The 69,980-nt window shown below is 48.7% G+C and overlaps 5 protein-coding genes across 5 annotated transcripts; 1 reads left to right on the forward strand and 4 right to left on the reverse strand.

The window, feature by feature from the left end:
• Positions 1-20,482: 20,482 nt before the first annotated feature.
• On the forward strand, positions 20,483-31,991 carry LOC100193003 (uncharacterized). Its single transcript, NM_001138172.1, has 9 exons — positions 20,483-20,596; positions 21,688-21,749; positions 27,729-28,039; positions 28,156-28,261; positions 28,692-28,874; positions 29,494-29,659; positions 30,831-31,138; positions 31,387-31,479; positions 31,560-31,991. Exons 4-9 carry the CDS (start codon positions 28,192-28,194, stop codon positions 31,613-31,615), a joined length of 876 nt encoding a protein of 291 aa, NP_001131644.1. The 5' UTR covers positions 20,483-20,596; positions 21,688-21,749; positions 27,729-28,039; positions 28,156-28,191; the 3' UTR covers positions 31,616-31,991.
• A 74-nt stretch (positions 31,992-32,065) lies between these two features.
• On the reverse strand, positions 32,066-36,829 carry LOC100282711 (uncharacterized). Its single transcript, NM_001155618.1, has 7 exons — positions 36,623-36,829; positions 34,162-34,268; positions 34,015-34,059; positions 33,845-33,932; positions 32,953-33,043; positions 32,748-32,854; positions 32,066-32,653 (listed from the first exon to the last, which is right to left on the reverse strand). Exons 1-7 carry the CDS (start codon positions 36,751-36,753, stop codon positions 32,530-32,532), a joined length of 693 nt encoding a protein of 230 aa, NP_001149090.1. The 5' UTR covers positions 36,754-36,829; the 3' UTR covers positions 32,066-32,529.
• Positions 36,830-40,599: 3,770 nt separating this feature from the next.
• Positions 40,600-41,865, reverse strand: LOC103649565 (uncharacterized). The gene has a single exon (XM_008675301.3). It carries the CDS (start codon positions 41,523-41,525, stop codon positions 41,013-41,015), a length of 513 nt encoding a protein of 170 aa, XP_008673523.1. The 5' UTR covers positions 41,526-41,865; the 3' UTR covers positions 40,600-41,012.
• An 815-nt stretch (positions 41,866-42,680) lies between these two features.
• LOC100382368 (reduced male fertility) lies at positions 42,681-45,343 on the reverse strand. The gene is made up of 8 exons (NM_001175113.1): positions 44,977-45,343; positions 44,245-44,459; positions 44,083-44,127; positions 43,819-43,986; positions 43,684-43,731; positions 43,394-43,564; positions 43,126-43,230; positions 42,681-43,033 (listed from the first exon to the last, which is right to left on the reverse strand). Exons 1-8 carry the CDS (start codon positions 45,321-45,323, stop codon positions 42,948-42,950), a joined length of 1,185 nt encoding a protein of 394 aa, NP_001168584.1. The 5' UTR covers positions 45,324-45,343; the 3' UTR covers positions 42,681-42,947.
• A 5,665-nt stretch (positions 45,344-51,008) lies between these two features.
• Positions 51,009-52,041, reverse strand: LOC100277604 (uncharacterized). Its single transcript, NM_001151117.2, has one exon. It carries the CDS (start codon positions 51,939-51,941, stop codon positions 51,225-51,227), a length of 717 nt encoding a protein of 238 aa, NP_001144589.2. The 5' UTR covers positions 51,942-52,041; the 3' UTR covers positions 51,009-51,224.
• Between the last annotated feature and the right edge of the window lie 17,939 nt (positions 52,042-69,980).

Here is a 69,980-nt window from a genome sequence, read left to right on the forward strand (position 1 = left end):
TCAAGACCGCGCATGAAGGAGACGAGGTGACAAAGATCACCAAGCGGGAAACGATCGAGGGGGAGCTCGGTCGCTTCATGCTTCACCAAGGGGAGGATCCACAAGCCATGTACAACCGCTTGAAGACCTTGGTGAACCAAGTGCGCAACCTCGGGAGCGAAAAATGGGATGACCATGAGATGGTCAAGGTTATTCTTAGATCCCTCGTATTTCTTAACCCTACACAAGTTCAATTAATTCGACGTGATCCTAGATATAAGCTTATGTCTCCCGAGGAAGTCATAGGAAAATTTGTGAGCTTTGAGCTAATGATTAAAGGCTCAAAGGAAATCATCGAGCAAGGCACCTCCTCCACACCCGAAGCACAACCGGTCGCATTCAAGGCGACGGAAGAAAAGAAGGAGGAGTCTACATCAAGTAGACAACCCATCGACGCTTCCAAGCTCGACAACGAGGAGATGACGCTCATCATCAAGAGCTTCCGTCAAATCCTCAAGCAAAGGAGGGGGAAAGACTACAAGTCCCGCTCCAAGAAAGTTTGCTACAAATGTGGTAAGCCCGGTCATTTTATTGCAAAATGTCCATTATCTAGTGATAGTGACAGGGGCGACGACAAGAAGGGGAGAAGAAAGGAGAAGAAAAGATACTACAAGAAGAAGGGCGGCGATGCCCATGTATGCCGGGAGTGGGACTCGGACGAGAGCTCCACCGACTCCTCCTCCGACGAGGACGCCGCCAACATCACCGTCACCAAGGGCCTCCTCTTCCCCAACGTCGGCCACAAGTGTCTCATGGCAAAGGACGACAAAAGGAAGAAGGTTAAATCAAAATCCTCCACTAAATATGAATCTTCTATTGATGATAATGCTAGTGATGAGGAAGATAATTTGCGTACCCTTTTTGCCAACCTTAACATGGAACAAAAGGAAAAGTTAAATGAATTAATTAGTGCCATTCATGAGAAGGATGACCTTTTGGATTCCCAAGAGGACTTCCTAATTAAGGAAAATAAAAAGCATGTTAAGGTTAAGAATGCTTATGCTCTAGAGGTAGAAAAATGTGAGAAATTATCTAGTGAGCTAACCACATGCCATGACACTATTGCCAACCTTAGAAATGAAAATGCGAAATTAATTGCTAAGGTTGATTCTCATGTTTGTAATGTTTCAACTTCCAATCCTAGAGATGATAATGTTGATTTACTTGCTAGGATTGATGAGTTGAATGTTTCTCTTGCTAGCCTTAGGATTGAAAATGAGAAATTGCTTGCTAAGGCTAAAGATTTTGATGTTTGCAATGTTACTATTTCTAACCTTAGAAGTGAAAACGATATATTACATGCTAAGGTTGTAGAATTAAAATCTTGCAAACCCTCTACATCTATCGTTGAGCATGTATCTATTTGTACTAGATGTAGAGATGTTGATATTAATGCTATTCATGATCACATGTCTTTAATTAAACAACAAAATGATCATATAGCAAAATTAGATGCTAAAATTGCCGAGCATAACTTAGAGAATGAAAATTTTAAATTTGCTCACAGTATGCTTTATAATGGGAGACGCCCTGGCATCAAGGATGGCATTGGCTTCCAAAGGGGAGATAATGTCAAACTTAATGTCCCTCCTAAAAGATTGTCTAATTTTGTAAAGGGCAAGGCTCCCATGCCTCAGGATAACGAGGGTTACATTTTGTACCCTGCCGGTTATCCCGAGAGCAAGATTAGGATAATTCACTCTAGGAAGTCTCACTCTGGCCCAAATCATGCTTTTATGTATAAGGGTGAGACATCTAGTTCTAGGCAACCAACCCGTGCTAAGTTGCCTAAGAAGAGAACTCCTAATGCATCAAATGATCATGACATTTCATTCAAAACTTTTGATGCATCATATGTTTTAACTAACAAATCCGGCAAGATAGTTGCCAAGTTTGTTGGGGGCAAACACAAGGGCTCCAAGACTTGTGTTTGGGTACCCAAAGTTCTTGTTTCTAATGCCAAAGGACCCAAAACCGTTTGGGTACCTAAAGTCAAGAACTAAACTTGTTTTGTAGGTTTATGCATCTGGGGGCTCAAGTTGGATACTCGACAGCGGGTGCACAAACCACATGACAGGGGAGAAAAGGATGTTCTCCTCATATGAGAAAAACCAAGATCCCCAACGAGCTATCACATTCGGGGATGGAAACCAAGGTTTGGTCAAAGGATTGGGTAAAATTGCTATATCTCCTGACCATTCTATTTCCAATGTTTTTCTTGTAGATTCATTAGATTACAATTTGCTTTCTGTATCTCAATTATGCAAAATGGGCTACAACTGTCTCTTTACTGATGTAGGTGTCACTGTCTTTAGAAGAAGTGATGATTCAATAGCATTTAAGGGTGTGTTAGAGGGTCAGCTATACTTAGTAGATTTTGATAGAGCTGAACTCGACACATGCTTAATTGCTAAGACTAACATGGGTTGGCTCTGGCATCGCCGACTAGCCCATGTTGGGATGAAGAATCTTCATAAGCTTCTAAAGGGAGAGCACATTTTAGGACTAACCAATGTTCATTTTGAGAAAGACAGGGTTTGTAGCGCATGCCAAGCAGGAAAGCAAGTTGGTGCCCATCATCCACACAAGAACATCATGACGACCGACAGGCCGCTTGAGCTACTCCACATGGATTTATTCGGCTCGATTGCTTACATAAGCATCGGCGGGAGTAAGTATTGTCTTGTAATAGTGGATGATTATTCTCGCTTCACTTGGGTATTCTTTTTGCAGGAAAAATCTCAAACCCAAGAGACCTTAAATGGATTCTTGAGACGGGCTCAAAATGAGTTCGGCTTAAGGATCAAGAAAATAAGAAGCGACAACGGGACGGAGTTCAAGAACTCTCAAATTGAAGGCTTCCTTGAGGAGGAGGGTGTCAAGCATGAGTTCTCCTCTCCCTACACGCCACAACAAAATGGTGTAGTGGAGAGGAAGAATAGAACTCTATTGGACATGGCAAGAACCATGCTTGATGAGTACAAGACTTCGGATCGGTTTTGGGCCGAGGCGGTCAACACCGCCTGCTATGCCATCAACAGGTTGTATCTACACCGAATCCTCAAGAAGACATCCTATGAACTCCTAACCGGTAAAAAGCCCAATATTTCATATTTTAGAGTCTTTGGTAGCAAATGCTTTATACTTGTTAAAAGAGGTAGAAAATCTAAATTTGCTCCTAAAACTGTAGAAGGCTTTTTACTAGGATATGATTCAAACACAAGGGCATATAGAGTCTTTAACAAGTCCTTGGGACTAGTTGAAGTTTCTTGTGACGTTGTGTTTGATGAAGCTAACGGCTCTCAAGTAGAGCAAGTTGATCTTGATGAGATAGGTGAAGAGGAGGCTCCGTGCATCGCGCTAAGGAACATGTCCATTGGGGATGTATGTCCTAAGGAATCCGAAGAGCCTCCCAGTGCACAAGATCAACCATCCTCTTCCACGCAAGCATCTCCACCGACTCAAAATGAGGATGAAGCTCAAGTTGATGAAGTAGAAGATCAAGCAAATGAGCCACCTCAAGATGACGACAATGATCAAGGGGGAGATGCAAATGATCAAGACAAGGAGGACGAAGAACAAAGGCCGCCACACCCAAGAGTCCACCAAGCAATCCAACGAGATCACCCCGTCGACACCATCCTCGGCGATATTCATAAGGGGGTAACCACTAGATCTCGTGTTGCACATTTTTGTGAGCATTACTCTTTTGTTTCCTCTATTGAGCCACACAGGGTAGAGGAAGCACTACAAGATTCGGATTGGGTGGTGGCGATGCAAGAGGAGCTCAACAACTTCACTAGGAATGAGGTATGGCATTTAGTTCCACGTCCTGACCAAAATGTTGTAGGAACCAAATGGGTCTTCCGCAACAAGCAAGATGAGCATGGTGTGGTGACAAGGAACAAAGCTCGACTTGTGGCCAAGGGATATTCCCAAGTCGAAGGTTTGGATTTCGGTGAAACCTATGCACCCGTAGCTAGGCTTGAGTCAATTCGTATATTATTGGCCTATGCTACTTACCATGGCTTTAAGCTTTATCAAATGGACGTGAAAAGTGCCTTCCTCAATGGACCAATCAAGGAAGAGGTCTATGTTGAGCAACCTCCCGGCTTTGAAGATAGTGAGTACCCTAACCATGTTTATAAACTCTCTAAGGCGCTTTATGGGCTCAAGCAAGCCCCAAGAGCATGGTATGAATGCCTTAGGGATTTTCTTTTAGATAATGGCTTCAAAGTCGGAAAGGCCGATCCTACTTTATTTACTAAAACTCTTGAGAATGACTTGTTTGTATGCCAAATTTACGTTGATGATATTATATTTGGGTCTACTAACGAGTCTACATGTGAAGAATTTAGTAGGATCATGACACAAAAATTCGAGATGTCTATGATGGGGGAGTTGAAGTATTTCTTAGGATTTCAAGTGAAGCAACTCCAAGAAGGCACCTTCCTAAGCCAAACGAAGTATACTCAAGATATTCTAAGCAAGTTTGGAATGAAGGATGCCAAACCCATCAAGACACCCATGGGAACCAATGGGCATCTCGACCTCGACGAAGGAGGTAAATCCGTCGATCAACAGGTATACCGGTCGATGATAGGTTCTTTACTCTATTTATGTGCATCTCGATCGGATATTATGCTTTCCGTATGCATGTGTGCAAGATTCCAAGCCGACCCTAAGGAAGCTCACCTTACGGCCGTAAAACGAATCTTGAGATATTTAGTTTATACTCCTAAGTTTGGGCTTTGGTATCCAAGGGGATCCACTTTTGATTTAATTGGTTATTCGGATGCCGATTGTGAAAGGGAAATGTGCCCTTGGGCCATTTCTAAGTATTTTGGTGATTGAGTGTCAACACAAGTGCTTAAATGTGAATCAATGAACAAAGTGCAAATCTACAACAAAGGTATGTTTCTAAGTCTTAGTACATTGGTTTTGTGTACTAATATATTTGTCTAAGTGTTAGAAACAAAAAGAAGAAGAGAAGAAAAGACTTGGCTGTGTACAGCCAAGGGGCTGTTTCGGTCTGGGGCACCGGACTGTCCGGTGGTGCACCGGACAGTGTCCGGTGCGCCAGGCTGCCTCGGCCGAAGAGGCCGCTCTCGGGAATTTGCCGACGGCGTACGGCTAAAATTCACCGGACTGTCCGGTGTGCACCGGACTGTCCGGTGAGCCAACGGTCGGCAGGGCCAACGGTCGACCGCGTGATCTGCGCGGGACACGTGGCCAAGCCAACGGTCGGAAGGGGGCACCGGACTGTCCGGTGTGCACCGGACATGTCCGGTGCGCCAATGGCTCCCGCATCTGCAACGGTCGGCTGCGCCGTTTAAGGAAAGAAATCGGGCACCGGACACTGTCCGGTGTGCACCGGACTGTCCGGTGCGCCCGACGACAGAAGGCAAAGATGGCCTTCCAGATTTGTTTTCAACGGCTCCTAGCTGCCTTGGGGCTATAAAAGGGACCCCTAGGCACATGGAGGAGGACACCAAGCAACTCTTGAGCATTCTTGAACATCCACACTAAGTCTTTGCGCATCCGTTTGTGATTCTAAGTGATTCGAGCTCTGTTCTTGTGAGAAACTGTGAGATAGTCTTCGAGCTCGAATCTTGGCCGTGTGTGTGCGCGTTTCGCTGTGGATTTGTGTGTGTTGCTTCCCTCCCTTACTCCGTGCTTCTTTGTGAATCTTAAGTGTAAGGGCGAGAGACTCCAATTTGTGGAGATTCCTCGCGAGTGGGATAAAGATAAGCAAGGCAAAAACACCGTGGTATTCAAGTGGGTCTTTGGACCGCTTGAGAGGGGTTGATTGCAACCCTCGTCCGTTGGGACGCCACAACGTGGAAGTAGGCAAGTTTTGTACTTGGCCGAACCACGGGATAAATCTCTGTGTCTTCTCTGTGATTGTCGTGCAAGATCTTTCCTTTAGCCACTTGGCAATTATTGTGCTAACCCTTAACAAGTTTTTGTGGCTATAAGTTAAGGTTTTTACAGGATCACCTATTCACCCCCCCCCCCTCTAGGTGCTCTCAATTGGTATCAGAGCCGTTCTCTTCACAAAGGGACTTACCGCCCGAAGAGATGGATCCTAAGGGGAAGGGAATAGTGATCAACGACAAGGAAAAGGAGCTCTTCGTCAACGACCCAAAAGATGACAAATCCAACGACTCCGACTCGGGGCATAAACGGAAGGAAGGGAAGAAGAAGAAGACAAGGCGCATCAAGGAGATCATCTACTACGACGATAGTGATGAGTCTACTTCTTCCCAAAAGGATGATGACAACGACTACAAAAAGACGGTCAATTCGAACTTTTCATTTGATTATTCTCGTATTCAACATAGTTCGAATTCGCATTTACTTTCCATTCCTCTTGGCAAACCTCCACACTTCGATGGGGAGGACTACGGATTTTGGAGTCACAAAATGCGTAGTCACTTATTCTCTCTCCATCCAAGCATATGGGAGATTGTGGAGAATGGAATGAAGTTTGATAGCTCGGATAGCCCTATGCTTATAAATGAACAAATTCATAGAAATGCACAAGCTACTACTGTTCTCTTAGCATCTTTGTGCAGGGAAGAGTACAATAAGGTGAGCGGCTTGGACAATGCCAAGCAGATATGGGACACCCTCAAGATCTCTCACGAGGGGAACGACATCACCATGCTCACCAAGATGGAGTTGGTGGAGGGTGAGCTTGGACGATTCGCCATGATAAGGGGAGAGGAGCCAACTCAAACTTACAACCGGCTCAAGACCCTTATCAACAAAATAAGGAGCTACGGAAGCACGCGTTGGACGGATCACGACGTCGTCCGCCTACTACTCAGGTCATTTACCGTTCTTGATCCTCATCTCGTGAACAATATTCGTGAGAATCCCAGGTACACGAAGATGACGCCCGAGGAGGTACTTGGAAAATTCGTGAGCGGGCGGATGATGATCAAGGAGGCAAGATACGTCGACGACGCATTGAACGGTCCACTCCACGAGCCTCAACCCATTGCTCTAAAGGCAACAAGGAGCAAGGAGTCGCTACCCAGCAAGGTGGCACAAATTGAGGTTGCCGGTCTTAATGATGAAGAGATGGCCCTCATCATTAAAAGATTCAAGACGGCGCTAAAAGGTCGAAAGGGACAGCCAAGCAAGGCCAAGACCAAGGGAAAGCGATCATGCTTCAAATGCGGTAAGCTTGGTCATTTTATTGCTAACTGTCCCGAAAATGATAGTGACCAGGAGCAAGGGAAAAATGGGAAGAGAGAGAACAAGAAGGTTTACAAGAAGGCCAAAGGCGAAGCACACCTTGGAAAGGAGTGGGATTCGGATTGCTCTTCGTCCGACTCCGACGACGAAGGACTCGCCGCCACTGCCTTCAACAAATCGGCTCTCTTCCCCAACGAGCATCACACTTGCCTCATGGCAAGGGAAAAGAAGGTAATCACGCGTAATGCTAATACTTATGATTCTTCTAGTGATGATGAATCTAGTGAGGACGAAATTGATTACTCTAGTTTATTCAAGGGATTGGATAGAACTAAGATAGCTAAGATTAATGAGTTGATTGAGCCTTAAATGAAAAGGATAGAATCTTAGAAAAACAAGAAGACCTTTTATATGAAGAACATGATAAATTTGTTAGTGCACAAAATTCACTTGCTCTAGAAGTTAAAAGAAATGGAATACTTTCTTGTGAACTTTCTACTTGTAATGAAACCATTTCTTCTTTAAAAGGTGAAATTAATGTTTTAACTGCTAAACTAGAAGTAGCAAGTAACTCGTGTGTTGAAAATATTACAGTTTGCACTAGGTGTAAGGATTTTGATGTTAATGCCTGTAGTGAACACTTAGTTTCAATTTCAAAACTTAATGATGAAGTGGCTAGTCTTAATGCTCAACTTAAGACTAGCAAGAGTGAAGTAGATAAAATAAAATTTGCAAGGGATGCCTACACAGTGGGTAGACACCCCTCAATTAAGGATGGTCTTGGCTTCAAGAGAGAAGCCAAGAACTTAACAAGCCATAAGGCTCCCATCTTCGTCAAGGAGAAAGGGAAGGCCCCTATGGCTAGTAGTGCTAAAAGGAACCATGCTTTCTTGTACCATGATAGGAGACATGCTAGAAATGCTTATAATGATTTTGATTCACATGTTTATGATTCTCATGCCATGTTAGCTTCTAGTTCTTCCTATAAGCATGATAGAGATATGTGTAGGAGAAATGTTGTGCATATGCCTAGGAGAAATTTTGCTCATGTTCCTAGAAAAGTTGTGAACAAACCTTCTACCATTTATTATGCTTGCAATGCTCCCTTTGCTATTTGTAGAAAGGGTAAGAAGGTAATTGCTAGGAAGTTAGGGGCAAAATGCAAGGGAGACAAAACTTGCATTTGGGTCCCTAAGGAAATTTGCACTAACCTTGTAGGACCCAACAAGAGTTGGGTACCTAAGTCCCAAGCCTAAATTTGCCTTGCAGGTTTATGCATCCGGGGGATCAAGCTGGATTATCGATAGCGGATGCACAAACCATATGACGGGGGAGAAGAAGATGTTCACTTCCTACGTCAAGAATAAGGATTCCCAGGATTCAATTATATTCGGTGATGGGAATCAAGGCAAGGTAAAAGGGTTAGGTAAAATTGCAATTTCTAATGAGCATTCTATCTCTAATGTATTTTTAGTAGAGAGTCTTGGATATAATCTGCTATCTGTTAGTCAATTATGTCATATGGGGTATAACTGTCTATTTACAAATGTAGATGTGTCTGTCTTTAGAAGAAGTGATGGTTCACTAGCTTTTAAGGGTGTATTAGACGGCAAACTTTATTTAGTTGATTTTGCAAAAGAAGAGGCCGGTCTAGATGCATGCTTAATAGCTAAGACTAGCATGGGCTGGCTGTGGCATCGCCGCTTAGCACATGTGGGGATGAAGAACCTTCACAAGCTTCTAAAGGGAGAACACGTGATAGGCTTGACTAACGTGTATTTCGAAAAAGATAGATCTTGTGCAGCTTGTCAAGCAGGTAAACAAGTGGGAGGAGCGCATCACAGCAAGAATGTGATGACCACTTCAAGACCCCTGGAGCTGCTGCATATGGACCTCTTCGGACCCGTCGCCTATCTGAGCATAGGAGGGAGTAAGTATGGTTTAGTTATTGTTGATGACTTTTCCCGCTTCACTTGGGTATTCTTTTTGCAGGATAAGTCTGAAACCCAAGGGACCCTCAAGCGGTTCCTCAGGAGAGCTCAAAATGAGTTTGAGCTCAAGGTGAAGAAGATAAGGAGCGACAACGGGTCCGAATTCAAGAACCTTCAAGTGGAGGAATTTCTTGAGGAGGAAGGGATCAAGCACGAGTTCTCCGCTCCCTACACACCACAGCAAAATGGTGTGGTAGAGAGGAAGAACAGGACGCTAATCGATATGGCGAGGACAATGCTTGGAGAATTCAAGACCCCCGAGTGTTTCTGGTCGGAAGCCGTGAACACGGCTTGCCACGCCATCAACAGGGTCTATCTTCATCGCCTCCTCAAGAAGACTTCGTATGAGCTACTAACCGGTAACAAACCCAATGTATCTTACTTTCGTGTATTTGGGAGCAAGTGCTACATTCTAGTGAAGAAAGGTAGAAATTCTAAGTTTGCTCCCAAAGCTGTAGAAGGGTTTTTGTTAGGTTATGACTCAAATACAAAGGCGTATAGAGTCTTCAACAAATCATCGGGTTTGGTTGAAGTCTCTAGCGACGTTGTATTTGATGAGACTAATGGCTCTCCAAGAGAGCAAGTTGTTGATTGTGATGATGTAGATGAAGAAGATGTTCCGACGGCCGCTATACGGACCATGGCGATTGGAGAAGTACGGCCACAGGAACAAGATGAACGAGATCAACCTTCTTCCTCGACTATGGTGCATCCCCCAACCGAAGATGACGTACAGGTACCTCAAGTGGAGGCGCTTGATCAAGGGGGAGCACAAGATGATCAAGTGATGGAGGAAGAAGCGCAACCGGCACCTCCAACCCAAGTTCGAGCGATGATTCAAAGGGATCATCCCGTCGATCAAATTCTGGGTGACATTAGCAAGGGAGTAACTACTCGATCTCGATTAGTTAATTTTTGTGAGCATTACTCCTTTGTCTCTTCTATTGAGCCTTTCAGGGTAGAGGAGGCCTTGCTAGATCCGGACTGAGTGTTGGCCATGCAGGAGGAGCTCAACAACTTCAAGCGCAATGAAGTTTGGACACTGGTGCCTCGTCCGAAGCAAAATGTTGTGGGAACCAAGTGGGTGTTCCGCAACAAACAGGACGAGCACGGGGTGGTGACGAGGAACAAGGCTCGACTTGTGGCAAAAGGTTATGCCCAAGTCGCAGGTTTGGACTTTGAGGAGACTTTCGCTCCTGTGGCTAGGCTAGAGTCCATTCGTATCTTGCTAGCATATGCCGCTCACCATTCTTTCAGGTTGTACCAAATGGATGTGAAGAGCGCTTTCCTCAACGGGCCAATCAAGGAGGAGGTATATGTGGAGCAACCCCCTGGCTTCGAGGATGAACGGTACCCCGACCACGTGTGTAAGCTCTCTAAGGCGCTCTATGGACTTAAGCAAGCCCCAAGAGCATGGTATGAATGCCTTAGAGACTTTTTAATTGCTAATGCTTTCAAGGTTGGGAAAGCCGATCCAACTCTTTTCACTAAGACATGTGATGGTGATTTGTTTGTGTGCCAAATTTATGTCGATGACATAATATTTGGTTCTACTAACCAAAAGTCTTGTGAAGAGTTTAGCAGGGTGATGACGCAGAAATTCGAGATGTCGATGATGGGCGAGTTGAACTACTTCCTTGGGTTCCAAGTGAAGCAACTCAAGGACGGCACCTTCATCTCCCAAACGAAGTACACGCAAGATCTGCTAAAGCGGTTTGGGATGAAGGACGCCAAGCCCGCAAAGACTCCGATGGGGACCGACGGACACACCGACCTCAACAAAGGAGGTAAGTCCGTTGATCAAAAAGCATACCGGTCAATGATAGGTTCTTTGCTTTACTTATGTGCTAGTAGACCGGATATTATGCTTAGCGTATGCATGTGTGCTAGATTTCAATCCGATCCTAAGGAGTGTCACTTAGTGGCGGTGAAGCGAATTCTTAGATATTTGGTTGCTACGCCTTGCTTCGGGCTCTGGTATCCAAAGGGGTCTACCTTTGACTTAGTTGGATACTCAGACTCCGACTATGCCGGATGTAAGGTCGATAGGAAGAGTACATCGGGGACGTGCCAATTCTTAGGAAGGTCCCTGGTGTCATGGAACTCTAAGAAACAAACCTCCGTTGCCCTATCCACCGCTGAGGCCGAGTACGTTGCCGCAGGTCAGTGTTGCGCGCAACTACTTTGGATGAGGCAAACCCTCCGGGACTTTGGCTACAATCTGAGCAAAGTCCCACTCCTATGTGACAATGAGAGTGCTATCCGCATGGCGGAGAATCCTGTTGAGCACAGCCGCACAAAGCACATAGACATCCGGCATCACTTTTTGAGAGACCACCAGCAAAAGGGAGATATCGAAGTGTTTCATGTTAGCACCGAGAACCAGCTAGCTGATATCTTCACTAAGCCTCTAGATGAGAAGACCTTTTGCAGGTTGCGTAGTGAGCTAAATGTCATAGATTCGCAGAACCTGGATTGAATTGTAGCATACATGTACTTATGCCTTTGATCATGTTCCTTTTTGCATTTTTTTGCTTATTATGGTGCTCAAGTTGTACAAACACTCCCTGGACCTCACAAGTCCATTGCAAAGTGATGCACATGTTTAGGGGGAGATGTGTTACAACTTGACCCTTTGAGACTAACCATGTGCTTGAGTTTGATGATTTAGTCTCGAAGGAGGATTGAAAGGGAAAAGGTGGACTTGGACCATGAAAGACTTCCACTGCACTCCGATGAGAGGGTAACTTACTCCAAGTTCATCTCATGAAATCTTATTGCCATTTGCTCTTAATTGAAGACTTTGGTGAGGCAATGGGGTTAAAAAGGGCCAAGATTGATCCCGTTTTGGTGCTTGATGCCAAAGGGGGAGAAAATAAAGGCCAAAGTGATAAATGGATCAGCTACCACTTGAGAGATTTTGAAAATAGTAGAATAGAGTTTTTTGTTTTGTCAAAAGCTTTTATTGTCTCTATTGTCTCTCTTGTCAAAAGTTGGCTTCTGGTGGGGAGAAGTGTTGATTATGGGAAATAGGGGGAGTTTTTGAAATCTTTGATCAATCTCTTTTGGAATGACTCTCTTTATGCCTCAACATGTGTGTTTGACTTAGAGATAGAGATTTGAGTTTGATTTGCAAAAACAAACCAAGTGGTGGCAAAGGATGATCCATACATGCCAAAATTGAATCAAAACCAATTTGAGTTTTTATTTGAAGTGATTTTGCATTTGTTCTATCTGCTTTATGTTGTGTTGGCATAAATCACCAAAAAGGGGGAGATTGAAAGGGAAATGTGCCCTTGGGCCATTTCTAAGTATTTTGGTGATTGAGTGTCAACACAAGTGCTTAAATGTGAATCAATGAACAAAGTGCAAATCTACAACAAAGGTATGTTTCTAAGTCTTAGTACATTGGTTTTGTGTACTAATATATTTGTCTAAGTGTTAGAAACAGAAAGAAGAAGAGAAGAAAAGACTTGGCTGTGTACAGCCAAGGGGCTGTTTCGGTCTGGGGCACCGGACTGTCCGGTGGTGCACCGGACAGTGTCCGGTGCGCCAGGCTGCCTCGGCCGAAGAGGCCGCTCTCGGGAATTTGCCGACGACGTACGGCTAAAATTCACCGGACTGTCCGGTGTGCACCGGACTGTCCGGTGAGCCAACGGTCGGCAGGGCCAACGGTCGACCGCGTGATCTGCGCGGGACACGTGGCCAAGCCAACGGTCGGAAGGGGGCACCGGACTGTCCGGTGTGCACCGGACATGTCCGGTGCGCCAACGGCTCCCGCATCTGCAACGGTCGGCTGCGCCGTTTAAGGAAAGAAATCGGGCACCGGACACTGTCCGGTGTGCACCGGACTGTCCGGTGCGCCCGACGACAGAAGGCAAAGATGGCCTTCCAGATTTGTTTTCAACGGCTCCTAGCTGCCTTGGGGCTATAAAAGGGACCCCTAGGCGCATGGAGGAGGACACCAAGCAACTCTTGAGCATTCTTGAACATCCACACTAAGTCTTTGCGCATCCGTTTGTGATTCTAAGTGATTCGAGCTCTGTTCTTGTGAGAAACTGTGAGATAGTCTTCGAGCTCGAATCTTGGCCGTGTGTGTGCGCGTTTCGCTGTGGATTTGTGTGTGTTGCTTCCCTCCCTTACTCCGTGCTTCTTTGTGAATCTTAAGTGTAAGGGCGAGAGACTCCAATTTGTGGAGATTCCTCGCGAGTGGGATAAAGATAAGCAAGGCAAAAACACCGTGGTATTCAAGTGGGTCTTTGGACCGCTTGAGAGGGGTTGATTGCAACCCTCGTCCGTTGGGACGCCACAACGTGGAAGTAGGCAAGTTTTGTACTTGGCCGAACCACGGGATAAATCTCTGTCTTCTCTGTGATTGTCGTGCAAGATCTTTCCTTTAGCCACTTGGCAATTATTGTGCTAACCCTTAACAAGTTTTTGTGGCTATAAGTTAAGGTTTTTACAGGATCACCTATTCACCCCCCCCCTCTAGGTGCTCTCAGATTGGGCGGGGTGTAAAATCAATAGGAAGAGCACATCGGGGACTTGCCAGTTCTTGGGAAGATCCTTGGTGTCTTGGACTTCAAAGAAGCAAAATTCCGTTGCTCTTTCTACCGCCGAAGCCGAGTACATTGCCGCAGGCCATTGTTGCACGCAACTACTTTGGATGAGGCAAACCCTTAGGGACTATGGTTATAAATTAACCAAAGTTCCTCTTCTATGTGATAATGAGAGTGCAATCAAAATGGCGGATAATCCCGTTGAGCATACCCGCACTAAGCACATAGCCATTCGGTATCACTTTTTAAGGGATCACCAACAAAAGGGAGATATCGAGATTTCTTACATTAATACTAAAGATCAATTAGCCGATATCTTTACCAAGCCTCTTGATGAACAAACTTTTAACAAACTTAGGCATGAGCTAAATATTCTTGATTCTAGGAATTTCTTTTGCTAATTTGCACACATAGCTAATTTATATACCTTTGATCATGTCTCTTTCATATGCAATGACTAATGTGTTTTCAAGTATATTTCAAACCAAGTCATAGGTGTATTGAAAGGAAATTGGAGTCTTCGGCGAAGACAAAGGCTTCCACTCCGCAACTCATCCTTCGCCGTCGCTCCGCGCATCTCTCCATCTTTTGGGGGAGAGTCCAATGCAAAAGGACTTCGTCTTTGGTATAATCTTCACTCATTTACTTATGACCAAAGGGGGAGAGACTATTATCGAGGGCTCTAATGATTCCATTTTTGGCGATTCATGCCAAAGGGGGAGAGAGTATGAGCCCAAAGCAAAAGGACCGCACCACCACCAATTTCTAAAATTTTAGTTTTTCAAAGAGTATTTTCAAATTGGTATTTTACTTGTGATATAATTTCAAGTTGGAATACCCTCTTCAAAATTAATATCAAAAACCTCTTGAACACTAAGAGGAGGATTTCATTAAGGGGGAGTTTTGTTTAGTCAAAGGAAAAGCATTTGAAACAGGGGGAGAAAATTTCAAATCTTGAAGATGTTTTGCAAAATCTTATTCATTCACCTTTGACTATTTGCAAAAGAACTTTGAAAAGGATTTACAAAAGAATTTGCAAAAACAAAACATGTGGTGCAAGCATGGTCCAAAATATTAAAAACAAAGAAACAATCCATGCATATCTTGTAAGTATTTATATTGGCTCAATTCCAAGCAACCTTTGCACTTACATTATGCAAGCTAGTTCAATTATGTACTCCCATATTTGATTTGGTTTGTGTTGGCATCAATCACCAAAAAGGGGGAGATTGAAAAGGGAATTAGGCTTACACCTAGTTCCTAAATAATTTTGGTGGTTGAATTGCCCAACACAAATAATTGGACTAACTAGTTTGCTCTAGTGTATAAGTTATACAGGTGCCAAAGGTTCGCACTTAGACAACAAAAGACCAAGTATTGGGTTCAACAAAAGAGCAAAGGGATACCGAAGTGTGCCCTGGTCTGGCGCACCGGACATGTCCGGTGCACCACTATAATTCACCGGACTGTCCGGTGTACACCGGACTGTCCGGTGTACACCGGACAGTGTCCGGTGCTCCATGGAAGAGCGGCTCTGGAACTCGCCAGCCTCGGGAATTCGCAACGGCTAGTCCGCTATAATTCACCGGACTGTCCGGTGTGACAACGGAGCAACGGATATTTCGGCGCCAACGGCTACCTGCAGCGCATTAAATGCGCGCCAGCGCGCGCAGAAGTCAGGCACACCCATACTGGCGCACCGGACACTCTACAGTACATGTCCGGTGCGCCACCGGACATCCAGGCGGGCCCAGAAGACAGAGCTCCAACGGTCGGAACCCAACGGCTGTGGTGACGTGGCTGGCGCAGCCCCACCAAACGACTAGTTTGGTGGTTGGGGCTATAAATACCCCAACCACCCCACATTCAAGTTATCCAAGTGTTCACACTTCCAACCACTTACAAGAGCTAGGCATTCAATTCTAGACACACCCAAGTGATCAAATTCTCTCCCAACTCCACAAAAGCATTAGTGACTAGTGAGAGTGATTTGCCATGTTCTTTTGAGCTCTTGCGCTTGGATCGCTTGTTTTCTTTCTCATTCTTTCTTGCAAACAAACTCACTTGTAACTAAGGCAAGAGACACCAATCTTGTGGTGGTCCTTGTGGGAACTTTGTGTTCCAAGTGATTGAGAAGAAAAGCTCACTCGGTCCGAGGGACCGTTTGAGAGAGGGAAAGAGTTGAAAGAGACCCGGCCTTTGTGGCCTCCTCAACGGGGAGTAGGTTTGCGAGAACCGAACCTCGGTAAAACAAATCCTTGTGTCTCACCGCCTTACTCGCTTGCGATTTGTTTTACGCCCTCTCGCGGACTCGTTTATATCTCTAACGCTAACCCGGCTTGTAGTTGTGATTATTTTTGAGAATTTCAGTTTCGCCCTATTCACCCCCCCTCTAGGCGACTATCAGTTCGTTTGCTTGGAGTTGGCGTGTTGCGGGGAAACGACGCTCGTCTTCGTCTCAGACGCGAGGTCGATGCCCGGCGTGTCCCCCGTTGGGGCGCCGGCGCCGTCGACTCGCTCGACAGCCGACGAGGTGCCGCCTCTTGCTTGGCCTTGGTTGCCCCGCCTCCTCCTCCGTCGGCGAGGGAGGCGACGGGACAAACCCGAATGTTGTTCTTCCGCCACGTGGGGAAGACGTCTAAATTCCGCCGCCGGCGGGCGGGTTGTCGGCCGCCATTGTCGCCGTCGCGCGGCGGGGGAAAGAGTATCATGTCGTAGCTGCCGTCGAGGGACATGAACTCAAGACTCTCGAAACGGAGCACCGTCCTGGGCTAGAAAGGTTGCTGGAGACTGCCCATCTGGAGCTTGACGGGAAGCTGTTCGTGAACACACAGCAGGCCCCTACCTGGCGCGCCAACTGTCGGCGTTTCGACCCCGAGGGGTCCCTGGACCGACGAGTAAATTGTCGCCGCGTGCCCCAGCCCAGATGGGTCAGCGCGAGACGGAGCGCGAAGGGGGGAATGGAGCCGGAGGGAGACAGACGTAAAAGGGGAAACCCGCGGCCTTCGTGTTTGTCCCGCGCCCAGGTCAGGTGCGCTTGCAGTAGGGGGTTACAAGCGTCCGCGTGGGAGAGAGCGAGAGGCTTATGCGCGTCGTCCCGTCCTTCCCCGCGCGGCCAACCCTCTGTAAGAGGGCCCTGGACCTTCCTTTTATAGGCGTAAGGAGGGGGTCCAGGTGTACAATTGGGAGATGTAGCAATGTGCTAACGTGTCTAGCAGAGAGGAGCTAGTGCCCTAAGTACATGCCGTCATGGCAGCCGGAGAGGTTTTGGCACCCTGTTCGTGTGATATCGTGGCCGTCGGAGGAGCGCTGGAGCCTGGCGGAAGGATAGCTGTCGGGGCTGTCGAGTCCTTGCTGACGTCTCCTTGCTTCCGTAAGAGGGCTGAGAGCCGCCGTCGTCATGGAGCATGCGGGGCGCCATCATTACTTGTTTACCGGGACGAGCCAGATGGGACGCCGGTCTTGTTCCCCGTAGACTGAGCTAGCTAGGGGTAGGGTAATGATGACCCTCCTGTGACGTGGTTGGTCCGAGCCCTGGGTTGGGCGAGGCGGAGGCTCCTCCGAGGTCGAGGTCGAGTCTGTCTTCCGAGGTCGAGGTCGAGTCCGAGCCCTTGGGTCGGGCGAGACGGAGACCGTCGGCTGAGGCTGAGGTCGAGTCCGAGCCCTGGGTCGGGCGAGGCGGAGTTCGTCGTCTTCCGGGGCCGAGGTCGAGTCCGAGCCCTGGGTCGGGCGAGGCGGAGTTCGTCGTCTTCCGGGGCCGAGCCCGAGTCCGAGCCCTGGGTCGGGCGAGGCGGAGTTCGTCGTCTTCCTCGAGTCCGAGCCCTGGGTCGGGCGAGGCGGAGTTCGTCGTCTTCCGGGGCCGAGCCCGAGTCTGAGCCCTGGGTCGGGCGAGGCGGAGTTCGTCGTCTTCCGGGGCCGAGCCCGAGTCCGAGCCCTGGGTCGGGCGAGGCGGAGTTCGTCGTCTTCCTCGAGTCCGAGCCCTGGGTCGGGCGAGGCGGAGTTCGTCGTCTTCCGGGGCCGAGGCCGAGTCCAAGCCCTGGGTCGGGCGAGGCGGAGTTCGTCGTCTTCCGGGGCCGAGCCCGAGTCCGAGCCCTGGGTCGGGCGAGGCGGAGTTTCTTATGGCGCTTGAGGCCGGGCTTGGCCGCTGTCAGCCTCACTCTGTCGAGTGGCACAGCAGTCGGAGCGACGTGGGCGGCGCTGTCTTCTTGTCATACTGGTCAGTGGAGCGACGAAGTGACTGCGGTCACTTCGGCTCAGTCGACTGAAGGGAGTGTGTCAGGATAAGGTGTCAGGTCACCCTTGCATTAAATGTCCCTGCGATACGGTCGGTCGTCGTGGCGATTTGGCCAAGGTTGCTTCTTGGCGAAGACTGGGCCTCGGACGAGCCGAAGGTGTGTCCGTTGCTTGAGGGGGCCCTCGGGCGAGACGTGAATCCTCCAGGGTCGGCTGCCCTTGCCCGAGGCTGGGCTCGGGCGAGGCGAGATCGTGTCCCTTGAACGGACCGAGCCTTGACTTAATCGCACCCATCAGGCATTTGCAGCTTTGTGCTGATGGGGGTTACCAGCTGAGATTAGGAGTCTTGGGGGTACCCCTAATTATGGTCTCCGACACTACCGAACTTGAGGGCCCTGAGCGAACGCATACCATGCATACCCTCAGGACCAGCCCTGCTCGTGAAAGCTCTATGGTGAGAGTATGAAAGTTCCATGTTTATTTTTGGTAGTTCTAGTGGACTAATCTTTACTCTAGTGTCGTATATAGCTAGATTAAGTCCACATACAGGATTGAATAATAACGAAAATCTTGAAAGTGACGGTGATTGCCACAAGTGGTGATACAAGTGATCGAGTTAGAAAGAAGGAATAAAAAGACAAAAAATGTGCAGGTTCAAGGCAAATGTATAAGCTAGGACAATTTTTTTGTTTTGTCAATCAAGACATAATACAAAATTTAATAGATTTAGGATAGATAATTATACTATAAGAGAAAAACTCGGAGTTTAAATGGGTTATCTAAGTGCCACTAAATAAATTGACTCCATACATATACACTAGGCGGTGTTCGTTTTGTGCTCATCCATAAGGATTGAGGGGATTAAATCCCATACAAGTTAAAATCCTTTTAAGTTCCTTTCAATCCTCCTCAATCTATATGGTTTTAGGATCAAACGAACATGGCCTAACAAGTACGTGAAAACCCCTTTAGAATGCTCGTGATATGCTAACTCAAGTGTTTGAGGCACTTTTGGAGTTGGTCCGTTTTGAAAAGGGTAATAAGCAGAGCATCGGACTCTAACCGCACAAGCATCGGATCGTCCGAACTGAGTAGATTGGTTCGATGGTCAAACTGATGGTAGCACTATTCACCTACGTGACCCCACTGTCAGGAGCACGAAAGTGTTTAAACTCCTCCAACGTTGGTCCAACAAAGGACGTAGGCTACTCTAATCATCTTTGCATGACGTTAGATGCCGGTGCTCTTCAGTACGATGACTCTCATCGTCCGACCATACACCAGCAATTAGAATAGAGCGAGTGACGGTGGGCGACAACGGTCAAATTTAAAATCACTAGTACATATGGCACCTCGACAGGACATCGGCCCATCGACGATGGTTTAGGGCTTATTTAGGGGCAAGTGTAATAGAGTGAATTAAGAGACCTAAAATTATTTACTATTTAAAAATTAAATAGTAAGAGATTTTAGACCGATCAATTTCCTCCACTGTCCAATGACCTTGATTTTAACCCATATTTTTTAAACGGCTAGTGCTTAGTGGCTCTTTTGCTATCTTTAGCAAGTCTCCTATCTCATCTTATATCTTATCTTCTATTTTAAACTTCACTGTATACATGATCCACCGAAAATAACCTTAGGATATTATAAATAGTGATCGACTTCCATGAGATGGTCTCCCTCGACACTTTGATATGTGTTATAACCTTGCGAGCATAGCCAATTTTCTCTCATTTATCTCTAGTGACTTTACTTTATTCAAAGCGAGACCAGGAGTGATCTATAGTGATTTGCATTGAGTTGTTGTATCCAGTGAAACTAGTGATCATCTTAAATTATGAAATTATTGTTTCCCTTCATGGTTGCTCCCACCTAGGTCTTTTTCGGTTGCACGGGGATTAGAGAGGATTAAATTCCTTTCTATAAAAAATTTATTAGAAAGTGATTTAATCATCTCTAATACCCCTTAGTTCATCCCTAACCGAACAAGACCCTAAGTGCTTGTTTGGAAACTAGAATATTATAGTGGATTGAAGTGGAATGGGGGGATTGGAGGGGAAGTTAGTTTATTTTAGATTTAATTCCCTCCATTCCACCTCAATCCACTCCAAAACTATAGTTTCTAAACAAGGTCTAGGGTATGTTCGTTTTAATCTCAGTCTATGTGAATTGGACAAGAATTAAGCGGGTTTAAATCTCTAGTAGGTCTTCATACTTTTTTTATTCTCATCTAATTAATATGGAATGTGAATAACCGAATAAAGCCTAAACGATTTATACGGTAGAAGATGGTTGCTTGCTGCCCCATTCCAATTTGGCAATTTCCATATCAAGTGTCAAGTCCCAACCAAAAGACACACGGATGCCAGCTCTCTAGCTACCTTGTGCCCAAAGTGCCAAACGGCCCCTTAAGTCTTAACCACCTGCTTTATCATCTCCCGTACGCGCTCTCCCTCGGTCTCTCCCTCCCTCCCTCCCTCTCGCTCGTGGCCACGACTGGGCGACTGCCTCCGCCGCATTTCGCTAGGCGCCACACGGCCCTTGGCCGGCGACGAGCACCCACAGGTATGCCCACCCACCCTTTCCTCTTCCCTTCCTGCTACGCAAAACCAAGCACAAGCATCCAATACCTCTTTTTACGGTTCCTGCTCTCCCTCCTGTCCTGGCGGCCGCCTCATCTCCGACGGCTTCCTCCCCTGCACCACCACCGTGCTCGGGAACCTCTTCCTGGTGCTGGCGTACGGGTTCTTCATGTACGAGGCGGGCCATGTACCTGTCGGCCCCTGCCGCAAGGGCGAAACCTTTAGTAGGGCTTAGATTCTGCGACCTTGCTAGTGTGATTCTTATTCCTCTCCTTTTGAAATCCTCGTAAAGAATCTTACTTTGCAAATCTGTACTTCTTTCTAACACCGGTTCTTACTTTGCTGTAAGCCTGCAGAAAAGAATTGTTTTCCCTTCATCTTTCTTTTGTGTGTGTGTGTTGGGGGGTTGGGGGGGGGGGGGGGGGGGGGGGGGGGGATTCACATGGGGCCCTTCGTGTTTTTAAAACAAAGCTCGTTGTTTGTTTCCATACCTTTCCAAAGTTCTTGGCAATCCCTATGAGGGGTGTTATTATAATCTGAATTCTCTTATTGAGAACCAGTGGTACACTGCTACTTTTTCACCAATAAATTTACTTTCAGACTCAAAATGCATTTCTACTTCTACCCACTAGTAAGGATTGCTTTTTTTTTTGGCTGCATCTTTTTGATGCGACCAATACTATGATACTGTGAGGTGAACATGATTTATATATTATAAAACACACGAGTTTACCTTGTAAACTTCAAAGGGCCATTCTTGTTTCTTGCAAGAAACCCCAAACCTACTCTACTAGATTTCATATAACCTTAAAGGACCCGTAGGCCATAGTGCATTCTCTGTAATAATTTACTATACTGATTCTGTTTGATTAGAATTATCAATTTCGTTGCTATACCAACATAAAAATGGGATAGCTGATATAGTGATATGACTGCTTCGCAGTAGTGTTGGAAAGACTTTTTTTTTGGTGGGGGGCTAGAATACAGGGATTTTATGGTTATATTTCTCCCTGCTGAAATATTACACCATTTACATGAACTCAAGAATAACCACTGTTATATTTTTCTTGTCAGAAAAAAGTGTTGCTCCTACGACTAGTTCTTTTTATGTGTAACCTTCAATGAAGGATTCTCAGGTGAATTTGCTTGCTTTTGCCTTCATCGCTTCATTCTTTACTGAGGTTGTGTTACTTTTTTGTTTTTTTCTTTGTCATCTGCAATAAACATGATGGCTGGTTGATTTATACAGTGCAAGTGTGGACAGTTTTTCTTCAGCAGACTGCTAGAGTGCTAGTGATATGCTATATGCAATGTGTATTGGATGCTAAACACTTATTTTTTATATAGTTTTTTTTAATGGGGTGTCCTATAGCTAATACTCAAATTTTGCACTTAAATATGAAAAACTGGTGTTGCAAAAAGATAAAAGGACAGACCCAGTGTCGAAGGCTCCCATATGAGTGTGGTCTAGTGTCATGTACGGTAATACATTCACTAGGCGCAGGCGCGCGCGTGATGTCCGGCGAGCAACCGAGCGCGCGGCCGCAGAGCAGGCAGCAGCGCATGCTGCAAATCAGCCACCAATGGCAAGTGGCTGAGATTAGGAAAGAGGGCTAAAATCAGGTGCTGCAAATCAGCCACAGATAGCAGGGGCTGAGATTAGGAAAGAGGGATAAGAATAGGAAAGAAGCAATCAATCAGGCTAGAGAAAATCAAGGAGACTTGCTCCATTTGTAGGTGGCCGACGGCCATATATACCCAGCTATGCTGCACGGTTATAGCAATAAGGAATTTGTCTCTTCTTCCACCTCCAGCCTCACAAGCCTGCGGTTAGGGGGGCATAACCCCAACCGGAGAGGACGGCCGACGGCTACGAGCTACGTAGCCGTGGTCCGGCAAGTCGGGGATTCCAGGTCCTTGACAGCTTGGTATCACGAGTCCGGCGATCTTCGTCCAGCAATTCCCAGTCCACCGAACCCCCCACCAGCCGCACAACACCACCATCTCCCACCCGCTCCTCTGCCCCCAGCACCATGTCGGAGTACACCCTTGCCGACGTCGTGAAGATGATGCAGGAGATGCAGGCCGACATCTCCGGCCTCAAAGAGAAGTCCGCGTCGTCGTCCGCCGGCGGCACCATGCAGGAACGCCCTCGCGACACCGACCGCCTGCCTAAGTTCCAGAAATGGGACTTCCCTCGGTTTGATGGCAAGACCGATCCTCTCCTCTTCATCAACAAGTGTGAGTCATACTTTCGCCAACATCGTTCCTCGCCAGAGGAGCAAGTGTGGATGGCCTCATACAGTCTCGAAGGCACCGCGCAACTATGGTACATGCAGCTGCAAGAGGATGACGGCACCCCGTCCTGGCGCCGGTTCAAGGAGCAGCTCAACCTGCGCTTCGGGCCGACCAGCCGGTCCGCGCCTTTCTTCGAGCTCACCGAATGCCGCCGCACCGGCTCGGTCGAAGAGTACTCCAACCGTTTCCAGGAACTCCTACCCCACGCCGGTCCGATGGAGGAGGCGCAGCGCGTCCAGCTCTACACGGGGGGGTTGCTGCCGCCGCTCAGTCACTCGGTGCGCATCCTACACCCCGACACTCTCAGCGCCGCGATGAGCCTGGCGCGGGAGGTGGAACAGCTGGAGATCGCCCGCGTCCAGGCGGCGACAAGACCGGCAGCGCGGGGTATTCTGCCGGCGCCCCCTCCACGACCAGCCGCTCCGACACTACCGGCGCCACCTCCTCCCTTGGCCCTGCCAGCGCCGCCGGTGGGTGCAGCACACGCGCGCGGCGAGGGCGCTCGCCGCCTGTCACCCGAGGAGATGGCGGATCGTCGTCGGCAAGGCTTATGTTTCAATTGTAACGAGAAGTACTCTCGGGGCCACAATCGTTTTTGCAGGCGTCTCTTTTTTGTGGATGGGGTGGAGATCGATGACACCGGGGTCGACGGGGACACGGGCGCGGCCGAGCCCAACGCCCCGCTCTTCTCCCTGCAGGCGGTGGCCGGGGTGGCGCCGACTGACACCATGCAGATCGCGGTCACCCTCGGTCCGGCCTCCCTGGTGGCGCTGCTCGACTCGGGCAGTACACACAACTTCATCTCCGCGACGGCAGCACACCGGTCGGGCCTCCCCATCCAGCGCCGTCCACGTCTCACGGCCATGGTGGCTAACGGCGAGCGGATCTCCTGTGCCGGCGTCCTCCGCAACGCGCCGCTCCTCGTCGAGGGCGAACCATACCCGGCCGATCTCTTCGTCATGCCGTTGGCCGGGTACGACGTCGTCCTCGGCACGCGTTGGCTGGGGGCCCTGGGACCGATCGTGTGGGACCTCGCCACCCGCCGCATGACGTTTCAGCGCCCAGGGCGCTCGGTCTCCTGGACGGGTACCCCACGCGCAGCGCAGCCGGCGGTGCGCACCATGACAGGGGGGGATGCGTTGATGGAGGCTCTCCTGGACTCGTTTGGGGGGCTCTTCGCCGCTCCTTCGGGCTTGCCTCCCAAGCGCGCCCACGACCATCGCATCCTCCTCAAGCCCGACGCATCGCCGGTGGCTGTCCGCCCGTACCGCTACCCGGCTGCCCACAAGGACGAGCTGGAGCGTCAGTGCGCCGCGATGATCGAGCAAGGGATCGTGCGCCGCAGCGACTCCCCGTTTTCGTCACCGGTTCTCTTGGTCAAGAAGCCCGATGGCTCCTGGCGTTTCTGCGTCGACTACAGAGCCCTGAACGCCCTCACCATCAAAGACGCGTTCCCGATCCCGGTGGTAGAGGAGCTGCTCGACGAGCTCCACGGCGCCAAGTTCTTCACTAAGCTCGACCTTCGGTCCGGCTACCATCAGGTGCGGATGCGGCCGGAGGATGTGCACAAGACCGCCTTCCGCACGCACGATGGCCTGTACGAGTTCCTCGTGATGGCGTTCGGACTCTGCAACGCTCCGGCTACGTTCCAGGCGCTGATGAACGACGTGCTCCGACCATTCCTCCGCCGTTTCGTCCTGGTATTCTTTGACGACATTCTAATTTACAGCAAAACCTGGGCCGATCACCTCCGCCATCTCCGGGCGGTTCTCGACGAGCTGCAGCGCCACCGGCTCTTCGTCAAGCGCTCGAAGTGCTCTTTCGGCGCGCCGGCCGTCTCCTACCTCGGCCACATTATCTCGGCAGCCGGGGTGGCTATGGATCCGGCCAAGGTGGCCGCCATCCGCGACTGGCCGCCACATCGCTCGGTCCGGGCAGTTCGCGGTTTCCTCGGCCTTGCCGGGTACTACCGCCGCTTCGTCCACAACTACGGCACCGTGGCTGCCCCGTTGACGGCCCTCCTCAAGAAGGATGGCTTCGTCTGGGACGACGCGGCTATGACAGCGTTCGCAGCACTCAAGGCAGCCGTGTCCTCCGCCCCGGTGCTCGCCATGCCGGACTTCAGCAAGCCGTTCGTGGTGGAGTGCGACGCGTCCGCCACAGGGTTCGGCGGGGTGCTTGTCCAGGAGGGACACCCGGTCGCGTTCTTCAGCCGGCCAATCGCTCCCCGGCATCGCGCCCTCGCCGCCTATGAGCGCGAACTTATCGGCTTGGTCCAGGCCGTTCGCCATTGGCGGCCATACTTGTGGGGTCGGCACTTCACCGTCAAGACTGACCATTTCAGTCTCAAGTACCTCCTCGACCAGCGGCTGGCCACCATCCCTCAACACCATTGGGTGGGAAAGCTCCTGGGCTTCGACTTCGAGGTGGAGTACCGCTCGGGTGCCACGAACACCGTCGCCGACGCCCTGTCCCGAAAAGACACCGAGGAGGGCGCGCTGATGGCTATATCCGCACCCCGCTTCGACTTCATCACGCGGCTACGCCAAGCCCAAGCTACGGACCCGGCCCTCGTCGCCATCTGCGAGGAAATTCGCGCGGGCACACGTACGGCGCCGTGGTCCATCATGGGCGGGATGGTCGCCATGCATGGGCGCCTCTACATCCCGGCATCGTCCCCTCTCCTGCAGGAAATAGTGGCTGCCATACACGACGATGGCCACGAAGGCGTCCTACGCACCCTACATCGGCTGAAGCGCGACTTCCATTTTCCAAACATGCGCCGTGTTGTGCAGGATTTCGTCAAGGCATGCGGCACGTGCCAAAAATACAAGTCTGATCACTTGCGGCCGGCCGGTCTTCTACAGCCCTTGCCGATCCCCTCGGCGGTGTGGGCCGACATCGGCATCGATTTCATCGAGGCGCTGCCCAGCGCCCAAGGCAAGACGGTCATCCTCACCGTCGTCGACCGCTTCAGCAAGTACTGCCATTTCATCCCGCTGGCGCACCCGTACACGGCAGAATCGGTGGCGCAGGCGTTCTTCGCCGAAGTGGTGCGGCTGCACGGCGTTCCGCAGTCCATCGTCTCGGACCGCGACGCCGTGTTCACTTCGGCCTTCTGGACAGAGCTGATGGAGCTCACGGGCACCAAGCTCTTCATGTCCTCCGCCTTCCACCCCCAGACAGACGGCCAGTCGGAGGCAGCCAACCGCGTCATCGCCATGTACCTTCGCTGCTTCACCGGCGACCGCCCTCGACAGTGGCTCCGGTGGCTTCCGTGGGCGGAGTACACCTACAACACTGCCTTCCAGTCATCACTCCGCGACACGCCATTCCGGGTGGTGTACGGCCGCGACCCGCCAACCATCCGATCCTATGAGCCGGGCGATGCACGCATTCCCGCGGTGGCGCAAGAGATGGAGGAGCGCGCTGCTTTCCTCGACGACGTCCGCTACCGTCTCCACCAGGCTCAAGAGTCCCAGCGCCGCGCCTACGATCAACACCACCGGCGAGTCATCTACCAGGTGGGCGACTGGGCCCTTCTTCGCTTACGGCAGCGGCCGTCCGCGACACTGCCACGCTCGGCAGCAGGCAAGCTCAAGCCGCGCTATGTCGGGCCCTACCGCGTCAAGGAAGTCATCAACGACGTGGCAGTCCGCCTACAGCTTCCGGCCGGCGCCAGACTCCACGACGTCTTCCACGTGGGGGTTCTCAGAAAGTTTGTGGGATCGCCACCATCCGAACCGCCGGCGCTGCCAGCCACGCTCAACGGCGCCGCCGTGTCTGCACCTGCACGGGTCTTGGCTGGCCGCCTAGCTCGCGGCGTTAAACAGGTCCTGGTTCAGTGGCAGGGTGAACCAGCGACGGCAGCGACTTGGGAGGAGCTTGAAGACTTCACGGCCAGCTTTCCACAGTTCCAGCTCGAGGACGAGCTGGTTTTCGAGGCCGGGAGAGATGTCATGTACGGTAATACATTCACTAGGCGCAGGCGCGCGCGTGATGTCCGGCGAGCAACCGAGCGCGCGGCCGCAGAGCAGGCAGCAGCGCATGCTGCAAATCAGCCACCAATGGCAAGTGGCTGAGATTAGGAAAGAGGGCTAAAATCAGGTGCTGCAAATCAGCCACAGATAGCAGGGGCTGAGATTAGGAAAGAGGGATAAGAATAGGAAAGAAGCAATCAATCAGGCTAGAGAAAATCAAGGAGACTTGCTCCATTTGTAGGTGGCCGACGGCCATATATACCCAGCTATGCTGCACGGTTATAGCAATAAGGAATTTGTCTCTTCTTCCACCTCCAGCCTCACAAGCCTGCGGTTAGGGGGGCATAACCCCAACCGGAGAGGACGGCCGACGGCTACGAGCTACGTAGCCGTGGTCCGGCAAGTCGGGGATTCCAGGTCCTTGACATCTAGCCGTCTAGGTAAGGGATAAATCAATGCAAGTCTTCCCCCGCAAATACAGAGAGTCTGCTTCAAACTCATAACCTGGTAACTCAGCGAGACAGTTCTCACCACTGCACCAGTGGTGGACCTGATGTTGCGCTGAAGACAATACATTCTTATGATATGAATATATGTATTTAACATTTGTGGTGTTGATAATGAAATTCTATCATCTTGCTTAAATGATTCATCCTTTATTGCCAATACCTCTGTTTTCCCCTTCCTAATGATTCCCTCTTTAATGCTAGAGCCCAGTTTTTATTTCTGGCTGATATGCTCACAATGGATTGATGTTGCTTTTGATGCTACTAGTTTTGCCCCCTTTTTGCCTTCATCAGGCAGTTGAATTATGTTACTTAAGGACTTGTTCTACAGGATATTCAGAGCACGACAGAGTTGCAGTCACCAGTGCAAGGTACTAATGAAGTGCAAAGTCAGCAACCAAACTCAATGGCCGCTGATGCTCCTGCTGGAAATTCGGGTTCCTTGTCTGTAGCTAGTAATGACAATAAGAAGGTGTCTCGCGAAGATATTGAACTTGTAAGCTTTCTAGCTATCTAGTGGCATCCCTTCTAGGGTAGACCCAGTGCCTGAGGCTCCCACATGAGTGGTGTCTGGGGAAGGGATAAACCGAGGCAGGCTTTTCCCTTGCAAATGCGGAGAGGCTGCTTCGAACCCGCAACCTGGTAACTCAGTGAGACAACTCTTGTCACTGCCCCAGGCCTGCCTTTCTACTAGCATCCCCTCTACATTGACAGTTCTATGCTTTGGCCAACTAAATGAACTTTACATCCTCTTGCAGGTTCAGAATTTGATAGAGCGTTGTCTACAGCTCTACATGAACAAAGGAGAAGTTGTTAGAACTCTTTCTACTCGTGCTAGAATAGAACCTGGCTTCACTACTTTAGGTAATGTGCTCATGTTCTGCTGGTGATGCTGTTTATATGTTTTTTATATTCACTAGTTTCACCCCCCCCCCCACACACACAATGGGCTTTTGATGGGACATTTATGTCACCCTTTCCTTTCTTTTCACATGTTTAAGCTTAGGATAGGGAAAATATTTGCAGTGATGCACTACTGCTTGAAATATCGATTTTTTGTCTTAGTCTTAAATAATCATGCCGAATCACATTAGCGACCAAAATTTTCTCAACATCAACATGCAGTTTCTCCTTGGTTTGTACATGCATTTCCCCTGTTATCAATGGTGCTCGATATATACTGGAATACCCAGAACAAACAAATATTTTTATATGCTTTCTAAGCTCAACATCTGCAATACCTATCTGAGCTCTTAATTGTACTCATTTTGTTTAATGTTCTCTTTGTGTTCAGTATGGCAGAAACTTGAAGAAGAAAACTCCGAGTTCTTTAGGGCTTACTATATACGGTTGAAGTTGAAAAGGCAGATCATCTTGTTCAATCATTTATTGCAACACCAGTACAATTTGATGAAATATCCAGCACCTCCGAATATTCCATTGGCTCCAATACAAAATGGAATTCATCATATGCCAGGTAATGTCCCTGTTTATAAGTCTATCTTGGAAAGATGTCTAAGTTAATAGGCTTCTATTTAGGATTTGCATTTTTATGTTTTCCTTAGTTTTGATGTACTGCCCTTGCCTACGACTTGGAAGTGTTCGTATTTTCAGTTAGACAATTTTTTTTCTCTTTCTTGGTTTCACTCATTGGTACAATGTTGGCTCAGGCACTTGTCATGCTATATCTGGGAATGCATTTGGCTGGCACTGTTGATAGACAAGCATTTACTGTCCAGTCATTGCTTTAACTATGTTGCTTTAATTTGTATTCATTACAGATTCATACTATTATCCCTGTTTAGCAGAATAATACTTTTACCTCTAACATTCTGTAAGCTGTGTTGTTAGTGTAGAGTTCAACGCATTAATACTTTCATCCCTGCTTAGCAAAATGATACTTTTTTTATCCCTGTTTCATTTAGTAAGCGGTGTATTACTATTACGATATAATTTTATGTACCAAAAATCCTTGTTTAGCACTTTGTTATGGTTTAGTAACAGTACAAGTCTGGATTTAATCCCTGAAAAAATTACACACATGTAGAGAGGTGCTATTACCATTCTTATTTAATGAAAACCTGGTTCCAGTGCAGTTAGCAATTTACCAATGGGGTATCCAGTACTTCAGCAGCCTATCATGCCTGCTCCCGGCCAGCCTCACATGGATCCAATGGCCTGCGGTCTGTCCAGTGGTCATGTGGTTAATGGAATACCTGCACCAGGTGGTTATCATCCCATGCGCATGAACTCCGGAAATGAGTAAGTATTATCATCTCTGTTTTTATTTCCTAAATTCTGAACTTTTCATTATAAGTCAAATCTGTTTAATCATGTTCCTAGGTATAATTTGTTGTACCTTATGAGTGGCTTTTCTGCCAATCAGATAAAAAACTTGACCTGTCGGGGGGTAAGATAGCCTCTGGGTATTATATTAAAAAAAAAGATCCTCGAACCCCTGCCCCATCCATACACAACGGTACCATATCTCATATGAGAATGGTCATGATCGGGGCTGGGCCATAAATCTGTGCTTTGGCGTGGGATAGATGAGGGATGTTTTTAACCTCGACCTGAAAATTTGCTCGCTCTCACAGTCACAGGGAGTCTAACTCTGATGAATGCTACTCAAGCCATCCAACCAACATTAAAACATATCCTGCATTTACCTTTTTATTTCTTTTTTTAAACGAACCGGCACTGATAGTGCCTGTTTCTATTCTAGAATAGAATACGCAGTTTCTAAGCCTACTCTTAGAACTGATCTGCTACTCCCTTATTCCAATTTATAAGTTGTTTCAGCTATTCTATATACACAACTTTAATTATGTACCTAGATATTGTTAGAGTAGCCGCACTAACCAGTTCAAACCAAAAGCTTACGCTTATGGGAGAAGGTAGTCAATCCACTTATACACTTCGACAATCAACACCCCCACTCACGTGTAGCCAGAGAGAAAGGCACAAACGTGGAAACAAATGGGTGGAGGCACAAATAAAGCCTCTGTCAGAATTCGAACTCGAAACCTCTGGCTTTAATACCATGTTAGAGTGGCCGCACTAACCAGTTTAACTCAAAAGCTTAAGCTGATGGGAGAAGATAGTCAATCCACTTATACACTTCAACAGATATATTGTATATCTTGGTGCATGGCTTTTTTACATATTGTATATCACGGTGCATAGCAAAAGCAAGAGACTGAAGCTTATTGTCCTAATTATTTAATTTTCTATCCCTTGTTTGATATCTTCTTCTTATAGACTAGAGATTATCTTTTTCCTGGGGCTGGATTGAATTTTTGTTGTTGTGGCACATGCATTTATTGAACTGTCTAAAGTTGGCCCCCCTCCCTCTTCTTTTTCTTGGGTGTGGACATACTTTCTACTCTGTTCACAGTATTGACCCTTATGGTCTGCTCTTACGTTGCTGCAGCATGGTTTTGGACAATGGAGCGCCTGAAGCACCACATGCTGGTGCTACCGGTAGTGCTATGTCATCTGAGATGGCTGTGAGTCCCTCGTCGGCGGCTTCAAGCAACCATGCTCCTTTTACGCCGTCAGATATACCAGGCATGACCATGGATGTATCGGCCCTAGACTCGGCATTTGGGTGTGATGTGGGGAATCCTGAATCTCTGCAATTGGGACCAGATGGGTCGTCAAGAGACTCTATTAGATCCTTAGGGCAGCTCTGGAATTTCAGCCTCTCTGATCTAACAGCGGATTTGACGAGTTTGGGAGGTAACCTTCTGGGCTGAGAAATTTACCTTTGTTTTTTTTTGGTGGTTAATCATCACTGAATTTAGTTAGCATTAGTGATATTAGATTCAAAACTGAAATGATTTAAGTCCTGAATACTTCAGTAACGACCTTTTTTCCCCCCGGAAGATTATGTCCCGATCAGCATTCTGGTCTCTGGTAGCAGCGATTGCTTTGTGTGCACGCGTGTGTCCCCATCTGATAAATGAAATGTCTGGTGCTATTCACAGCAGATCTGGACGTGCTGGAGAACTACACTGGCACCCCTTTCCTGCCATCGGATTCGGACATTTTGCTTGATTCCCCAGACCAAGATGATATAGGTAACCGTGGTTCTGTATCTCATCCGACACTTGAGAGAGATGTGGCAATCCTGCTGAACTTTTTTCTTCTTTTTCTGCAGTCGAGTATTTTGCTGACGCCATCAACGGGTCTCCGTCAGACGAAGAGAAACCGTAGTTTTTCCGGGGTTGCATGGCATGCATTCAGGTTCATCATCAGGCAGGGCTGTCATCTCATCTCATGTAGTGTAAAGCAGCCAATCTAACTGTGTATTCGGCTCGCGCGCGGTGATCCGGTAATCGGGCCTCTGCCACTAAAAAGAATTTTGTAGCGGTTAATTGAAATCCTAATTCTTTGGAATAAGTAGCTGGGACTGGAATGTCCAGAGAGTAGCGGTCGTTGTTGGCTTAGGGATTGCTGCTGGTGGATGCAAACCTCACAGCTAGCTGGTGACTCTGAAACCACAGGAACTCCTTTTCTTTTTCTTTTTACTTGTATCTGTATTTGCTGCTACATAAGTAAACAGAAGTGGGGTGTACCTAGTTTTCTGGTTCTCGAGTGTCTTGAAACAGTGGGCGCGGGTTTTCAGCTGAAAGATCATGATATTGTGTTGTTGGCAAAGTGCTGAGGACACGCGATGCAAAGTTTCTTAGATTAGCCATACACAGGAGGCTGCTGGAGTTGATCTCACATCTCAGGGTGTGTTTGGTTGAACTGGAGAATAGAGCCTACCCATCGTCAATCATTTTAGTGGAGCAAGAACATCCCAATAATTTATAGAGTTCGCCCCTCTTTCGTACAACCGTTCTCCACTCAACCAAACACACCCTTACTCAATCCATCTGTGCTGCTCTCTGAGCTCATCTTTCCTAGTCAAACTTAAATATGATTACAACCAAATAACGTCAAAATATAGAAAACATAGCATTGTCACATTCAACTAGGATATGCATTGCTCAGCATAACTTTGTTAAGTAGTAGACATATGTTTACACTCTTGTTTCATACAACAACACAATAATGATCTTTCGCTCATACACAAACATGATAACGATGAGGGGCTCCAGGCTGAATTGTGAACGACGGAAGCGTCACTTCATGTACCTCTGAAGAAATTTACGGTGGAAATCACTCCTGATGGTGTCGTTGATGAACCGTTTCGGTGTCTTGGTCTCTCCTCGTGCTTGATTCTTGAATACCACGTCGTCGTCCCACCTGGAAAGCACAGACACCAAACAAGATTAATCCATTTGTGGTTTCAACCAAACGCCACAACAAAACCATAGTACAGCTCGCGACAGCATCCTACCTTCTCTTAACACTGAAGGAGCCAGCATTGTTGATATTAATCAACGGGTTTCCCCGCATCAGTTCAGCCTCCTTCATCTTGGCCTCCTCTTCTGCTTGTTGCCGCTCCTGAAACGGAACAATTCTCATTATGCCCCCCATAATCCAAAATTCCAGATATACAAAAACATAAAATCATGACACAGACAGATGCAATGATAACAAACCTTTCTAAGCTTCTCCTCGGCTCTTTCTTTCTTAATCCTCTCAAGCTCTGCCATTAGAGCTTCAGTGTCGTCGTCATCATCATCTTCATCGCTGAACACAATTTGGCATTCAACGTGTAAAGCAACCAAACATAGTGAAGTGGTAGTGCTCTAAAGTAAGAAAACACGGCCGAAATAAGATATTTGACTAAACAATGTCAAGAAAGACGCTGCTTTTCTTCTCTGCACATTTGAAGTGAAGGCAGCCTTATCAAAGGAAGTGCTACTATGCTAGGCAATGTGCAATAATGGATAACTACCACTACTCCAGAAGTGAGTGGCCTTGTTGCTATACAATTTTTTTATGAAGGTGCCATGGGTACGAAACCATTCTAGATAATAGTTAATGCAGTTGCAAGTCAATTTCATCCTGCTAACAAAATAATAATCCCAGCAGCATTTCAAGAAAGTAGGTGAAGGAAGGAGAGATTGTGTACAATGCGTGGAATGGTGGGATGGTTTACATTAAGCCTCTAGTGTGAATATATAGAAGTGCATGACTTGGAGGGCAAGTAGGAAGGTTATCTCCGGATTACAATCAATCATAGACTAACCACCATATCCGGAGTTGCCTAATATAGGTTATCCCCGAATTACAATCAATCATAGACTAACCATATCCGGAGTTAGATACTCCCTCCGTCCCAAAATAATATTTGTTTTAGGGTGTTAATAGATTCATACAACATTTGATGTATGTGTTTTATATATTTGTCTAGATTCATTGTCATCCATTTGAATATGGACCAAAAATTGAAGTACTAAAACGACTAATATATTGGAACGGAGGGAGTATACTCTAAGAGTAGGGGTTCATAAAACACTCATCACTTAAAAGGACAATGGTACATACCTCTCGTCATCGCTTTTAGGCTCCACATCGGAGTCATCAGCATCGATTTCTCGTGGAACTATCTTATCCTCTGTCTCTCTCTTTGAACCTATGAGTTACAGCAAGAAAGGAACAAGTCACTACTAAGCCACAACGTAAACTGATATTGATACAGCGTTCATTCCACCAACCTTCTAAGAGTAGATGGCTAGAGCTTTTCCGCCGGTCTCTTTCTTCTGCAGGCAAGGAGATACATATTGTTACTGATTGTACATACCAATCAGAATCTTATCCAGAAGGGGTAACACAAACGAACGAGACAGAGAAAATAGGTGTACCGGCATAGGACTTATCCTTGGAAGAGTAGTGCTTGCGCTCACGTTCCTCAAGTTCCTCCCTGAGATTCCTCTTCTGTAACTCCTCTTGGGTCTGTTGACCGTCTTTTCTGTACACGTGGGCAAAAACAGTGAGTTATGGAAGGACAAACCTCAGCCTGACATATTCGCAACAAAAAACACAGCCAGCAGAAATATATATCTTAACCATGTCCGAGGGGGTTAGTTGTGATTGTGATTCCCAGATACTAAAAAGGAACATACAAGCAATAAGTTGGCGATGCTGATATTTTCTTTGACTTAATGAAGCAAAGGCAATGATTAGATTCATAAATGACTACATTTGATGTTGACACAAATACCGGCTCTCCAAAGAAAAAATAATAATAATACATTATACAACAGACAAGACACATAACCAAAATCTATATTTTAGAGCATCTCCAAGAGCTCCCAATTGATACTCCCACAAAACAATATTTTAGGGGTAAAGGTGAAAAACCCCAGTCCAACAACTCCTGATCTATGCTCCCAATTTTTTCGGTGTCCCAAAACCAGAGCCTTGCGGTATAGATTTAGGGTCGAGCCACTGTCACCCCTATCTATGTTTTTTTGTTTCCTGGCGTCCAGAAGCGGTATGCAAGGGCCTCCCAGTCTTGAACGGCTGGACCTCGTGGCGTCCTCCATGTACGCCGTGCTCCCCTGCGACGCTGCGCGGTGCCGCACGCTCCTGTTCACGTCATGGGGCAGCCGGGGGAGGTGGTCGGTTCCGCAAGCTCCCATTCACGTCATGGGGCGGACGGGGGAGGTGGCTGCTCCCTTGTCCCTTCCCAGCTCAATGTCACAAGCTTCTCCTACTGCTTCACCTCCATGTTCGAGTCTTAGAGCAGCTTCGTCACTCTCGGCAGCTCGCCGACCGCGCTCTACAGCCATATGCACAGCCGTCATGGGGCGGACGGGGAGAATTATATAGGTAAGCACCTCCATATGCAAGGTCAGTTTAAGAAAAGGTCAACCGAGCTTGATGGATTGTATTGGCGTATTTCAAGGAGCTCTTGGAGTTGGGTATATTTTTTGGGGCTTTTAGACTTTTGGGAGGAGCCCAATATAGAGATATTAGGAGTAAATTCATGAAGACCATCAGTTAGTGCTCTATGTTGGTTAGCTGAGAGAGGTTTTGAGTGTTTCCCACCTGTGAGCCGTGCGGGCTGCTGCCCTGTTTTGAACACCCATAAGTGTCTGGGGGTGTTTTTTGGTGTAACATTTCGTTGTTACTTGTGTTTATAGTTGTAGGAGCGGGTGTCGTCTTTGAGTTAGATCCCTTTGACCCTGTGTGATTTTTCTCTTCAATGCATTTGCTTCTAGAAGTAATTCTGTTTTGGTTTCTGCGCCATGTGCAACTTTGTAATTTTGTTACAATCGCAATGAAATTCGTTCTTGGCCATTTAGGGGGAAAAAGTCAGGATCCCAAAAATGATTTGCTTTGTGTAGTTAACTAGGCAACAGGATCCAAACTCAAAAAGGATAATATAACATCTTTACATGGATTAGGATTAATGAACTTTCTGTCAGATTCTTCCCCAGCCACTGGTCCTGCTGGATTTCAGTTTCAATATCCAGACAATTATTTTGGTAGACTCTGCAGGCATTCGTTTGATGATGGACACTTGGACTTACAAAGATTAGCTAATATTTCAGCATAGCATGTTTTGTAAGAACTGTTTTTTTTTTGTGGTGGGGGCTGATGACCTGAGAGAACCATGGTGTTTCCAACCCCCAAATAGAAATAACAATATGTTAAGTCAAATGAATTATCAAACAAACACAACAATCAACATACAGATACAGGTGGAAGGCATTAATTTGCACTGAATAGCATCTTAATCTATTGAAGTAGTGGTGGCTGTAATGTAAGTATAGGAGTAAAGCGACTCCGAACAGATGTAGGAAAAGAGAATGATGCTGGAAGAAATCAAAACCATGACCTCTTGTTACTAATTCAATATACCTCGCGGCACTAAAGGCATACTGTTTCTGAAACATTAACACAAGCACTTGATGTAACTCGATATTTATAAGTAGTGATAGTAGATAACACGTGGTACAAAAAAGGCTGTCAGGCAAGATTAAGCATCCTGTACTTGACAATTGGGGCGGGCAAGCGCGAAATTCTGAAAGCCAAGGTTGGACACCGGTGTACAAGGCGGCCACACCATGGCGACTATCTCGTGGTAGCATCGAACCGACGGCAGGCGCTCTAATCGGGGAGCTGGGAACCAGATCGAAAATCCCGGGCCCCAACCGATGAAAAGATTGGTTATGGTTATGGGGACAAAGAAGAAGAAAGCGTCTATGAACGAGCTGTCTGGACAGGTAAGAGAGTCCATGCAGCGAGGACGACTCGGTTCCACGAACAGATAGAGGTCGCAGAGAGAGAGGTGGGATAGAGAGAGAGAGAGAGTACCTTGGCTTGAGGGAGGTGTGCGCGGCGAGGTCGCGGGAGGAGAACTTCTGGGAGGGGCCGAAGATGCGGGTGCCCCCCTGCTCGTTGCCGCCCTTGGCCGGCGCCCAGGTGGGGCGCGCCGCGGTCGTCATCTGCAAACCCTAGCTGGCTGGGGAAGCTGCGGATGCGAGAGGAGAGGAGGAAGAGGAGCAGAGGAAGCGGTCGCGGGGTCGAGTTTGCCTTTTTTACGGGGCCCCGACTCCCGAGACAGCAAGGGCGACAGGAGGGCCGGGGCGCCGGGCACACGAGGAAGCATTGGCGATTTGGCGGCGGAGGGGAAGGAAAAAGACCGACTGGCCCATTGCGACCAGTTGCGTAAGTGGCCCGCGTACTTGTGGTGCCATGGGCTTAGATGGGCCAGTCCACTGGCTGTCGAGAGTCGTGACCCACCCGTGCAGCCCGCTAGATGACTGATTCACTGATACTGCCAGAGCATCGTGAACAGGCCTCGTCTTTTTCTCTTTTTGAATGCTAGTACTTATTAAAACAGAAGGATACTCTGTCATTCACTATTCTTAATTTCTCATTCCTTATTTTGCTTTTCCTGTTCTGCACTCGCTGCACAGCCTACACTCATTCTCGTTCCCACGCACACCTCACACCATTCTCATTCTCCACACAGCTCACGTCTAGCTAAAATAAAAAAACACATAGTCATAAGGAGATTCAAACCCACGACCTCTCAAGCCAATGCAAGCAGTAGCTACCACTACAACAGATATGTGTTTGTGCCTACATCTACGACAGGAAAAACATCTACTACATCTCTCACAAAGTTTATTGTTTCAGACGGGGGATTCTTATATTGCTCTCTCTCAAAAACCATAACAGATTTTCTGAAGCTAGTAAAACTTTGTAAAGCCATCATAGTGTTAACCTGCCGCGTCTCCTCGGTAGAGATGAATGGGACTTCTAGACCCCTTAACAAATGACGTAGGGGTAAAATTGTCTTCTATCTTTTATGGTTTTGGCTATAGAGTCTTGTAAGCACCTTCTCCTAGCCTTATTCCACTTCTGCTTTCATTTCTTTATGTAATTGTGACGAAGCTAAACATCTTCGTATTTCTCCTTGTTCTACTCCAAATGTATTCAACTCCCAAGCACCTGTAAAACTTAAGGATGTGCTAACCATCAATGATTAATTGTGTTTTTGAGGACCTTCGGATGACTTGTCATAACAAGAGGTAACATGAAAATTGCACAAGTATGGATTGTACAACTAGCGACCAAATACGAAAAATACCAATTGAAAACCACCGATTAATACAATTCGATAGATACGTAAATCACTGATTACATATTACACTAAGTTGATTTTAAGTTTCAGCGCGCACATATATATGATTTCAATTGTTACATGTTAAGAATACTTCATTTGTAATTTAAAGTATCATTGACATATAAAGGAGTATCAAATACTACGTTCGGACGAGCATCCCACGTCGCGACGGACCACAGACGTGTCCGGGGGCCAAAATAAACAAACGAAGCTCGCACGCATCAGATCATCAGAAGCAGCGACACGGATCGGCATCTACCGACCAGCTGCGGGGCTCGGCCGCCTCAGCCCCACACGCGGCAGCAGCAGCACCCTAACTAACCACTGCATATGCTAGCTGCCGCGCGGTCGACCGTCGACGACGCACCTCACCTGCACCAGCACCACCACCACACCACCGGACCGGAATAATCTCCCGCGAGATCGCACGAAACCACCGCCGGCTTTCCCGGCCGGGTGCTCGTCCGTCCTCGTCCATCTATGTTCAGTGGCCCCTGTGCGCGCGCCGCCATTGTCGCTTCTCCCTACAGTTTACTATACAACTACTGGCCGGCTCAACTCCACCATCGATCGACCAGCAATGCTTGAGCCTTGAGGACACAGCAGCAGCAAGCACACCGCAACTCATCCACAGCACCAGCGCACGCATGCAGTGCAAGCCCTTTCTTGTTTGATGCAGTTTGCAAGGATTTGTTTATGCCTCCGATCCCCTAGCCCTAACCGCATTGTTTATCTGGTAGCTAGTAGAGCCAGCAGCAATCAAATATATACAAATAAATAATGCACAGTGAGGAGAACAACCGCACATGGCCGCCCGTCTATCATGGGGTGGATGGATGTGGTGCCCAATCAGTCGTCGCCCGATACGGAGATACAGTAGCGGCGATATGATCGATCGGATCATCAAAGACAAAAACACGTTGCGTCGTTGCATTCCCCTCGTTGTCACTCAAATCTCGGCCGGGCATTCTTTCTCAAGCGAGTATTCAAATCAGGCTCGCCCAACAAACTCTGAATTCAGACGACTACTAGCTCCTCCTTGTTTTCCTCGTTTATTCCTTCGCTCTTCGTTCTTCCTTGAACCACCACCATTTACTCGTATATGCCATATATGTAGAAGATCAAATAGAATCACCAGGTCATTCTTCCATCTTTTCATCAATATTACTCCATATAGATGCTAAACAGTCTGTATGCGTATCATATACATGCATAAACGATTTATCACTTTCGTTAGTTAGGCAGAGCATGGAGGCGGCTAGCTACGCAAAAAACATTCCAACCTAAAGCAAAGTTTAGCGCCAACTTTCTTGTACGAGTGAAGCTTGCATATCTCGTAACTTGTTTTGCCAATAATAATCCATAACTTTTTTTTCTTTCTAATTTTATTGTTTGACATAGGCAAAGAGAAACAACCTTAATTTGTAGATACTATATATGTTTATGAATTTATTGACACCTTCGTAGGTACAAGTCGGTGGCAAAAAGTTATGGAGGTATAAATATGGTGTTAATGTTGTTTTCACGATAATAAAATGTCTCGACTTGAATTTGATATAATAATAATATTTTTTATTAATATTTTTTTTTCAAATCATATTTAATTAAGATGAAGAAGACAATTCATATTGAGAGGATATATGAAGATATATTTAGTAGTTAGGAGATTTAATAGACACTTGTATATATTACTATCAGTATTCATTTTAATATACATTTTCAATTGTGTGTATTAGTTTGTCAATATACATATATACACATGTAAGTGTTCGCTCTTTAGTCCTCATAGACCTAAAAGTTTGGACCGGACCATTTAGGATCGGCATGAAATGACACGAAAACAAGAGGCCAAAGCACAACATGGCATGAAAGAAAATGGCTGGGTCGGCACGGCACGAATGGCTGGGCCATGCCCGTGCCTCAAACTTAGGCACGATGGGCGGCACAGCACGAATAGATGGGTCGTGCTTGGACCGGCACCGCACGAATTAGAAAACTAGTGTTTAAATGGTTATTTTATGGTTTAAATTTTTTATCTCTTCACAAAAGTTACAGAAAACATTGTTTCCTTTTTCTCGTATAATTTTTTTAGTCTATATCAAAGTTATAAATTTTTGACGATGTATTTTTTGGATATATATATATATATATATATAAGTTTTTTATCTGTGTTGTGCTTGGGTCGGCACAACATGATCATCAGCCCGCCGTGTTTCAGGTCGGCCCTAGTGTTTATCTAGATACATCACGATCCAACCCAAAATTATTATGTGTCGTATTGACCCAAAAAGAGTTAGCTCGAAGCACAATCAAGTCGGGTTGGACTTGCACCACACGACCCAACTTGTGCTAGGTCGTATGACCAGAACTAAATAGTGACGTATTTATTCTAGATTTCCCAATACTAGATATTGTAATCGGTTTTCAACCGGTAATAGTAGAACTTTCTCCAGTAATTAATGGGTTGTCTTAAGCGTATCGCTAGTGTAAATGACATAAATTTGTGCCCTGCAAGTGAAGAAAATTGACACCACCGGGAAAAGTATCAGGGATTGTTTGGGAGGGGAGCATTGAGACTTGAGAGGAAAGGGATTTTAGCACCCCTCAAGCCCTCTTTTAGCTTCCCCTCAGTCCCCTTTGCTCCCAGACAAGCTCAGTGTGCTACAGGACACAACAAACATTTCATTGGAAAGAGCTGAACGAAGTTCTGCGTTCCATTTTCTTTCACTCGCTGGTCACGTATACTAGGCCGTGGAGAAGAACACAAAGCTTCAAAACCAAAAGGGGAGCTAGCTGTACATCGGCACGGTGAGCGAGGATCTACGCCGGCGGCCTGGCGCGTGCATATGGGAGGGGGAGCGTACGCCGTCGTCACCTCGCCTCTCAACCCAAGTCTCTCTCTGGCTCACCAGTCTGCTGTCACCACCGTCCACCGGAGATCAAGGCTTCTGAGGTTTCTTCGCATGAACGCATGGACCACGACTGACTGACGCCTGCCTACTATAGGGAAATTAAAGCATGGCCGGAGCTACGTCTAGATGAACGAGCTCATGCATCGACCGACCGGTCTTCCTACGACGACTCCTCCGGGATGCTGGCCAGCGCCGGGCGCCACGCGGCGCTGCCGGCGGCGGCGCGGCGGGCCTCCATCTTCTTCATCTCGGCCACGATCTGCGCGGCGGTGTGCCTCTGGCCGCCGACTGTCAGCGCCAGCAGCCGCGCGGCCTCCTCCTTGGTCAGGACCACCTTGACTCGCACGACGCCCTTCTTCCCCTGCTTGTTGATCAGGCCACTGCTCCGGCCATGGAGCCTCGTCCTCAGCACGGCACCCTTGCGGCTGTTGGTGCTGCTGGTGGCCTTGCTTCTCGCTTCAACACGAACTTCTCCTCCTTCCACCGCGGCCGACGACGGTAACGGTTTGCTGTCTATCTTGGCCGCCTTGCCGGGACCGAGCCTCTTCTTCATCTTGTGGATGGCCTTCGTGAGGAGTTTGAGGGAGATGAGCCTCCGCTTGGGGTTCATGGCTGGCAGAGCCCCTGCTGCTGTGCCTGCTTGTTGGACCAGGCATGGCAGCACGTTGCCCATTTCTGTCGATCTCTACCTAACTTATTAGTTTGCCTTGTGCTTGGCTTCTGCTCCTATGGCCGCGCGCTTCAGGCTTGGCTGGGCGAGCTAGCTAGCTTGGGGAAAGAGGACCGGATGTCTGGACGACGATGGCTAATGCCCCCGACCGGCGGTGACAGGGAGTGGTGCTTATATAACCCCAGTTGCAACTTGCAGAAGAGATCGACTGAGAGAGGAGAGCAGAGCACAGAGCAGGGCTGCCTTAAACTATGAGAGGATTAGGTTGCCCAATGGAGTGATTACATCGCAAGAGTTTAGGGTCAAATGGTCCTTTTTCAGCTAGCGATTGTCCATGCATGCCGGGGCGCCCATGAGCAAACAAGTCGGCCCAATGGTGTGGTGTTTTCTGCATCAGTGTTGGGGCGGGTGGAGCTTTCTGAGCAGGAACACACGTACGCGTGGCGTGGATCATGGATGCCTGCACGACATTCCGACGGGGGGGAGGGGGGGGGGGGGGGGGGGAGGGGGGAAGAAAAGCAGGTCGCACGAGCTGCAAAGGCAAGTAGGCAACGACGTACGAATACAATTTTCCCACTCAGTAGTCACTAGTCAGTACATGTTTTTTTTTTGGGTTCATGTAGCAGTGCTTGATCTTTTTGGAGAGAGATGTACTGCTCCAATATTATCAGTACCAGGAGTAGGTCATCATCCATGGCATTTTGCATGATTATAGCCATGTAGTCCAAAGGCGAGGAGCCTTTTGGGTTGGAGTTGGATACCTTGGATTAGGCTTGCTAAGAGCAACACCGGTTGATATTTATCAGATGCGCTGCTCAGCCTGGCAACAATTAATATAAAAGACCACGTGTGTGGCAGGTACTATTGCTACTTGGCCCAACTCATGATGTACATACAGTGAACCACGTTCTTTATGTCCAAAGAATAGCGCTGCGTTTCTTGCTAACACGTTGAAAATGTTCACAGCGCCCATTTGAAGTTGTGGTCTATGAAACTCGGATTGTGTTTCGATTTAGAATCATGTGTCGCTAGCTGGTCGGTTTGCATATCTGATTTTGTTCTGCATTACTGAATGGGCGCTGTGAGAATTACTACTAAGACATCGGTGACAAAACCACATTGCGCCAGTGTCGGGGAAAAGATGGCACGACCCATATTAAAAGAAACAAAAGCATCCGCATTCTTTTCAGCACATCAGTGACAAAACCCGTTCGTGGTATAGCCATTAAGCAAACAAGCAGATTCCAGTACGTGTGCAATATACTACTAATAAGGACATAAATTGAAGCCGGAAATCTGCCCCAACTTTCTCTCTGCAGTCCAATCTAGACAGAAATGCATCAATAGCAGTAAAAAAAAAGAACGAGTGTGGCCAGGCCTACTTCCATCATAAATCACAGCAGCCAAGGCAGCATTGGGTACAGATCAGAAGAGCACCTGGGAGATGCGTATGGACACGATCTGCCCGTCCCTGGCCGTGTCCCGCATCGCCTCAAACGTCGATAGTAGTCCTGTCACCCAAAGAGCACGACACGCATCACATCAGAACTCGGGATTGGCACTGCGCTGGAACGAGGATCGCAATTGGTTTTGCTGTATGTACCTCCGTTGCTCTGGAGGTTGGTGTGGATGGCAGCGGCGGTTGCGGAAGCACAGTGCCTGGTCATCGGGTCGTCGTGCTTTCCGGTCCAGGCCCTGTTGAGGACAGCTGAAACAAGCCAACATCAACGCCAACCATGTTATTCACGAATCACGATTCACCAATCCATCATTCTGTCCACTGTCGAAAACGTACAGTACAGAGTACAGACAGATAACTGCAACTGGGAGGAAGAGACAGCACTGGAATGATGGTTGCCGCCCGGACGTACATGCAGTGGATGGGGAAGCGAACTGCTTCGCGTTGACAACGGCACAGAAGGCGGCGGCCACCTCCTCGTCCTGAAAGTGCTCGCCGAGGCTCTCGTACTCCAAGGTCTCGTCCCAGTACGCCTTCTCCAGGAACAGCTCAGAGTGGCGTGCGTCCAGGATCTGCTTGTTCCCTGAACCACCAATTCCACCCGTACCAAAAATCAGTACCAACAAGTCAGCAAACAGGCATATATACCAGCAGTGGCAGGGCAGGACGCATTCCCCGTTCCAGCACCATCCACCGGCTCACCTCGGCAGCTGTTCCGTTTGCACAAGGGGCATCGCATCACATGCATGTCTGCAAGCATTCAACACAGACCAGCTGAAGACGGTCAGGCGGCAAAGGCTAGTTAAAGATGGCCATGGGATGTGGCCACGTACGTACCAGTGATCCAGATCCCAGGGCGGACGTTGAGGAGCTTGCAGGCGCCCAGTATCGCGATGGTGAGCCGTACGTCTTCGGGACACGACGGCAGCCACTTCGGCAGCGGCAGCTTCCCGATCAGCACCATGTGCGGCGAGTCCAGCACGAATGACCCGATCCGCCACGAACCTGCGTCTCGCGGTCTCGCCGACGTCAAATACACAGTATCGCAGCGCAAGGCAATGGCGAAATTAGAATTAAATCCTACAATCTCGCTGCGCTTACTTCGGTGCTCGCCGTTCTGGCAGAGCGAGAAGGCGTGGGAGCCATCTGTGAGGAGGAGGGAGGGGAGCACACGTGTCACTAAGCGGGACCTGCTGTCAGTGAGTGACAGAACTGAAGCGGATTACGGTTACGGGTGGGGGTATTTTTTGGTGCTCTGCTTACCGAAGGCGGCAAAGTAGAGGTAGCGCCAGGAGCGGGAGAGCGGGCGATGAACGTGCGGGTTGGCGTCGGTGAGGTTAAGGTCGCGGAAGAAGGCGTAGCGCCAGATGGAGTCGTCGGCGAGGAGGCGGTGGAACCAGCGGCAGGTCAAGGAGAGGCGGAGTAGGTCGAAGCCGCACAGGTGCTTAGCCACCTCCGTCCACAGGTCCGGCTCGTACCTGCATTGAGAAATACTGGCTCAGGATTTCAACTCAATTCAGTGATGAAACTGGACCGAAATTTGTAATGCTGGTGTGAACCGCTAATGCTGCAGGCTTCGATCAAATTCGAACTGTGACAGTGCAAGGCGGATACACACCAAAATGCAACGAACGAAATTCGAATCATCTCTGAGCTTCAACCTACTTACACATACGGGACCTGCCAAAGTGCCAATCTATGAGTTGCGATCGCTTTCAAATCAAGCATGATTCGCAGCAGAGGGGTTAAAATCCGTAGAAACGCAAATGCAATCACGAATTCGGAAACGCTAAAATTCAAATTCGAGCAAGTGCAAGTCAGTACGAGTCAATTCCCTCGTCTAAGCACACAGCCACACAAATAATAACCAGAGGATCGAACAGAGCACTCAGAAGTCAGAACTGAAATCAACTCCGATCGCAGTAGCAGGAAAACTAAACCCAATTCAGCACGGAACAATTCGCGTTTCCATCTTCGAGCACGGAGATAGCGTACCAGTTGAATGGATGGCGCGGGCGGAAGAGGACGCGCGTCGACATGCGCAGCGGCGGCTGCCGGCCGCACGTCGCAGGATGGAGCCCAGCGACGGGACACCCGATGCCCACCGTGGCGCGCCTGGAGCCCTTCCTCGGCGGCTGCCACTTCAGAGCGCCCGCGGCCTCGACCGGCTTCGGCGCCGCTGCCTGCTTCCGTGCCCGCTTCCTCGGCGGCATGGGAGGCGGGGACGAGAGGAAGTCCGGGTCGAGGCGCCGGGGCCTCGGGCGCTTCCTCAGCTCCATCATCTCCGTGTCGTCCTCGCGAGGTGGTTGCGGTGGCCGGAGCAGGGAGAAGGCTTTGCCCATGCAGCGGTGGGAAGGGGAGGGACAGCGTCCTGCGTGCTGGCGAGGAGTGCGTGCATATATAAGCGCCGGGAACGTCAGGGATTTCAAATTTCGAAATGGCTGGAAGCCTTGCGGCAGGGGAAGGCAAGGGCAGCATGATCACACTGACTTGTGGGTCCAATAAGACATTCAGCTTGCGGATACTGGAGGTACCGAGGTAGGAGCGCAGTAGCGCACCACGACTTCAGAACGCCTATATTTCTTTTATGAAAAATATAACACCCATGCTTGTTCATATTAACGCTAAAAGTTTGCAGCTAAAACTAATACTAGCCAACCTAAAAAACAAAGTAATTATTATCTAAAAAGCTACTAGCTATTAGCTATATTAGCAAGGTTTGAAGTTGCTAATAGGTGCTAATAGTTCATACACATCTCCAACTCACTTTAAGACCATATATATCAGGGCCTATTTAGACCTTCTGGCACTAAAAAATAGCTAGCTAATGGTTGCTAATTTTCAGCATGCTAATAAGTTGCCAATAGATGGATGAAAAGTTGGTTGCATTGCATGTCAACATTGTCCATACTTTTCTCTATGGAGCGTTCGGATCCATTTATTTTGAAAAAATTATAATTTACTTAATAAAATAACATATTTAGCTTGAATTTAACTTTTCATCTTTCCAATTCATGGGTGGAGGATGAAAAATGATTTTATATATTAATAGAATTTGTTTCACTCTATAACTTATAAGACGTTCTTGGATTCACTCCTCTATAATAAAAATGTGTAGCACATAAATATATCCGGTATTTTACTAATAACACTGTACAAATATATTTTATATAAAATCGAATTAGCTTAAAGGCTTGTTTGGATCACATGAATTGAAACCAATATCTAGAAAGTGCTTTCTATTTTATTATTAGATTACTTTCGAATTCCTCTCGATTCCTAGGAGCCAAACATGACCTAATTGGTATGTGTCTAAATTATTATTATTAGAATGGAATTCAATTACAATGATCTAAACAGGGCGATATTTCTTTTTGCCTTCTTCATAAGCAATTCAGCAGCGTGAGGACAACGCTCTCTGTACCGGCCAAAATTGAAAAGAAATATTCCATAGAATTAGCGCCTAAATATATATTGTGCCAAGAATAAATTACAGATATTAGTGCAGATTTCATAATTTAAGTACTTATTCATACAAATAGCACCTCTCTATCTCTCTCACAGCAAGTAAGCCATTAGCTACAATATAACGAAAACAATTTATGTCTCACCACTAGGCTGAGATGAAGATGACGAAAGAATTGGGATGTTCTCATCGCGATCATACATATCGAAATCTTAAGCCACCAGTTCACTTTTATGAATGAAGTTGTAAAGGGACATACATGCTATTATCATTTTTGTTTGGGTAAGGAAATGGACCAGGATTCATTTACCTAAAGTTTTTGGTGTTTCAATGTTAACATGATCATTTAGAATAACATTATTCTCTAATATCTTTAGATATAATTCAAAGGATATCACGTATATTTAGATTAAGGTAAAAAGTCGATCCAAATTATCAACATCTCAAGCAAGACATAAAAGATGTGTTAGTCGCAGACACGAGATGGAACAAAGCCAGATGTAAAGATCACAAAGTAACAAAAGGAAGGGTTTTAATAGACGTTAGAATGAGAAATTGAACTCGAACTGTTCTATGGGGCATCGGACCATACAACCGAGCTAACCCTAATCAACACACAACAAGAGTGTTAGACCGAGCGTCGAACTAGAAGTGGCAAAGAGTGTCAGCCCATATGACCTAAATGTGCACATAGAGGTGCATTGGGATGAGCGCTAGACTCATAGTGAAGATGGAGTTAGACCAAATGGTTATATTGTGTACGCTTAGAGGGGCGTCATACAATCATGCATAGGAGCATCGGGCGATGAAATAAAGGTTAACGAGAAAAGGAGTATCGAAATATAAGCTATAAAGGCACCTCTAATGGTTAGCAACGACTAGTACTAATACAATAGTCGATGTGAGGCATCGGACCATGAATCCATGACATATGGTCCAATGGTACTAAGATGACTATTAAAGTTACAACGACTATATCTCTCTTTAGAGGCTATAAATAAGATCGTCAAGGCCGCTTCTACGCTAAGTATGTCGTGCCCACGCCCGCAACTGCTAGCCAAGCAGGAGCAAGGCATAGGGGAAAAGGAAAAAACAGACTGGTATCTTTTATAACCAGTAGTAGGTGGTTAATTTTATTAAGGAACAATTGGATCTATACCATTAAAAGATCCAAACTTTAGATATATACCATGGACCACACATGTCATTGACTCATGTGGACCCACATGTAAGTGAGATAGTAATGGTATGGATCCAAAGTGGTGATCTTTTAATGGTATGGATCCAAATTTCCCTTTTATTAAACATATATATCTCCACTACAAATAAAAACACTTGAAGAGCTGAGTAAAAACAGCTTTTGATCTAAAGCAATTGTTATTTTTTACTTCTTTGGTTGGTTTTTATAAAAGCAAAGGCAAGTTGAAAAGCTCAACAAAAATGGCCTGATTAAATGATTTACATGTAGGTTAGAACTGTCGAAGATTGTTCGAGGTGTAAAGAAGCTCTACAGTGCGATGGCCCGATGCAAATACAAGCAGCAATCAAGGAGACCAAAATGCATGTTACACAGCATTCACCATTCAGATTGCCTTGCAGCAGTACAGGGTAAACCAAAATAGTACCATGTTAGCTTGTAGTTTACGAAACAATGGTAAACCCAAAGGAAATGGGCAAAGGGCCAAACAGCCATCATGCTAGCAGCAGCAGCTCAAAGTTCAGTGTCACACAACTTCACCATCAGGTCGGAAACCATCTTTCGCACCAAAGGAGTGTAGCGCAAACTGTACCTAAGGTGCAGAGAATGGAGAATACAATAGCACAATAAGTTGCTCTTGAGGTCAGTCAATTGAAAAGAAAACAGGAGATAAAGATGCAAGCAAACAGCAAAATGATTGCTAAGATGAAGATTTACAGTGTCACGGTACCACCACCTGGGATGACTGGTCTATTTGCTTAATTTTGGTCAAAAAATCCAACTGAAGCAGAAGCACAGTAGCTATGTAAATTTCCAGCCTATGTTATTGAATATTCCACAATTCACATGTATAGTATAAAAATATTGGGTAAATAAACCACAGTCAGAACTACAGAAGCTGCTATTGCATAGTAAGAAACCATTCAAACAAAAAATTCCCAGCAAAGTTTTCCAAAACGTATGATCGCTAAGAGCCACGGATGGCCATTTTGCAGAAATGATACCAGTTCTATTTAACCATAATAGAAGCAATGATTTCAAGTCGTCCGACTAATCGCGATTAATCACGATTAGTCGGGCTGGTCGGCAATTATGACACGATTTGCTGGACGACTCGACTAGAAGACCTAGTCGTCCGACTAATCATCGACTAGGGCGACTAGTCGTCCGAGTTATGTGTTCTGGCCGTCCCGGTTAGGGTTTAGTTATTGGGACTTTTTTAGCCCATCTAAAGTCTAATTTAGAGTACCCTCTCCTCTCCTGTTCTAACCTAGCCGCCAACAGTCTCCAACCTGCACGTCTCCTCTCCTCTCTTGGCACCGCCCCTATCCTGAACTCCTGATTGTCGACAGCTACAACACCCTGTGTCCCCTGCCCCTTCTCCTGCAGTCCTGCTCGCCTCCTGCACTCTCCAACCGGCGGTGGCTACGAACCAGTGACGAGATGAGCACGTCATCTGAAGGTCCCTCCTGCTCCCCCACTTCTCCCCATAAACCCTAAACAATGAAGCAATATGTTACTTTGTTTATCCTAGTTGTGTGTTCTAATTTATATAATGTATACAGGTATATTTATGAAGGGCGGGCCTGGTGCAGCGGTAGAGCCTACCGTCTGTAACCGGAAGGTTCCGGGTTCGAGCCCCAACCTCTGCATATTTGGTGCTTAAAGATACCCTTCCCTAGACCCCGCACAGTGCGGGAAGCCTACGGCACTGGGTACGTCCTTTTTTTATACAGGTATATTTATATGTATACCTATATAAGTATAACTACTAGTCTAGGACGACCAGGGGTCGACTAGTCGCCCTAGTCGTCGCCTAATCGCGACTAGTCGCCTGGTCGGTTCCAGGGTTCGACGAGGCGACTTGAAATCATTGAGAAGCACATAACTGTTACACCAGTTCTATTTGAGTACAGAAGCAAAATTAAAGAAGCGAGGATTTGGGTTTTGGCAGAGGCAAAAGAACTTGCATCTTTGTTGCAGGGGACACAAGACACCTCGTCTTGTGTATAGTTTTTTTTTTTTGCACAGTTGCTTTTCTGTTTTCCTTCTTTTCGTTGCTGCCCCTGTAGGCAGCCTCCTTATGTTGCCTACCTGTAAACTTCTGCATCATAAATATATAAATGGTGCACTGTGCACATTATGTAAATATGTACCCATTCATTCAATAAACAAGGTATGACCAGTCACAGGCCACAATCTATAAATCAAGCTTCACAATTTTGGTAAGCTGGTAGCCACTAGCCATGCTGTTTATGAATAGATAGTGAGCAGCCTAACTTCCTAACATATACCCTACTGAGAAGATAGTTCAGAAAGCTTTAATTTTCATATTATGCTGTCATTAAATTTCTGATGATAAAACTAGAAGTATTTTTTTGCAAATTGCACACTGTCACTTACCACTTAAAAGTACCACGCGAAATACTCTACAGATGTTTATGTGAGTATACAAATTAGCCTTGTTTTTTTTTCTCTAAACATGTCAATCACTCAACCCCATTGAATGGTGCTACTGCTATCAGTATCCAGACCATAAATAGTTCTCACTCCGTTCTTTTTTATTTGTAACGGTTTAGTTTAAAAATAAATTAGCGGACGACAAATATTCGACAACAGAGGTAGTACTTAACTTTTAGCTAGCCCTCTGCTAAGTACTTCGGTTGTTTCTTTGACATGGATTGAACATGTTAACTACGTAAATGATCGTAGTAACAACTGGAGTTGATTCATGGAAAACAGCAGAGGGCATAACTTTTTATTATTATCCTGACAAGAAAGATAAAAAAGACGGGAGCTTGTGTGACTATCATAGCCATAGGGCATTCCGAAGGGAAACATTCAATAGTATATTATTTTGCCACGGTCACTTTTAAGGAAGGCGTATTTGCATTCAATGTCATTAGTACAATGGTGGTTTTATGACTTACAGTTCACTAGCATTAGAGGGTGTTTGGTTCACCAAACTAAAGTTTAGCCCATCAAATGTTTGAGCGATAGTTACGATCAAATACAGTCTAAATATAAAACTAATTACATAGACTAATTACACATAGAAAGGCTAAAAAACGAGACAGATTTATTAAATATAATAAACTTATATTTAATACTCATAATTGATATTTAAACATTCGATATCATTACATAGACTAATTACACATATGAAGGCTAAAAAACGAGACAGATTTATTAAATATAATAAGCTTATATTTAATACTCATAATTGATATTTAAACATTCGATATTCAAACATTCGATGTGACACGAAATAAACTTTAGTCACCCCTAAGCCTTACCCAAACAGAGCGCATATAGCTTGTCATGAACCTTTCTGCGCTTCATTGTAATTGGCCTTCACATGGCTTCTGAGGAAGGCAATCCATTCAATCAGTGATCATTACAGCAGTAACGACACAACTGAGATCAGAATTTGTTCATATATGAAATCACGCAAACCAACTCGTCCGTCAGACCAGATTTGACCCCAAATTGTCTCAAACCAACAAAACACTCACTCATCAGACAACCCAACGCCACAGCCAACGAAATCAGCAATTCAGCAGCAGTAACAGAGAAATCTCAAGTGTACAAGGAATCCAGGTCGGGCCGGCCGGAGACCCTGGCCGCGGCCTTGCCGGTGTCGACGCCGAGCTCCGCCGCCACGCGCCGCATGACCCCGAACTCCGCGGGCCTGGAGTCCGCCGGCCACGTCACCACCATGCTGGCCGCCTTGCCCCGGATCTCGCACTCCGCGAGCACGGCGGCGCCGAGCCCGTCCACCACGCTGCCGGGTGGGACCAGAGCCTGGACTGCCTTGGCAGCCCCCACGCCTCCCCGCGCGCGCGCCGCGCGGGTCTCCAACTTCCCTTCCACGGGCTCGTCCGCGGCGAGGCGGCCCCGGTACGTCCCGCTCCGGACCGCGTCCAAAACCAGCACCTCCTCCGGCTGGAGCCTGGAGACAAGAGCCTTCGCGGCGGCGCGCGCGCGGTGGGCGGGGAAGGCGCCGTGCGCCGCGGCGAGGAGCGCGCCGGAGGGGTGGAGGTACACGCGCATGGGCGCGTGCGGGAGTAGGGGCAGGTCCGGGAGGAGCAGGGAGGCGAGGAGCGGCGGCGGGGAGGCGAGGAGCGCGAGGGAGGTGGGGGAGATGAATACGACGAGGAGGCGCGGGGCCGGTGGGCTAGGGTTCGGGGAAACGACGAAGATGGGGGTGGGCTGCGCTGGCGGAGCGGCGAAGTTGTCGAGGTCGTCAGGGGAAAAGCGGGAAGGCGGCGGCACGTCGGTGATGACGTCTTCCATGGCGCCGACTCGATCGGAGGTGCTAGCGGTAGCGGCTTCCGGCGGCTGGGGGTTTGGCCTGTTGCTCGACTTGGGGAGTTGCCGGGGCCGGGGTTAATGGGCCGTTCTCTTTCTTGAACTACAGGTAAGTACGGGCAAGGAGAGTCTTTTGGCCAACGGTCCAAGGGTAACTCCATCTGATTCTCTATCGTATCCTCTATCTCATCCTATAATTTAGACTTCTCTTTACAAATTAAACATTGTTATCTACAGTTTTACGTTTCTTATTTTACACACTCAACTAGAGATAGTATGAGGAACGTTTAAGATGGAGGTTCTTTCTATATTTTAGAAAAAAAATTGACGCGACAAGATTAAACAGTTATTCATCATATCTTCTATTTCAAAATTTACTCTTTAGATACGGTAGTCTTGAGATCACCTAGAGGGAGAATAGTTGATCCTATAAAATTTAACACTACCACAAAACTTAGTTATTAAAGTTAGAACGACTAAGTAGCTTGAAACGAGCTCTTGTGAACACAGGTAATCAAAGATAAAGCACACAAGAGACGCGCGATTTTTATCCCGTGGTTCGGCCAAGTAATACTTGCCTACTTTCACATTGTGGCGTCCAAATGGACGAGGGTTGCACTCAACCCCTTTCAAGTGATCCAATGATCAACTAGAATACCATGGTTTTTCCTTTCTTTGTCTTTCTTCCGTTTGCGAGGAATCTTCACAACTTGGAGCCTCTCGCCTTACAATGGTGATCACAAAAGATGTACGGAGGTAAGGGAGGAAAGAGCAACACACACAAGACTCAAATCACAGCACAATCATGCACACAAGTCATAACTTGAGCTCAAAACATAAAACACGGAGTTCACAACTCAAATGGAGTTCAAGTCACTATCTCAAAGAATCAAATGTGCGAAGTTGGAGTCTAGAAGTCTTAGAATGTTTCTTGAATGTTTGGTTGACTCCTCCATGCGCCTAGGGGTCATTTTTATAGCCCCAAGGCAGCTAGGAGCCGTTGGAGGCCAACAAGGAAGGCTATCTTTGCCTTCTGTCGGGTGGTGCACCGGACAGTCCGGTGTGCCACCGGACAGTCACTGTAGACGGTCCGGTGCGGATATGTTTCCTTTTATGGCGCAGAAGACCGTTGCAACGCCGAGCCAGTTGGCGCACCGGACACTGTCTGGTGCACACCGGACAGTCCGGTGCCCCCTACCGACCGTTGGCGCGGGCCACGCGTCATTCGCGGTTTGCGCGACCGACCGTTGCGCTGGCGGTCGTTGGCTCACCGGACAGTCCGGTGAATTATAGCCGTACGCCACCGATTTTTCCCGAAAGTGGATAGTTCACCGGAAGCCATCCTGGCGCACCGGACACTGTCCGGTGCACCACCGGACAGTCCGGTGTGCCAAACCGAGCTGGACTTTGGCTGTACTCAGATAAGTCTTTTGCAATTCTTTCTTTTCCTGTTTCTAGCACTTAGACACAATATGTTAGTACTCAAAACAATGTACTAAGTCTAGAAACGTACCTTGTCACATGATTTGCACTTTTTGCTTGTTTGGCACATAACAACTCAAAGATTATGTGTTGGCACTTAATCACCAAAACATTATAGAAATGGTCCAAAGGCACATTTTCCTTTCAATCTCCCCCTTTTTGGTGATTTATGCCAACACATCAAAAAGCAATCAAAATAAGTGCAATATCAATGCAAATGAGGACCAAACTGTTTTTGACTATAATTTGGCATATTTGGATCATTCTTTACCACCACTTGGTTTGTTTTTGCAAATCAAATTCATTTTCCTAGCTCTAGGTCAAACTCACTTGTTTGGGCATAAAGAGAGATATTCCAAGAGTGAAATTGATCAAGATCCAAAAACTCCCCCTTTTCTCATAATCATAAAATCTCCCCTACAAGAGACCAAGTTTTGCAATAAGAGTATTTTGGCAAATAAAAAATTCTAACTCTACTATTTTCAAAATTCTCAAGTGGTAGCTGATCCATTTGCTTTGGCCTTAATTTCTCCCCTTTGGCATCAAGCACCAAAACGGGGGCATTTTTGGCCCTTTAAACCCCATTGCCTCACTAAAAATGTCGATTAAGAGCAAAAAGGCAATAAGAGCATAAGAATGAACTTGGAGGTGAGTACACTAATACCGGAGTGTAGTGGAAGTCTTTGCATGGCCCAAGTTTACCTTTTCCCTTTCAATGCACCTTTGAGACTACATCAAGTACACTTAAACACAAAGGTTAGTCTCAAAGGGTCAAGTTGTAGCACATCTCCCCCTAAATATGTGCATCATTCACACATGGACTTTTGAGGTCCGAGGATCCCTTGCACAACTTGAGCACCATAAATACGCAATAAATTGCATAAATGTATAAGTAACTTGATCAAAGGCATAACACACATGTATGCTATAGATCAATCCAAGCTACGCGAATCTAAGACATTTAGCTCACTACGCAGCCTGCAGAAGGTTTTCTCATCTAATGGATTGGTAAAGATATCGGCTAGCTGGTTCTCGGTGCTAATATGGAACACCTCGATATCTCTCTTTTGCTGGTGGTCTCTCGGAAAGTGATACCGGATGTCTATGTGCTTAGTGCGACTATGTTCAACAGAATTATCTGTCATGCGGATTGCACTCTCATTGTCACATAGGAGTGGGACTTTGCTCAGATTGTAGCCAAAGACCCGGAGGGTTTGCCTCATCCAAAGTAGTTGTGCGCAACACTGTCCTGCAGCAACATACTCTGCCTCAGCGGTGGATAGGGAAACGGAGGTTTATTTCTTTGAACTCCAAGACACCAGGGACCTTCCTAGGAATTGGCACGTCCCTGATGTACTCTTCCTATCAACCTTGCATCCAGCATAATCGGAGTCTGAATATCCAGTTAAGTCAAAGGTAGACCCCTTTAGATACCAGATCCCGAAGCAAGGCGTAGAAACTAAATATCTAAGAATTCGCTTAACGACCACAAGGTGACATTCCATTGGGTCGGATTGAAATCTAGCACACATGCATACGCTAAGCATAATATCCGGTCTACTAGCACATAAATAAAGTAATGACCCTATCATAGACTGGTATGCCTTTTGATCAACGGACTTACCTCCTTTGTTGAGGTCGACATGTCCGTCGGTTCCCATAGGTGTCTTCGCGGGCTTGGCATCCTTCATCCCAAACCGCTTGAGAAGATCTTGAGTGTACTTTGTTTGGGAGATGAAGGTGTCGTCCTTGAGTTGCTTCACTTGGAACCCAAGGAAGTAGTTCAACTCGCACATCATTGACATCTCAAACTTTTGAGTCATCACCCTGCTAAACTCCTCACAAGACTTTTGGTTAGTAGAACCAAATATTATGTCATCGACATAAATTTGGCACACAAAAAGGTCACCATCACAAGTCTTAGTGAAAAGAGTGGGACCGGCTTTCCCAACCTTGAAAGCATTAGCAATTAAGAAATCTCTAAGGCATTCATACCATGCTCTTGGGGCTTGATTAAGTCCATAAAGCGCCTTATAGAGCTTACACACATGGTCGGGATACCTGTCATCCTCAAAGCCAGGGGGTTGTTCCACGTACACCTCCTCCTTTATTGGCCCATTGAGGAAAGCGCTTTTCACATCCATTTGAAACAACCTGAAAGAGTGGTGAGCGGCATAGGCTAATAATATTCTAATAGACTCTAGCCTAGCCACAGGAGCAAAAGTCTCCTCGAAATCCAAACCTGCGACTTGGGCATAACCTTTGCCACAAGTCGAGCCTTGTTTCTTGTCACCACCCCGTGCTCGTCTTGTTTGTTGTGGAACACTGTCGGCGTTTCGAGACAGGGGGTCCCTAAGCCGACGAGTGAGTGTGTTGCGTGCCCCAGCCCAGATGGGTCGAGCGCGTGGGCGAGCGTGAAGGGGGGAGAGGCGAGGTGGCCGGAGTCGAGTGTGAGAGAGGTGGAAGTCCCGCGGCCTTCGTGTTCGTCCCGCGCCCAGGTCAGGTGCGCTTGCAGTAGGGGGGTTACAAGCGTCCACGCGGGTGAGGGAAGCGAGCGGCCCCAAGAGAGCGCCTGTCCCGTCCTCGGTCCCGCGCGGCCAACCTCCTTTTAAGAAGGCCCTGGTCCTCCCTTTTATAGTCGTAAGGAGAGGATCCAGGTGTACAATGGGGGGTGTAGCAGAGTGCTACGTGTCTAGCGGAGGGAGAGCTAGCGCCCTAGGTACATGCCAATGTGGCAGCCGGAGAGATCTGGGCACCCTGCTGGCGTGATGTCGTGGCTGTCGGAGGTGCGGCGGAGCCTGGCGGAGGGACAGCTGTTGGAGCGGTCGAGTCCCTGCTGACGTCGTCCTGCTTCCGTAAGAGAGCTGGGGGCCGCCGTCGTCATAGAGCTTGTGGAGCGCCATCATTGCCCCTCCGGCGGAGCTGGCCGGATGGGACGCCGGTCTTGTTCTCGGTGACCCGAGTCGATTCGGGGTAGGATGATGATGGCGCTTCCTGTTGACGTGGCGGTCTGTGCCCTAGGCAGGGCGACGTGGGGGTTCCTCCGAAGCCGAGGTTGAGTCTGTCTTCCGTTGACGTGGCCGAGCCCGAGCCAAGGGGTCGGGCGAGGCGGAAGTCGTTCGGCCGAGGCCAGGGCGGAGTCCGAGCCCTGGGGTCGGGCGAAGCGGAGTTTCGTCATCTTCCGGGTGTTAGCCCGAGTCCGAGCCCTGGGGTCGGGCGGAGCGGAGTTCGCCGTCTTCCGGGTCTTAGCCCGAGTCCGAGCCCTAGGGTCGGGCGGAGCGGAGTTCGCCGTCTTCCGGGTCTTAGCCCGAGTCCGAGCCCTGGGGTCGGGCGGAGCGGAGTTCGCCGTCTTCCGGGTCTTAGCCCGAGTCCGAGCCCTGGGGTCGGGCGGAGTGGAGTTCGCCGTCTTCCGGGTCTTAGCCCGAGTCCGAGCCCTGGGGTCGGGCGGAGCGGAGTTCGCCGTCTTCCGGGTCTTAGCCCGAGTCCGAGCCCTGGGGTCGGGCGGAGCGGAGTTCGCCGTCTTCCGGGTCTTAGTCCGAGTCCGAGCCCTGGGGTCGGGCGGAGCGGAGTTCGCCGTGGTGCCTTTGGCAAGGCCTGACTGCCTGTCAGACTCACTCTGTCGAGTGGCACTGCAGTCGGAGTGGCGCAGGCGGCGCTGTCCTCCTGTCAGACTGGCCAGTGGAGCGGTGGAGTGACGGCGGTCACTTCGGCTCTGCCGGGGGCGCGTGTCAGGATAAAGGTGTCAGGCCACCTTTGCGTTAAATGCCCCTGCAATTTGGTCAGTCGGTGTGGCGATTTAGTCAAGGTTGCTTCTGAGCAAAGCCAAGGCCTCGGGCGAGCCGGTGATGTGTCCGCCATAAAAGGGGGCCTCGGGCGAGACGGAAGTCTCTCGAGGTCGGCTGCCCTTGGCCGAGGCTAGGCTCGGGTGAAGCGTGATCGAGTCACTCGTGTGGACTGATCCCTGACTTAATCGTACCCATCACGCCTTTGCAGCTTTATGCTGATGGGGGTTACCAGCTGAGAATTAGGCGTCTTGAGGGTACCCCTAATTATGGTCCCCGACAGTAGCCCCCGAGCCTCGAAGGGAGTGTTAGCACTCGCTTGGAGGCTTTTGTCGCACTTTTTTGCAAGGGGACCAGCCTTTCTCGGTTGCATTTCGTTCCGGTGGGTGCGCGCGAGCGCACCCGCCGGGTGTAGCCCCCGAGGCCTCGGAGGAGTGGTTACACTCCTTCGAGGTCTTAATACCTCGTGTAACGCTTCGGCTGGTCTGGTCGTTCCCTCATGCGAACTGGCCGTAGCCCGGGTGCACGGTCGGGGCCCAAGCTCTCGGGCTGGTATGTTGACGCTGTCAACGATTTGGCCGGAGCCGGTTTTTGCGAGAGCAGCCCCCGAGCCTCTGCACAGGGCGAGAGGACGATCAGGGACAGACTCGACTTTTTACATATGCCCCTACGTCGCCTTTCCGCAAGGAGGAGGGGGGAGTGCGCCATGTTACCCTCGATGGGCACCGAACATGGTGTCTCCGGTGAGCTGCAAGCGGGTAATCCGAGTGGACGTCCGTGCCCCGTTCGTTGGGGGTCGGCTAGGGGCCCAGAGGCACGCCCAAAAGTACCTGCGGGTGATTTGCCGGACCCGGTCCCCTGGCGACGGGGTCCGAGGGCTCGATGCCTCCCTCCGATGGGATTCCGTTACAAGATCGTTCCCGCTGGTCTCGGAAATGTCCTAGGGTACCTCGGGAGCGCAGCCCGAGCCTTGGTTATGTATCGAACGTACCCCTGGTCATCCCTCGCTCGGTGTCTGAGGCGACTGTGAACCCTTCGGGGGCTAGCCTTCGAACCCCTGATCAGTAATGGGCGCGGAGCCCGAGTAGCCTGAGGCGGCCATGGAACCCTTCGGGGGGCTGGCCTTCGAACCCCTGACCAGTAGTGGGTGTCGGGCCCACGCGATCTGAGGCGACTGTTGAACCCTTAGGAGGGCCAGCCTTCGAACCCCTGATCAGTAGTGGGGGGCTCGGAGCCCGGTTCCTTCGTGGAGAAGGATCCCTTTCGGGGTATCCCCCTTTCCCGGTCCCTGTTGCAAGAGATAGAGAAAGAGGAAAACGGAAAAGGATACAAAATCGGACGACGTGGCGTACCTTTTCTGACGCGGTTATTATGGCGAAGGTGAAGCGTCACGCGCTCCTCCCGTCAGAGACGCCGCCTGTCCCGCCGCGGAGTTAATGCGACGGGGCGAGTGGTTGGCGGGGCGGCCGTTGCGCGCGTGCGATCCGTTCGAGGAATGGGTCACGGGTGCACCGTCTCCACGCCGTGAGAGGAGGCTCTCTTGCTGTCCCAGGATGGGACGTGAGCCTGGCTGACGACGTGACCGCTGCGCCCGCCCGCCTGCCACCGCTATTACAGCCAGCCCACTTTCGGTCGCTTTGACCGACGCGCCAGGCTGGCGCTGTTGGGTCGCCTCGAGTCGCGGCATAGGCTCCGCAACCGAAGAGGCGCGATGGTGGCACAAGTGGCGGTGCGGTTGCTTGCATGCAGCAACTGGCGCGCCGGTTGCTCGACGCGTGGGCCTGGGTTCCCAAGCTGGCGTGTCAGAAGTCGGAGAAGCGCGTCCGTCTGGCGCGGTTGCATGCCGCCTGCATGGCTGCCCGCCCCTTCTGCCCGTTGGTCTGGGCGAAAATGGGGGGTCGCTTGTAACCTCTGGACGGTCGTGCGCACCACGCGCGGCGGTTTGGCTTCTTCTGCCCTGAGCTGGTTTGTATGACATGCGGGACCCAGCCTCCGAGTCGCAGGGGAGGGCCTTGGAGCGTGTTGGAGAAGACTCAGCCCGCGGCGCCTGGGGGCGCACGTAGGGAGAGTTGCCTTTAAAAGGAGGGAGACTCCTTTCGGAAGGCAACCATGTCTTCTTCCTTCCTTAAGCGTCGTGTCTTCCCATCTTCCAAGCCCCCGGATGGGGGGTATCCGCCGCCTTTCTGCCTCCTCGTTGGAGGAACGCAACTCCATGGGAGTTGGTACCTCTCAGCCATCGTTCGGCTTCAAGGATTTTCATCAGGCAGCCTGGTTGCTTCCTTCCGCCGGTGGCCACCCAAGACGGTGACCTCCAGCTCCTGGATGGGGAGAGGCAAACCAGGCTGTGATCCCGCCCTCAGCATCGGGTGTGTTCGTCATCCTCGCTGGGGCGGGGGTCGAGGCGAGCCGGGGCTCTACCTCGTGTGCGGGTCGACGAACCACCTCCTCTTCCAGCTTCTGGTGGTGGCAATCATCCTCCCGTGCTAGGACGGAGTCGTCCTCCGGTCATGCCGGGGAAGGCGAACTGTTGCCGTCCAGCTAGGATGCAACATTCCGTCTTCTCCCTCGCATTCGAGGCGAGGACGGCAGCGAGGATCTACCGGAGCGCTTGGGAGCGGCCCGCTCTTTGGCTTTGATGGCTTGTTCGCATCCCTTGAGCGGGACCGCGAACAAGAGCCTTCCGGTAACCGCGTTCACCTGGGGCCATGGCTGCCGCTGCAGAGGTCGCTGGTGAGCCTCCCGGCGTTCGTTGCCCCGCAGGCCCGAGGCCACTCGTACCCTTGGGGACGGAACCAGAGTCCCGTTTGTGATGGCACCTTGGATGCCAGTGTTTTTTGTTCATTGTGGCTGTCGGGGCCTGAACATGCGTGTAATTTTGGCGCGGAGCCGTGTTTTTTCCTCATTTTCGAGTACTAAGTCTCGCCTGTTGATTATCTGAACCGCTTTACCAAGCATGAGTCGCCCCGTGTCAAGGTGACGGGTGAGGTATCCGTATCCCGGAGGCGTAGGAATCCCTCGGCCCGTTCGGCCTTGTTGTCTGGGGCTCCTCTAGCTTAGTTAAAGAGACCCCTCGGCCGCCCTTCGGTGGACCGAGGCCAGGGGTAGCGATATCAGTATGAACAGAGGCGGAGTTGGCTCGAGAATGGGAACCTGGTTGGCCGGAGCCTAGCTGTGTTGTCCGTCAGCGGAGCCGACGCCAAAGTCGATCAGTCGAGGCCTCGGGTCGGGCTGGCGCCCTTGGAAGCCGGTTGACCGAGGCCCCAGGGGTAACCGGTCGAGCCGCCTGCTCGGGCCGGATTCCCGGAGGAGTCCCTGGACCGCGTCGCCGCCCGAGGCTGGGTCGGACTTTGCTGAAGACGTCGTCGATGCCGAGGGTGCTACGGCTCCCTTCAGCGTGAAGACCCGAGCCTGCAGGATCAGATCATCTTGTAGCGTGTGCTTTCTGCGGCCGCCGAGGCCAGAAAAACACACCCTCGCCGCGCTTGCGAAGCTGCGTCTTTTTTCCTCTTGTTTCGAGCATCTGGACTCTATTGGTGACAGGGATGTTTGTGTGAGCGAGAGTTGCTTTTCGCGGAAGGGACGAGTGAGGTATCCGTATCCCAGAGGCGTGGGAATCCCTCGGCTCGGTCGGCCTTGCCGCTTACGCGTACTTTCACCCGTCCGTGAGGCCCTGTCCCCGACTTAGTCGAGAAAGCTTGAAGGACTGCTTCGGCAGGAGAGCTTCCGAACGTGAAGACTTGTTCGGTCCACGGAGTCGCTTTATCCGAGCGCAAGTTACTTATCGCAGAAGGTGATGAGTGAGGTATCCGTATCCCGGAGGCGTAGGAGTCCCTCGGCTCGGTCAGCCTTGGCTGCTTACGTGTACTCCGTCGTTTCCAGGATCCGCTTTCCGAAGTAGTCAAGAAGCACGAAAGAAATCCTGCTAAAAAAGAGATCCTTTTTCGAGGAAAAATTCGACGCAGAGGGGGTCTCCCCCCTTTTAGCCCCCGAGGGAGGGTCGGGCTTTGCCGAGGCTAGGCCGACCCTTCCTTGACGACTAAACTTTGCGTAGGTGCGAGGTATATGAACAACTTGAAAACATCTTAAGGGTAGAAGTGACGTAGCTGTTTGATGTTCCAAGCGTTGCCGTAGATCTCGCCTTGATTGTTGGCCAGCTTGTATGTTCCGGGCTTCAGAACTTTGGCGATGACGAATGGCCCTTCCCAGGGGGGCGTGAGCTTGTGCCTCCCTCGGGCGTCTTGTCGCAGCCGAAGCACCAGATCGCCCACCTGGAGTTCTCGGGACCGGACCCCTCGGGCGTGGTAGCGTCGCAGGGACTGTTGGTACCGCGCCGAGTGTAGTAAGGCCCTGTCCCGAGCTTCCTCCAGCTGGTCCAGCGATTCCTCTCGGCTAGCTTGGTTGCTTTGTTCGGTGTAGGCCCTCGCCCTCGGGGAGCCGTATTCCAGGTCGGTGGGCAAGATAGCTTCAGCCCCGTAGACCAGGAAAAACGGCGTGAAGCCCGTGGCACGACTCGGCATCGTCCTTAGGCTCCAGACCACCGAGGGGAGTTCCTTCATCCATCGCTTGCCGAACTTGTTGAGGTCGTTATAGATCCGAGGCTTGAGCCCTTGTAGAATCATGCCGTTGGCACGCTCTACTTGCCCATTCGACATGGGATGAGCCACGGCGGCCCAGTCCACCCGGATATGGTGATCCTCGCAAAAATCCAAGAATTTTTTGCCGGTGAACTGGGTGCCGTTGTCGGTGATGATGGAGTTCGGGACCCCGAAGCGATGGACGATGTTGGTGAAGAACGCCACCGCCTGCTCGGACCTGATGCTGTTCAGAGGTCGGACCTCGATCCATTTGGAGAATTTGTCGATGGCGACCAGCATGTGCGTGTAGCCCCTGGGCGCCTTCTGCAAGGGACCGACGAGGTCCAGACCCCATACAGCAAAGGGCCAGGTGATGGGTATTGTCTGCAGAGCTTGAGCGGGCAGGTGTGTCCGCTTCGCATAGAATTGGCACCCTTCGCAGGTGCGGACAATTCTAGAGGCGTCAGCCACCGCCGTTGGCCAGTAGAAGCCTTGCCGGAAAGCATTTCCGACAAGGGCTCGGGGCGCTGCGTGGTGGCCGCAAGCCCCCGAGTGTATTTCTTGCAGCAGTTCCCGACCCTCGGCGATGGAGATGCATCGCTGGAGGATGCCCGAGGGGCTGCGATGGTAGAGCTCCTCTTCGTCGCCCAGCAAGACGAATGACTTGGCGCGTCGCGCTACCCGCCGAGCCTCGACTTGGCCGAGGGGTAGCTCTCCTCGACGGAGATATTGCAGGTACGGGGCCTGCCAATCTTGATCTGCCGTGGCCCCGCTCTGCCCTTCCTCGACGTTCAGCGCCTCGCCCTCGGGGGCCGAGGGTACCTCGGGCTGTGACGAGGGTACCTCGGGCTCGGGCGCGTCGTCGAGCTTGACGGAGGGTTGATGCAGATCCCGGGAGAAGACGTCCGGGGGGACTGTCGTTCGCCCCGAGGCTATCTTAGCCAGCTCGTCTGCGGTTTCGTTGTAGCGCCGAGCGATGTGGTTGAGCTCGAGCCCGAAGAACTTGTCTTCCAGGCGCCGAACCTCGTCGCAGTAGGCCTCCATCTTCGGGTCGCGGCAGTGGGAGTTCTTCATGACTTGGTCGATGACGAGCTGCGAATCACCACGGGCGTCGAGGCGTCTGACCCCTAGCTCGATGGCGATCCGCAATCCGTTGACCAGAGCTTCGTACTCGGCCACATTGTTGGACGCCGGGAAATGGAGGCGCAGCACGTAGCGCAAGTGCTTTCCGAGGGGCGAGATGAAGAGCAGGCCCGCGCCGGCCCCCGTCTTCATCAGCGACCCGTCGAAAAACATGGTCCAGAGCTCCGGTTGGATCGGAGTCGTTGGCAGCTGGGTGTCGACCCATTCGGCCACGAAATCCGCCAACACCTGGGACTTGATGGCCTTCCGAGGGGCGAACGAGATCGTTTCGCCCATGATTTCCACCGCCCACTTTGCGATCCTGCCCGAGGCCTCTCGGCACTGGATGATCTCCCCCAGGGGGAAGGATGACACCACAGTTACCGGATGAGACTCGAAGTAGTGTCGCAGCTTCCGCCTTGTCAGGATCACAGCATACAGCAGCTTTTGAACTTGTGGGTAGCGGATCTTAGTCTCGGACAGCACTTCGCTGATGAAGTAGACCGGCCTCTGAACGGGCAGTGCATGCCCTTCCTCTTGCCTTTCGACGACGTAGACCAAGAGGGCTTCTCCGTCCGCCGGGGGTGAAAGGGAAATGTGCCCTTGGGCCATTTCTAAGTATTTTGGTGATTGAGTGTCAACACAAGTGCTTAAATATAAATCAATGCCCATGGATGAACAAAGTGCAAATCTTCAACAAAGGTATGTTTCTAAGTCTTAGTACATTGGTTTTGTGTACTAATATATTTGTCTAAGTGTTAGAAACAGAAAGAAGAAGAGAAGAGAAGACTTGGCTGTGTGCAGCCAAGGGGCTGTTTCGGTCTGGGGCACCGGACTGTCCGGTGGTGCACCGGACAGTGTCCGGTGGTGCACCGGACAGTGTCCGGTGCGCCAGGCTGCCTCGACCGAAGAGGCCGCTCTCGGGTTTTTCTCTGGCAACTTCGGCTAAAATTCACCGGACTGTCCGGTGTGCACCGGACTGTCCGGTGAGCCAACGGTCGGCCGGGCCTACGGTCGGCCGCGCGATCGGCGCGCGACACGTGGCCGAGCCAACGGTCGGAAGGAAGCACCGGACTGTCCGGTGTGCACCGGACTGTCCGGTGCGCCAGATCTGCAACGGTCGGCAACGGTCGGCTTCGCTTTTTATGGAAACAAATCGGGCACCGGACAGTGTCCGGTGTGCACCGGACTGTCCGGTGCGCCACGAGACAGAAGGCAAAGATGGCTTTCCAGATTTGTTCCCAACGGCTCCTAGCTGCCTTGGGGCTATAAAAGGGACCCCTAGGCGCATGGAGGAGAACACCAAGCATTCCTACAACTCTTCTAAGCACCAAGACATCAATCTCACGCATTCGTTTCATTGTGATAGCATATAGAGCTCTTGTGGAGTTGTGAACTCTTTGTGTTGCGTTGCGAGCTCTTGTTGCGACTTGTGTGCGTGTTGTTGCTCTGATTTTCGAGTCTTGTGTGCGTTGCTCATTCCCACCTTACTCCGTATTTCTTTGTGAACTCAATTGTAAGGGCGAGAGACTCCAAGTTGTGGAGATTCCTCGCAAACGGGAAAAGATCAAAGGAAAGAAAAACACCGTGGTATTCAAGTTGATCATTGGATCACTTGAGAGGAGTTGAGTGCAACTCTCGTCCGTTGGGACGCCACAACATGGAGTAGGCAAGTTTTGTACTTGGCCGAACCACGGGATAACCACCGTGTCAACTCTGTGATTGCTTTCTTGTGGTTATCTTGTTTTGAGTTCTCTCTAGCCACTTGGTCATACTTGTGTTAACCCTTAACAAGTTTTTGTGGCTTAAGTTTTGAACTTTTACAGGATCACCTATTCACCCCCCCCCCCTCTAGGTGCTCTCAATTGGTATCGGAGCCGTTCTCTTCAAGAAAGGGACTAACCGCCCGAAGAGATGGATCCTAAGGGGAAGGGAATTGTGATCAACGACAAGGAGAAGGAGTCCTTCGTCAACGAGCCAAGGGATGACAAGTCCAATGACTCGGGCTCGGGCCACAAGCGAAGAGATGGGAAGAAGAAGAAGACAAGACGCATCAAGGAGATCGTCTACTACGACAGCGATGAGTCCTCTTCTTCCCAAAAGGACGACGACTACGACAAACAAAGGAAACCGGTTAATTCTAACTTTTCTTTTGACTACTCTCGTATTCCGCATAGTTCAAATTCACATTTGCTTTCCATTCCACTCGGCAAGCCCCCACACTTTGATGGGGAGGACTACGGATTTTGGAGCCACAAAATGCGTAGTCACCTATTCTCTCTCCATCCTAGCATATGGGAGATTGTAGATAGTGGAATGCACTTTAATAGTTCGGATAGTCCTATATTCATTAATGAGCAAATCCATAAGAATGCACAAGCTACTACTGTTCTTCTAGCCTCATTGTGCAGGGATGAATATAATAAAGTGAGTGGCTTGGATAACGCCAAGCAAATCTGGGATACCCTCAAGATCTCTCATGAGGGAAATGACGCTACCTTGCTCACCAAAATGGAGTTGGTGGAGGGCGAGCTTGGACGGTTCGCGATGATAAGGGGCGAGGAGCCAACTCAAACATACAACCGGCTCAAGACCCTTGTCAACAAAATAAGGAGCTACGGAAGCACGCGATGGACGGACCACGACGTCGTCCGACTAATGCTCAGGTCCTTTACCGTTCTTGATCCTCATTTGGTGAATAATATTCGTGAGAATCCCAGGTACACCAAAATGTCGCCCGAAGAAGTACTAGGAAAATTCGTCAGCGGGCGAATGATGATCAAGGAGGCAAGGTATGTGGACGACGCCTTGAATGGACCGATCAACGAGCCGCAACCTTTTGCTCTCAAAGCCACAGGGAACAAGGAGGCGCTACCCAGCAAGGTGGCGCAAATTGAGGCGGTCGGTCTTAATGAAGAAGAAATGGCCCTCATTATCAAGAGATTCAAGACGGTGCTAAAGGGTCGCAATGGACAGCCGAGCAAGACTAAGACCAAGGGGAAGCGATCATGCTTCAAATGCGGTAAGCTTGGTCATTTTATTGCTAACTGTCCTGATAATGATAGTGACCAGGAAAAGGGGAACAAGAGGGAAAAGAAGAAGCATTACAAGAAGGCAAAGGGCGAGGCGCATCTAGGCAAGGAGTGGGACTCGGATTGCTCCTCGTCCGACTCCGACAATGAAGGACTCGCCGCCACCGCCTTCAACAAATCAACCCTCTTCCCCAACGAGCGTCACACATGCCTTATGGCAAGAGAGAAGAAGGTATGTACTCGCAACTCTACCTATGCTTCTTCAAGTGAGGACGAATCTAGTGATGAGGATGAAGTAGATTATTCATGTTTGTTCAAGGGCTTAGATAGATCTAAGATAGACAAAATTAATGAATTAATTGATGCCTTGAATGAAAAGAATATACTTTTAGAAAAGCAAGAGGATTTGTTGTATGAAGAGCATGATAAATTTGTTGAGGCACAAAAATCCTATGCTTTAGAAGTTAAGAGAAATGAAATGCTTTCTTTTGAACTATCTACTTGTCATGAAACCATTTCTACTTTGAAAGGTGTCAACAATGATTTAAATGCTAAATTAGAAGTAGCAAACAAATCCAATTCTTGTGTAGAACATGTTGAAATTTGTACTAGGTGTAAAGACTTTGACATTAATGCTTGTAGTGAACACCTAGTTTCAATTTCCAAGCTTAATGATGAACTGGCTAGTCTTAATGCTCAACTTAAGACTAGCAAGAATGATTTCGATAAGCTAAAATTTGCAAGGGATGCCTACACAATTGGTAGACACCCCTCAATTAAGGATGGACTTGGCTTCAAGAGAGAAGCTAAGAACTTAACAAGCCATAAGGCTTCCATTCCCGCCAAGGAGAAAGGGAAGGCCCCTATGGCTACTAGTGCTAAAAGGAACCATGCATTTTTGTATCATGATAGAAGACAAACTAGAAATGTAAGTCATGATGCTTATGATTCATATTTTTATGATTCTCATGCCATGTTTGCTCCTAGTTCCTCTTATGTGTATGATAGAAATGTTACTAGGAGAAATGTTGTTCCTAAAAGAAATGCTATTCATCATGTGCCTAGAAGGAATGTTATTCATGCTCCTAGGAAAATAGCAAATGAACCTTCTACAATTTATTGTGCTTTGAATGCTTCATTTGCAATTTGTAGAAAGGATAGAAAAGTAATTGCTAGGAAGTTAGGGGCAAAATGCAAAGGTGATAAAACTTGCATTTGGGTCCCTAAGGAAATTGTGACTAACCTTGTAGGACCCAACAAGAGTTGGGTACCTAAGTCCCAAGCCTAAATTTGCCTTGCAGGTTTATGCATCCGGGGGTTCAAGCTGGATTATCGACAGCGGATGCACAAACCATATGACGGGGGAGAAGAAGATGTTCACCTCCTACGTCAAGAATAAAGATTCCCAAGATTCAATTGTATTCGGTGATGGGAATCAAGGCAAGGTAAAAGGTTTAGGTAAAATTGCGATTTCTAATGAGCATTCTATCTCTAATGTATTTTTAGTAGAGAGTCTTGGATACAATCTGCTATCTGTGAGTCAATTATGTCATATGGGATATAATTGTCTATTTACAAATATAGATGTGTCTGTCTTTAGAAGAAGCGATGGTTCATTAGCTTTTAAGGGTGTATTAGACGGCAAACTTTATTTAGTTGATTTTGCAAAAGAAGAGGCCGGTCTAGATGCATGCTTAATAGCTAAGACTAGCATGGGCTGGCTGTGGCATCGCCGCTTAGCACATGTGGGGATGAAGAACCTCCACAAGCTTCTAAAGGGAGAACATGTGATAGGTCTAACCAATGTTCATTTCGAAAAAGATAGACCTTGTGCAGCTTGTCAAGCAGGGAAACAGGTGGGAGGAGCGCATCACAGCAAGAATGTGATGACCACTTCAAGACCCCTGGAGCTGCTGCATATGGACCTCTTCGGACCCGTCGCCTATCTAAGCATAGGAGGGAGTAAGTATGGTCTAGTTATTGTTGATGACTTTTCCCGCTTCACTTGGGTGTTCTTTTTACAGGAAAAGTCCGAAACCCAAGGGACCCTCAAACGCTTCCTCAGGAGAGCTCAAAATGAGTTTGAGCTCAAAGTGAAGAAGATAAGGAGCGACAACGGATCTGAGTTCAAGAACCTTCAAGTGGAGGAGTTCCTTGAAGAAGAAGGGATCAAGCACGAGTTCTCCGCTCCCTACACACCACAGCAAAATGGTGTGGTAGAGAGGAAGAACAGGACGCTAATCGACATGGCGAGGACTATGCTTGGAGAGTTCAAGACCCCCGAGCGTTTTTGGTCGGAAGCCGTGAACACGGCTTGCCACGCCATCAACAGGGTCTACCTTCATCGCCTCCTCAAGAAGACTTCGTATGAGCTACTAACCGGTAACAAACCCAATGTATCTTACTTTCGTGTATTTGGGAGCAAGTGCTACATTCTAGTGAAGAAAGGTAGAAATTCTAAGTTTGCTCCCAAAGCTGTAGAAGGGTTTTTGTTAGGTTATGACTCAAATACAAAGGCGTATAGAGTCTTCAACAAATCATCGGGTTTGGTTGAAGTCTCTAGTGACGTTGTATTTGATGAGACTAATGGCTCTCCAGGAGAGCAAGTTATTGATTGTGATGATGTAGATGAAGAAGATGTTCCGACGACCGCTATACGAACTATGGCGATTGGAGAAGTGCGGCCACAGGAACAAGATGAGCAAGATCAACCCTCTTCCTCAATTATGGTGCATCCCCCTACTCAAGACGATGAACAGGTTCATCAAAAGGAGGCGTGTGATCAAGGGGGAGCACAAGATGATCACGTGATGGAGGAAGAAGCGCAACCGGCACCTCCAACCCAAGTTCGAGCGACGATCCAAAGGGATCATCCCGTCGATCAAATTCTGGGTGACATTAGCAAGGGAGTAACTACTCGGTCTCGATTAGTTAATTTTTGTGAACATTACTCTTTTGTCTCTTCTATTGAGCCTTTCAGGGTAGAAGAGGCCTTGCTAGATCCGGACTGGGTGTTGGCCATGCAAGAGGAACTCAACAACTTCAAGCGCAATGAAGTTTGGACACTGGTGCCTCGTCCGAAGCAAAATGTTGTGGGAACCAAGTGGGTGTTCCGCAACAAACAGGACGAGCACGGGGTGGTGACGAGGAACAAGGCTCGACTTGTGGCAAAAGGTTATGCCCAAGTCGCAGGTTTGGACTTTGAGGAGACTTTCGCTCCTGTGGCTAGGCTAGAGTCCATTCGTATCTTGCTAGCATATGCCGCTCACCATTCTTTCAGGTTGTACCAAATGGATGTGAAGAGCGCTTTCCTCAACGGGCCAATCAAGGAGGAGGTGTACGTGGAGCAACCCCCTGGCTTTGAGGATGAACGGTACCCCGACCATGTGTGTAAGCTCTCTAAGGCGCTCTATGGACTTAAGCAAGCCCCAAGAGCATGGTATGAATGCCTTAGAGATTTCTTAATTGCTAATGCTTTCAAGGTTGGGAAAGCCGATCCAACTCTTTTCACTAAGACATGTGATGGTGATTTATTTGTGTGCCAAATTTATGTCGATGACATAATATTTGGTTCTACTAATCAAAAGTCTTGTGAAGAGTTTAGCAGGGTGATGACGCAGAAATTCGAGATGTCGATGATGGGCGAGTTGAACTACTTCCTTGGGTTCCAAGTGAAGCAACTCAAGGACGGCACCTTCATCTCCCAAACGAAGTACACGCAAGATCTGCTAAAGCGGTTTGGGATGAAGGACGCCAAGCCCGCAAAGACTCCGATGGGGACAGACGGACACACCGACCTCAACAAAGGAGGTAAGTCCGTTGATCAAAAAGCATACCGGTCAATGATAGGTTCTTTGCTTTACTTATGTGCTAGTAGACCGGATATTATGCTTAGCGTATGCATGTGTGCTAGATTTCAATCCGATCCTAAGGAATGTCACTTAGTGGCGGTGAAGCGAATTCTTAGATATTTGGTTGCTACGCCTTGCTTCGGGCTCTGGTATCCAAAGGGGTCTACCTTTGACTTGATTG

This window comes from Zea mays, chromosome 3 (genome assembly GCF_902167145.1).
Source record: "Zea mays cultivar B73 chromosome 3, Zm-B73-REFERENCE-NAM-5.0, whole genome shotgun sequence".
Classification (NCBI taxonomy): domain Eukaryota; kingdom Viridiplantae; phylum Streptophyta; class Magnoliopsida; order Poales; family Poaceae; genus Zea; species Zea mays.

Excerpts from the sequence above, each read along its gene's own strand:
- LOC100382368 (NM_001175113.1), bottom strand. The coding sequence starts at position 45,323 with ATGGGCAAAGCCTTCTCCCTGCTCCGGCCACCGCAACCACCTCGCGAG. Across the intron at positions 43,565-43,683 it reads CAAACGGAACAGCTGCCGAG|GGAACAAGCAGATCCTGGAC; the intron begins GTGAGCCGGTGG and ends TTGGTGGTTCAG. Across the intron at positions 43,231-43,393 it reads CGCTTCCCCATCCACTGCAT|CTGTCCTCAACAGGGCCTGG; the intron begins GTACGTCCGGGC and ends GGCTTGTTTCAG.
- LOC103649565 (XM_008675301.3), bottom strand. The coding sequence starts at position 41,525 with ATGGGCAACGTGCTGCCATGCCTGGTCCAACAAGCAGGCACAGCAGCA.
- LOC100193003 (NM_001138172.1), top strand. The coding sequence starts at position 28,192 with ATGAACAAAGGAGAAGTTGTTAGAACTCTTTCTACTCGTGCTAGAATA. Across the intron at positions 28,262-28,691 it reads ACCTGGCTTCACTACTTTAG|TATGGCAGAAACTTGAAGAA; the intron begins GTAATGTGCTCA and ends CTTTGTGTTCAG. Across the intron at positions 31,480-31,559 it reads CCCAGACCAAGATGATATAG|TCGAGTATTTTGCTGACGCC; the intron begins GTAACCGTGGTT and ends CTTTTTCTGCAG.
- LOC100277604 (NM_001151117.2), bottom strand. The coding sequence starts at position 51,941 with ATGGAAGACGTCATCACCGACGTGCCGCCGCCTTCCCGCTTTTCCCCT.
- LOC100282711 (NM_001155618.1), bottom strand. The coding sequence starts at position 36,753 with ATGACGACCGCGGCGCGCCCCACCTGGGCGCCGGCCAAGGGCGGCAAC. Across the intron at positions 34,060-34,161 it reads CAAGGATAAGTCCTATGCCG|AAGAAAGAGACCGGCGGAAA; the intron begins GTACACCTATTT and ends CCTTGCCTGCAG. Across the intron at positions 32,654-32,747 it reads TCCTTCAGTGTTAAGAGAAG|GTGGGACGACGACGTGGTAT; the intron begins GTAGGATGCTGT and ends TGTGCTTTCCAG.